Raw genomic sequence first — 72089 nt, 5'->3', positions numbered from 1 at the left:
CAACCGCTGTGGACAGTTGAAGTATATAAGCTTTGTAATTTGGTCTCATCTAGGATTCCAAAACTCATTGCCTCTATCACAGAATCTTCTAGCCAGTTCTCAAACTGGACATGTGGCAATTGCTCGGACGTGAGGAGAGGGTCACAGGTCTGCTTCTCTTACAATTCTTCATTCAGGCTCCACAGAGAGCTCCCAGGAGGACAAGTTTGAGAAATGGTTATGAGAAGCACATGAAATTTCGCTGAGTGGGGTACATTGCAGGTAACATGAAAGCTCAGACACTGCGGATTGGGGGATTGTTCAGTGAGAATCAGGTGTCTTAGGTACTTTGCAGAATTTACTGTTTACATCCTGGACAGTGACTCCTCTGTCTTATATTTATATCCAGCACTCTGGTGTTGTCTTGTGTACATGCATGTTACTATCAGACACAGGTGTCAAAATAATCTGAGCAAATGGTGGAGAGTGATGCGTTTGTTCTCAGTTGTACATATCACACAAAAAAAGTGAAAAACCCCTTGTGCCTTAGGATATCAAAATGTCGGGCTATAACACCTGTGACTGTTGCTGTTACTCACTGAAACCCACACAGGAAAGAGGGAAAAGCACAGGGAATCACAAAGAATGGAGGATTTAGCCTTGATATAGGGTATTTGGAGTCCAGACCCTAGAACAGGCCTCTATGGTCTTTTAGGGAGGATGAAGTATAGATGGTTCCTCATAAGCTGACTGGAATCCATTTACAGATTTATTTCTCATCTGGTCCCTACTTTCTGTCTTCTTCCATTTAACAAAAGAAGTTCCAAATAGCAACTTTTGAGCATGGCAGCTTTAAGCTTTTTTCTTTTTGTGGGGAGTGGGGGGTAGTTTGGGGGTGGGTATTTATGTATATACTGTTCCTCTACACAAAATGTTTTTTCCATCTTGTTGTTTTTTGAAATACCTACTCACCTTTTTTTTTTTTTTTTTTTTTGATAATGGCAATATTTATTGTAAATAGACAGTGGGCTAAAATCTTCCTTTAAACGATTTTTTTGAAATATTTTTTTACTGCAGTGTAGTTGACATTACAATATTATAGTAGTTTTAGGTGTACAACATAGTGATTTGACAATTATATACATTATGAAATGTTCACCACGATAAGGGTAGCTACCAACTATCACCATACAAAGTTATTGTAACATTATTGACATATAAATCATATATTTCCTATGCTGTACTTTTCATCTTCATGACTTAATTTTATAACTGGAAGTTTATACCTCTTTATCCCCTTTACCTATTTTGCCTGCCCCCCCCTACTCCCCAACCCTCTGGCAATCACCAGTTTGTTCTCTGAAATACCTACTCATCTTGAACATACAACATGACCGCTCTGATAGCCTAGAACTACAGCCTGAGAAAAGGATTTGTTGCACATCATTTACTAAAGGGGTGCTTTTTAGGGAAAATCGGCTAGGAAGTGAGAAGAGTGGTGGAGTGAAGGGGAAGGATTTGAGCAAGGGTACGGTCTCTGGTAATCTAGAATATCCTGATGCACAGGGACCCTAGAGCTGTGTCTCCACTTGAGGCAAGAGGTCTGGTGTTTTTTATTCTCTGAGCAGTCAGCCTGCAGCTGTGGGATGCCTCAAGCGTACATTGAGGCCCATAGCCTGAGGGAAATTCTCCAGAGAAAAGGGACAGTTATGAGTCCTTAGCAACAAATACTGATAGCAGCTGTCAGATGGTGCACCAGCCTGGTCAGCAGGCTCTGGGTAGGACACTAACAGTGTCTTGTGTGCTTGCTCTGGTCTATCATACGTGTGATACCGTGATACAAGCAAATACAAGGAAAAAGTTAATGCAGAAAAAGAAAAGGAACAGAAATCAGACTTGGAACCATGTTAGTTTTCTTTTTGTTGTTTTTATAAAGATGTTTAAATGAAGCTACCATGGCCATTACTTGAAAGTACTTATTTAGTCACAGATCAGCATTTTTTATTTGTGTTTTAGAAAAATACATATTTTCTCAATTAATATCCTCTCGCTAAATGGAATTCTGCCTTTTAAAGTGCTTTAGACACATTGCATTTTGTTTTCCAACCAAAAATAAATAATCCATTTTACAGCATTTTTCAAAGAATGAATAGTTGTGTTTTCATAAGATTATCTCACAGCAGTTCCTGGTAAAATTCAACCAAGATCGAATAGGACACAAGTGATTCCAATTTCACTAGATGGTATGCCTTTTTAAAGACAGACCTAAGGCACTAAACTAAGAGGAGATGAATCATCTTCCTCAAATATCTATTGGTTGATGAAAACAAAATTCACATGGATTTCCCTGGAACATGTCCTGGGGTTTGATAATCACATTAACCATTGAGAGGGTGAGAGAAATGGTTCAATATCTTCACATTCAGTATTTCCCCCACATCTTCAGGAAAATCTTTACTATCTTGGTGAATACTCTCTTTGGGTAATAAAAGAACAATATCCTAGAGCAAAGAAAGATCTTAACTCTGTCACTGTCCCCACAGGACAAAGCTTATATGCTCAGTGCAAACACAACTTGGATGGCACTGATAAAAGGGAGCAATTTCAGAATCAGGAAATAAGATTCTTAAAGTGTTATTCATTAAAATTATCGACCTCTGAAGATAATTTCCAAATAGAGCTTTTCCCTTTTGTGCCTTTTTTACCAGTCTAATCATTAATTGATACTAGGTGCAGTGGTTTCTTCATTAGACATACATGCAGTCTTCTGTTGGTAGAAAACTCCAATGGTCACTTGTTGGGGAGAGGGGGGAGAGGGAGGGGTGAAAGAGAGGCAGGCAGTAATACCTGCTTTTAGTGAGTTTTCTGCCTTTCAGGTATGAAGCAACTTTGCAAAATACTTTAAGTACAACTCTGAGCTCCCCCTACAAGCCACTAAACAAATGCAAATTAACGTTTTTTGTCATTACCGGGGAGACCCTCCCAAGATCTGAAAATGCCCTGGGGTCTAATAGACCATCAACACTTTGGAGAATTGCCCCTGTTTTTGTGGTTACTCGTCCTTATTGGAAACTCTTGAGGTATATATTGTGTCAGTGTGTGCCTCTGCTGCCTGCCTTTTTGAACCATGTTTGTGTTACAGGATCCTTTGGAGATGTGAGGACTCCCTGTGCCTTGGATCTACCTCTCCCTGACCATCATACAGTCATTGACTCTGAAATCTTGCTCCCTTACCATAGAGCTGCCACCAAATAGTTTGTGAGCCTTCCCTGTAGTGGGATGCCCTCAGCGGCATTTGCCTCATTTTATTACAGCCAAGAGCCACTTGGTCCCTGTTTTGCTCAAAAGAACTATCTCCTTGATAAGTATCAATCTCTTCATTGAACATAGGCTTTTACAACAGTAGGAATGTGTATTGACTACAAAGTGTCTCCTCTTCCATCTTGAAAAAAAAGAGCAAGATAAGAATAATTTAAATGTTTATTTTTATTTTTGAGAGAGAAGGGAGAGGAAGAGTGCAAGTGGGGGAGAGGGGCAGAGAGAGAATCTTAAGCATGTTCCATACTCAATACAGAGCCTGACACTGGGCTAGATCCTACGACCCTGGGATCATGACCTGAGCCAAAATCAAGAGTCAGATGCTTAACCGACAGAGGCACCCAGGCACCCCAAGAATAATTTGAAAATAGGAACCTGCTTTCCCGGGCACCTGGGTGGCTCAGTTAAGCATCTGACTCTTGATTTCCTCTCAGGTCATAATTGGATGGTCATGAGATCGAGGCCTGCTTTGGCTCTATACTGGGCTTGGAGGCTGCTTAAGATTCTCTCTCTCTTCCTCAGCCCTTCCCTGCACACACATGTCTCTCTCTCTCTCTCTCTCAAGAAAAAAATAAATAAATAAAAATTTATTTATTTTTATAAATAAATGTACATCCATATAGTACTTTGTAGTCATAGAAATGGAAAAAGTTCTTCAAACACTAATGTGGAGTGGTGTCAAGACATTAACATTTTTAAAAGTTTGGACTTTGAAGCTGGATATTGAACAAGGGAAACTTAACCTCTCTGCACATCATTTTTCTAATTGGAAAATAAAGATGAGGATACTGTTCTCATAGGATTGTTGTGAGGATTGTATGAGTAAATAATTGAAAGGGGCTGAGAGTAGGAGCTGACACATAGGTTAGTGCTATATAAATGTTAAGTGGCTGGGGACCCAGGAGGTCAAAGCCATGTGAATGGTATGCTTCTGTTTATGTAAAAATGGGAATACAAGGGTATATTTTTACTTACGTTCCATGTAATACATTTTGGAAGTTATTCAGAGAGCCATTAACCCTGGTATTTATGGGAAAGAGAATTGGACTAAGTGTAAGAGGAAAAGAAACTTCTCGATATATGCCCTTTTATGCATTTAAAATCAAGAATAATGTTAATCTGTTATCTATTCAAAATTAAAGAGAAAAAATAAATAAGTCCTTCTCTGCAGCAAATGTACAAAAAGGAGCTCACTATTTATGCTTCTAATTATTTTGCCACCTGTATGAGGGAGGAGTTATTGCCAGCTGATGGAGATAAAAGTCCTGGATTGCCGTTTGGTCTTCTTTGAGCCTGCGCTGCTGTTATTAGGGTACCTCATCAGATCTTCACAGTGGTGGAAACCAAAGCTCCCCCATGTCCTTAGCTTGTGGGGGCAAGGGTGGAGAAACCAGTTTTGTAGGGTTTGGTTGAGGAAGATCAGTTGTTGTCTAAAAAGGACTAGGTGGTCCCTTTCATGTTCTTTAGGTGGACAAAACAGGCTTCAGCTGAGGTGTTGTTTTTGTGGGTTTGTTTGTTTGTTTTCCCATTGACATTTCTGGCTTGCATCTTTCAGCTCCAAGTCTGGGCTATATGAGGCAAAAAGAAAATACAGGGAATTCACCAGCATGTCACTTTCCATGTCCTGAGGTTTCTAGCTGGTTTGCCTTCCTTCCTTCGACCTTTATGAGTCTTCTTATGTCTGTTTTAAAGAATGTCCAGGGTTTTAATTGTATTTATCATGAGGAATATGGAAAAGTATGCCTATACCATCTTGAAAATGGAAGTTTCATATGTTTTTTGAAATATCTTCATTGATCAGTTTCTAATTACGATAATACTTGATAATTTATATTTATGGTGCCATTCTGATTTGGCTAATTTTCCAGAATATCACACAATGAATTATTCTAAATAGGAAAACTATTGACACAGTTTTGACATGACGTTGACATACACATGACAATGTGTATTCGACCATCTTACTCAACCCTGATAGTTTCAGTAGGATTTCCTTAACTTTCTAAGATATCCTGGGAATATTTTTTTTTTTCTATTGATAAGAGACTATTATATTTTCTCCTGGCTAACCCAGTAGTCAGGCTTTTAAAATGTCTGTTTTATTTCATTGCACTGGAGAAACTACAGAAGAATGTTAAATTATGTTAATAATGTCAAACTGTTCCTCCTAATTTAATCAAACATTATGTCACTTCCTCATCTCTCCTTCATTTCCCAACCCACAGCAATCAGCAGTCAACTGCTATGCTTAAGGAAACCTGTCATCCTAATATTTCTACATTCAATGGGACTTTTCTTTTTTTGGTCATAATCTTACTGGTTCTCCATGCTTTAATACACATTCGTGACCACTTTTTTATTCTTGAACCTCTACATTCTTTTATCTAGGAAGACCCTCTAGCAACACTTTTGTAGCCTACCGAGTTAACTCCTTTTCCATTTGCAACCTTCACACATTGTTTTTATGCAGGTCTCTGCCCATGCACCCCTGCCCTTTCACTGTATCAATGTGCTTTTTCTTACTTTGCAAATGTCTTTGTTGAACATGGTTAATCTGTCATTGATATGCTATATCAATATATAAATATAAATACAAATACTTGTATATAAATATAAATAAATATAAATATAAATAATATATAATAAAATAAATGTAAATATAAATATATATAAACATCCCAGATGTTCTCACATATCCAAATTTGACTTCTCATCATATCCCCATAACCCCTTGCATCCTCTTCTCTTTCTTGTAAGTGGTGGCCACCAGGTGTTTTTAGTCAATTCTATTAACATAACTCACTACTAGCCTCCTGAGGGAATGAAGGTACCACCGTCTGAGGGCCTCACTCTGGTCATGTTCCTCTACCTGTGCTACCCAATGCCATCTGCTGGCCCCACAGAGTAGGTTGTAGAAGTGTACACAGTCTTGTCACATTAGAAGACTACTGGCAACAGCCTCTATATCTCATACTTCACTGCCACCTGAGCTAATATACAAGAATAGATTTTACCAGACAGCGGCAAGTTCTCTGAATTACATTTTCCATTCTTCTAAGAAGAAAGAGGAGATTTTGAGTCTCTCTCCCATCACCTGGTTGGTGACCAGTTAGCAGGTCGGTACCAATTCACTGCACTGGAAGCACCCATAAAAACATGTCCAGCAGATGCGGTTTCAGCATTCATGGTTGTTCTGAGGACTGTAGTCAAGGCTTCAGTGACAGAGCAAGGAGGCATTTATGTTTGGACCATAGCCCAGAGGCTCTCTCCTTCTACCCTCTCCACTCTGCCAGTCTTAGAGGTCGCTGCTCATTCCATGGTAGAAACAAGCATCAAGGAGAGGTGGATGAAAGTGCTAGAGGCTTGCCCAGGGTGTGTGTGGAGAGATGGGGTTAATGCTTATTCAGCAAGGCCTACCAGGACAGAATTCCTCCTAGCAGAAATAGTCAGTAAGAGCACAAACTCTGGAACCCAGACTCTGAAACCACACTGCTTCTACTCAGCTACCATCTCTGCTGTGTGATTTTTGGCAGGTTATCTAAACTATGAGCTTTGGTCGTCTCATTTCTAAGATACGGGTTAATATAGGACCTATGTCATAGGGTTGTTTCAGGGATTAAATGAGTTACTCTATGTAAAGCATTTATAACAGTGCCTGGACATGTTCAGCTGTTAAAAGCTTTGGCTCTTATTTCCGTGGCATCAGACTTCTTTGCTTCATGATTGATGGGCCCAGGAGAATACTGAACTGTCTTAGAAAATCAACCTCCTTGTATTTTTTCTTCTCACTATAATTTGTGATTTCTAGAACCTAGAGACCATTTTGGACTCTTCCCTTTCCCTCTGTCTCTACTTAGGCTCCTCATACTTCCAAGCACGTATCCTGCTGATGTTATTTCCTCAGTCAATCTTCCTTTTCTATGCTTTTTGCCACTATTCTATTTAGGACTTTATTGTTGGTCATTTGAATTACTCTTGTCACTTTCTTTTTCTAATCCATCTCCTTGAAATCCATCATCCACTGAACTGCAATTCTGACCAAATCCCTTCCCTTTAAAACCTTTCACTGGCTTGCCATGAGCAACACAGTAAATTCCAGCCTCCTGACCATGGTACGCAAGGCTGGATCTTGCATCTGTAGTTTTCTCAGGTGTCAGTGGCAATGATGAAATGGATTGAGTGTGAGTATGTGTTTATAGGCAGGGATAGAAATGTAGATTTAAGAGTACTTTCTTAAATTTCTTTTAATTAAGCACAAGATGAAGTGACAATATGAAGCACCATTCTCTCAAGAATACCCCTGAACCCTAGTCTCCCATTTGGATTAGATGTCTCAGTTTGGAGTTCATTTATCTTTACTTATATTATTGCATTATAATTTTGTTAGGCTGAATGATTTGAGAACACAGGCTCTTCCATATCCCATGCAGGGGTATAGAGTACATTTTCAAATAGGGTTAGGGAAATAAATGAGATGCAAATGACTAAAGAATCTTAGCCACAACAATGACCAGAAGAATCTTAGCACATGCTCCCAGAAATGAAATACCTGTTCCTTTTTCTGTATTTTCTCTTTACTATGCAAGCCAAAACAACAAAATGGAAGTTATCTTTAACCTGTAATTTTTTTTGCCATCAAATCTGCCTCATCTATTTATTGCTTACAAATAAGCTATTGATACTTAGCATATGAAAGAATTTTCCCACTTGGTCACTGTGTAGAATGAAAATGGTATGCATCTTTAGAAAGGAGGGGATATTCTGGGTTATTTCAAGTAATAAAGTCTTAGAAGTAATCCCATTATGAATCATAGGAAGAATGCTCAAATTTATTAGTAATTAGAAAAATGGAAATATAAACAGATTAACATATTTCAGTATTAATAGCTTGACAAAAATTTCAATGCTGCATACTACCAAATGTTGGCAAGGATATGGAGATTTAAGAACCCTCGTGCACGTTTGTGGTCATGAAGCCTAGTGTAGCCAATTAGGTTATATACTTTACTCAAAGTAAATAGTGTGTGTTTACTGTGAACCTGCCATTCTGCTTCTGTATGGCACACTGAAAAACTCTTTTATGTGGGTAACTGAGACTCAAATAGGTTAAAAAAATGGACATTTTTTTACCCATCTATATCAATTATCTTTTTTTTTGTCTATAAAATGGAGATAATGATTCTTTCCTTAAGCACTGTTGACAAGATTAAAAATCCAACATGTATACAACATGCCAGAGCAAGCTAACAGTCCACATCACTGTGGCTCAATTTCTTCAACAATAAAATAACATGAGGATCATGCTTCAATGTAATGTCACTTGAGGATTAAACACAATATGCTTAAGGTTCCCAGTACACAGTAGGTAATATTAAGTATCAGTTGCTTTCTTTCTTCTCTTCTCAATCTTCAAAAGACAGAACTTTGATCCTCTTAGGTGATTAGGTAATTAAGCAGTTACTGAGGAAAAAAACAAAACAAAGCAATGGAACTTAAATAAATGCTGGATCCCTAGAGCTGAGTTCTTTTGCTGTTTAATTGTGACAAGATGTCACTCGTGAGTTGTATTAGCTCAGTCAGGCTGTAGTAAAAATTTATACACCCAGTTCCAGAGTCAGAAACATGTATTAGCAGAAGGAAAAAAAATCAGTACTTATTCTATTTTTCATTTGATTTTTACAAGGTCATTACTTCTTTAATGGCATTTATGAATATTTGTAACTTAAAAGTCCACATGCTTACTGGTCAACTCACTGTAAACATGATTGTACACATTACTATGTAATACCCATATTATTTACGCAATGAGTCTTGGTAATAAAACAGCAACCAGTGATTCATTTCTCTGTGTTATTTCATGCAATACAGTTTTGAGGTCTGAAATATGGAAAGCATCTTCTTTCAAAAGGAAATATTACAGAGAAGAAAGCACTATCAGTGAACAGGTTGAAACCAAATGAGACCTGAGACTAATAAAAGCTCTGAAGCTTGACCTTGCAGATATCCCCACACCTTGCTTGCATAGTTTCCAACTCAGACAAGGCCTAATGGCCAACATAAACCATGCTCAAATCCCGATACCACTTAAGGATTTCAAAATTGCCAGCCAATAAAATGGAAGAGAACCTGTGAATCCACATGTAAGAAATAAAGATAAAAATTGGGTGAAAAATGTGTTGATTAGCATTGGGAGGAGGGGATGGAGAGCCCAAGACAAAGCACCAGATACAAGCAGTAAAATGAAAGGGAAAAGCTCTCTGTGGCCATTCTAATTGCCATGGAATCAAGCCAATAGGATTAATGAAACCAACCCAAGCTTTCAGTGTTTTGACTTTTCTGGTTTGTATTATGTTTTATCTGCTTTTTATCTTCTGTGATGATTATGAAGGCAGACATCCAGTAAAATGAGAAATATCAAAGCACAATAGAATACCTGGGTCATATTAGTTGACAAAGTAAATACTAATTATTTGTTCTTCCTTCCTTTTCTGTTTATCCCTCGTATTAGAGAATTTATAGATATCACCAACCATCCTCTCATTTACACTTTTAGATTCACTTTTCTCTTAGGATTCTGCTTTATATTGAGCTAAAACATTCCCTGTTTTTTGTTTTTATCTTATTCATTGGTCCTATTTTTAATCCTGGAGTTCACATAAGTAGTTTGCAGGAAAAAATCCCATATTCCTAGTACTCCGGAGAAAAATCAACTTCTCTCTTGGCTAAACATTTCTATTCCTATGTCAAGTTTCCTTACTGTTCTGACTGTATTCTCTTCAAATTTTTCCAGGTGGCTGTGATTTTCTTAAGAGAGTCATCCTCTGAAGCACAAGAAGTATTTTAAGGACAGCTTGAAACAGTGCTTCTTAACTTTCAATGTTCCAATCACTGGAAGGTCTTGTTAGGATGCAGATTCTGATTCATTAGGTAGGGTGAGGCCCTAGATGCTTCATTTCTAATCAGCTGCCCTGAGATGCCAAAGCTGCTAGTTAGCCAACAACTATTTGTATAGCAGTAGTCTAAGAATGCAGAGTAAAGTATATTATTAATTTCCTCATTCTGAGCACTATTCATCTGTCAATGCAGTGTAAGAAACAAAGTTGTTTATGCATGTGAAGGAGCCCCAACACCTTTCCTGTAATCTGTCAAGAGTAGTTTTTCATTTACCCTTTCATTTTGTTTTAGCCATATTGTATGTTCTCAGGAACATTACTATTCAGGTAAATAGAGCTCACCCTCCTTCATTACTCCGGGAAACCTTTTAACCAACCTGCTTGCTTTGCCATTAGTGTCAATCAGTCTTCAAATTTTAAGGCAAACTTCACTATCTTCCTGCATTGATATGCTATCTCCAAGCAACACAATACAGCCAAGTGCTCAAGACCAAACATTTACAAGGTACTTAATATTTACCTCCACATCATATCCTTAGTCAATGAATTTATTGCCAATGACTGATGATAATACTTCCTAACTAGCTTGTAGTATTATATATGCTGCAGATATTAGGTTAAAGATTGCTTTCTCCAAGGAACCTCCCTCTTCTTCCTTAGCACCCACATCTACAACCACATCAGCATCCAACCAGTTGGCTCCTTTTGCTGAGTTCCCTCAGAGTTACACATGCTTCTCCTCTCTTAATTGTAGCATACTTATGATTATAGAAGCTTTATACATTTTCATTTCCCACTGTCACTGCCAAGACCATCAGAATCTAGAACAGAGAAAAGGTCTAACAAGAATCTATTGAATGTTTAATAAATATTGAGAAAACCTGTGCTTGATTTAGTCCTGTCTGTATCTAGGTGAATTGCATTAACATTCATTTGGAATGAAGCCTAACTTTAGTCGCTTATCACAACAATCATTTTGCAGTTATAAATACTTTTCTATAAGTGGAGATTGTTAAAAATGGCTTTTTCTATTAATATGTGATATCTTTTTAAATGATGTTTTAACCTGAATAGTGTTAATGGATAGCATTCACATATAAAATCTTTCACTTGCTCATAACTACAAAAATAAAATAATAATCACAGCCCAGTATACTCTAGATTTTAAAAGATTATGCTGAAACCCAGTTTTTATTGATGCATGGAGGATAGATGATCTACATAATTTTCTGGAAATGATTTATCTTTGCTCTCGCAAAAAGAAGAAGAAGAAGAGGAGGAGGAGGAGGGGAAGGGGGAGGGGGAGGGGGAGGAGAAGAAAAAGAAAAAGAGAAAAAAAAATAATGTGCTAAATGCTGTCACTAGTTGTCCCTGAAGACTGTGAGCCAGGAGTAAGGTGATCCACTATGCCAGTCTGCCCAAGACTTAGGGGCTTCTTAGAATAAGGGACTTTTGATGCTAAAACCAGGATAGTCTTGGGCAAACTGGAATGGTTGGCCACAATAGCCAGTGTTCGCTGGATCTGGGATCTAGAATCTTCTTATAAGACCCAACTAACTGCAAAGCCTGTAACAACCAGGCCTGTTAAGGAAGTCACAAAAGCTGGGGTAGCTGCTTTCTAGATACAAAAGAGAAATTTGATTTGGCAGGCATTCTTGGCCAGTCTGGACCTTCCAACAGATTGATTCCTTGTTACTTTTTGTTGGACTTATTGCCATCAAAGGCCAGCCATCATGGAAAGACACACTTTTTTTTAAGCTGAAGATTTATTTTCTTCTATTTATGAAGAACCAGATTCTATCCTTTTCTGTAATATCAGCCATGGCAGCCATCTGATGGTAATAATTTAACCATCTGCAACTGCAATCATTTAGTAAACTGTTTGCAAAAAATAAACCATAAAATGAAATGCAAATTGGATGAATTCAGAAGCACATATTTCTCTAATTAATATTGCTTCTTTCGGGAATTATAGGTTCCTTTTGGCAACATTCATTTTACTGAAATCTTCTCAGAAAATGCCATTTAAAGAGTGGAACATTAAATTTTTAGAAGGAAATAATATGGTTCCTTCAAAAATGCCTCCACCTTAAGTCTGTATTTTCAAAATAGGTCTCTTTTAAGAGAAGTTTAGGTACAGAGTCTGTTCTCAAAAGAGAGGGAAAAAATATGGAATGGCTTCCAAATGCGTAATGGATGAAATTCAAAGTGTTTAGTCTAGTTTTCAAAGGTGGTGTGGAAATAATGATCCCAAAGACTTTTCACTATCTCCCTGGAAACTTTCTCCATTTCTTCCTGGTGGATCTACAATTCGTCTTCAGACACTAACAGCACTGTGTCTTACACATAGTAAGAACTCAACAAATATAGATTGGATGGATGAATAAAGGATGGAGAAATAATTGGAGTTAAGTTTTTACTGCTGAATTGTTGCTTATACAAAATATATTTTTTGTTCATATATGCTCATATTTTTGACTAGAACTTCTCTGATGTCTTTCAATTCAAACATGTTATGTTTTAACAAACTATTGCTTCATGTGTTCTTACATATGGTATAGGCTGTGTGCTTTTTAATTACTTTTATTCATACTTCTAGCACCCCCCCCTCCCCATTCAGACCTTAAGCTCCTTGGGGGATATGTCCAGTGAATGCTGCTGAATATATGCATATCTTGTTTTATTGCACTTTAAGGGGCTTTGTAGATATTGTGGGTTTTTTTTTTAACAAATGGAGGTTTTGTGGCAACCCCAAGTCAAGCAAGTCTAAAAGCACCATTTTCCCAACAGTATCTGCTCATTTAATGTCTTTGTGTCACATTTTGGTAATTCTCACAATATTTCAAGCTTTTTCAAGAGCATTATAGAGATGTGTGATCTGTGATCTTTGATGCTACTATTGTCATTGTTTTGGGTCCCATGAACTGTTCCCATATAAGATAACAAACTTAATCAATATATATGTGTGTTCTGACTGTTCTGCCAGCCAGCTATTACCCCTTCTCTATCCCTCTTTTCAGGCCTCCCTATTTCCTGAGACACAACAATATTGATTAGGCCAATTCTTAACCCTACAATGGCCACTAAGGGTTCAAGAGAAAGGGAAAGTCACATGTCTTTCATTTTACATCAAAAGCTAGAAATGATTCTTAGTCAGAAAGGCATGTCAAAAGCTGAGATAGGCCAAAAGCTAGGCCCAACAACTAGCCAAATCATGAAGACAAGGGAAAAGTTTGTGAATGAAATTAAAAGTACTACTTTTCATGTGAACACATGAATGATAAGAAAGCAAAACAGTCTTACGGCAAAAATGGATAAAGCTTTAGTGGTCTGGAGAGATCAAACCAGTCACAATATTCCCTTAAGCCAAAGCCTAATCCAGAGCAAGACCCTAACTCTCTTCAATTCTTTTTTTTTTAATTAAAAAATTTTTTTAATGTTTATTTATTTTTGAGACAGAGAGAGACAGAACATGAGCGGGTAAGGGGCAGAGAAATCTGAAGCAGGCTCCAAGCTCAGAGCTGTCAGCACAGAGCCTGATGCAGGGCTCAAATTCATCAACCACAAGATCATGACCTGAGCCAAAGTCAGACACTCTTCTGATGGAGCCACTCAAGTGCCCCTAACTCTCTTCAATTCTATGAATGCTGAGAGAGGTGAGGAAGCTGTAGAAGGAAAGTTTGAAGCTAGCAGAGGTTGGTTCATAAAGTTTAAGGAAAGAAGCTGTCTTCATAGTATAAAAGTACCAAGTGAAGCAGCAAGTGCTAATGTAGAAGTTATAGTAAATTTTCTGGAAGATCTAAGATAATTAATAAAGGTGGCTATATTAGACAATGGATTTTCAATGTAGGTGAAACAGCCTTATAGTAGAAAAAGATATCATCTATGGCTTTCATAACTAGAGAGAACCCAGTGTCTATCTTCAAATCTTCAAAGGACAGGCTAACTCTCTTGGTAGGGTCATGTAGCTGGTGACTTGAAGTTGAAGCCAATGCTCAATTACCATTCTGAAAATCCTAAGGCCCTTAAGAACTATGTTAATCTCTGCCTGTACTCTATAAATGGAACAACAAAGCCTGGATGACAGCACATTTGTTTACAATATAGTTTACTGAGTATTTTAAGCCCACTATTGAAACCTGTCAAAAATAAAAAGATTTCTTTCAAAATATTACTGCTCACTGACAATGTACCTGGTCACACAAGAGCTCTGATGGAGATATACAATGAGATTAATGTTTTCATGGCTACTAACACAACATCCACTTTGCAACCTATGGACAAAAGGAGTCATTTTGACTTTCAAGTCTTATTATTAAGAAGTATATTTTATAAGGCAAAACTCCATACATTGTGATTCCTCTGATGGATCCGGGCTCAATGAATTGAAAACTTTCTGGAAAGGATTAACTGTTCTAGATACCATTGAGAACATTCATGATTTATAAGAAATGTCAGATATCAACATCAAAAGGAGTTTGAGAATTTTATTTCAACACTCATGAGTGACTTTGAGGGATTCAACACTTCATGGAGGAAGTAACTGCAGATGTGGTGGAAATAGCAAGAGAACTAGAATTAGAAGTGAGCCTGAGAATGTGACTGAATTGCTGCAGCCTCATAATAAAGGAGTTGCATCTTTGGATGAGCAAAAAAAGTGGTTTCTTGAGATGAAATCTAGTTCTGGTAAAGACTCTATGAAGATTATTGAAATGACAACAAAGGATTTAGACTATTCCATAAACTTAGTTGATAAAAAATACCATCAGGGTTTAAAAAGATTGACTTCAATTTTCAAAGAAGTTCTACTGTGGATAAAATGCCATCAAATGACATCTTAAGCTACAGAGAAATCATTCATGAAAGGAAGAGTCAGTCAATGTGGCCAAGTTCACTGTTGTCTTATTTTAAAAAATTGCCACAGCCATCCCAACCTCAGCAACCACCATCCTGGTTAGTCAGCAGCCATCAACATTGAGGCAAGACCCTCCACCACCAAAAAGATTATGACTCCCTGAAATGTTAATGATGGTTAGCATTTTTTGCAAGGAAGTATTTTTATTAAGGTACGTACCTTGTTTTTTTATACATAATGCTATTGCACACTTAATAGACTACACTATAGGGTAACATAGCTTTTATATATACTAGGAAAACAAAAAAAAAATCTTTTGATTTGCTTTATTGTGATATTCACTTTATTGCAATGGTCTGGAACCAAACACCCAATATATCTGAGAAATGCCTATATTTAGAAGCTTTATCCCTGAATTTGTTTCTGTTATCATTGCTAAGATGGCAGATTATGTCTGATTCTCCCCCTCCCATGTTGTACTCTGACTGTCACTCCTTTCATTTTTCCTAGCCTAAAAATATCCCAAATTAGGTCTCCCCTTGCCCAAAGGACTATATGGTGAAAGCTCACCTCTCTACTTTTTCCCCCCAGTCTACTCCCTAACCCAAATTCTTATTTAAATTCTAATCGCTACCAAAAAAAAGTAGACAAATTTAATTAAATTTTCAAAGTTCACAGCAAGGTTAATGACATACCTGGAATGATTTTCATTTCTAAAAGACCACTTGTCTATACAGTAGATTTGTGAAACCAGATACTTGTCTATACAGTAGATTTTCAAGTACTGGGACTTGATAGTTTTCAAACATTTTTTGATGGTGTGGTGAATGTGTGTGTGTGTGTGTGTGTGTGTGTGTGTGTGTGTGTGTGCGCGCGCGCGCGCGTGCGCTCACCGTCTAGGGGACAGATATTTCTCTTCCTCCATTAGCAAAGTCTGAAACATGAATAAGGATTAAAAGGCAATGAGAGGTCATGGACTGATAATGGCTGGTAATAGAGAAAAATCTTAATTGAACCTTCAATTAACTGGATTGTTCGTGGTGAGGAGCAAGTTTTGGTACATCTTGCTTTTATTCCAAAGTGAGAAATTCAAGGGAAGAAAATAATCACAGGAATATCCTTTTTTAATTCTTGGGAGTATTCTACTGAGGTCAGAATAAATTCACTTAATTGTCTACATTTGCTGTTTCCCAAGTTCCAACAATGGGAATAGATGTCCTAAATGATGACCCTGAGCCCCAACATGGGCTGTAATGATGAGGCAATGAGATAATGTGGGTGAAAGCATTTTGTGAAGTATAGTACATTGTGCAAATACAAGAAAGACCTTTTAATGCATACCTATCTCTAAAAATTAGTATTTCTTTGTAAAATTGTGACTCCTACTTTATGGAATTACTTAATGTGTCTAGATGGCCATGTTTTAAGAATGCCATAGAAAAATTTCCTTGAAGGGTCAGAGGTCTGCCTAAATCACATCCATTATTCTTTCCACCCTTGATATTTCACAATATATTATAACATGAGTGGGAGAAATACTATTTCAACAATTAGACTCTTGAACATGAAACAAATGTAATCTCTTTCTATTAGCACCCCACCTGCTTCCTGTCAAGATATTTAGTATTGAAACTGCCAGGTAATGTGATCTAATCCAGTGAATATCAACTTGGGTTGTATAAATCAGTTTCAGTTCTATGCTTCCCCGTACTTGATCCTTCCCTTTTCACTAGTCACCCATCCTCCCAGCCATCAAGTGTCCACCACTGCCAGTCATAACAGTGAGCACTAGAAATGGAACATTAGCTTACAGGATTGGCTCTCTAGAGGGAGTAGCTCCCTAAGAGCTGGTATCATGCCCTGCGCTAGCCCACAGCTCATGCGTCCATAGCACAAGAGATCGTTGGTGCTGGTGGAGATGAATGAGTAATGGTAGGCTCTTCAGGAGCAACGTATTTCCAGCTACCTCTACTTTGGGGATCCTCTGAGTGAGATGAAACTTCAGTGCAGCTCAAGACAAGCAGCCTGTCATAGCATTTCCCTAAAGAATCTCACCTTGTTTGGTACCCAGAACTGTATTCAGATCAGTACTCTAACTGGTATGGTACAGCTACTGACAACCAGAGCAGATTCTGGCCAGAGCAGTGGAATGGAGTCTATGTCCATTTTAATCCTTATTTAATGGTTCATGGGAAATCTTCTCAGAATGATGCTAAGAGAAGGGCTGGGGGATGGGAGGCACTAAGGGCCTAGGGAAACTGCTGTTTTTCTGTCAGTCGGAAAGATTTCATTTTTAACAACCAGTTGAGCCATACTGGGCACACCAGCTAGGTATTAGTCCTGCCAATACCCTGGTCATTTCTGGAAAGACTATAGATCCACATTCTCCGCTGCTATTCACAATTGCAACTCATGGGTACCTTTGGTATCCCCTTCTATAGACCTGTGAAGGACAGGGACAGTTGTTTGGGGACTCACTCTAAAGATGGTTAGCTTCCAATTCCTAACTTTTCCATTTACTAGCTATGAGACCTTAAGGGAGTTACTTAACTGTATCTCCAGTCCATTATTTATAAAGTCAAAATAACAATTTCATACATATGGTGTTGTGAGGACTAAATTAGTTAATATGTATAAGGTAATTGAACAGTGCCTGGCACAGTAAATACTATGTAAGTATAAGCTGTCATTTCTTAGTCACTCTTGCCCAAAGGTATGAATGGTATCTGTAAAACTACTAATCTCATACCTTAACTGGTAACCAGTACTGCAGACCCCTCATATATGTGTGTACCTGCAAACTTTGATGGGTTCCTCCTGTATTTCTTCTATAACCATGATTGGCACTTTAGTCCAGTGAGGACAAACAGCCAAGATTCTACACTGCTTTCCTTTTCATATGCCTTCTTTTAGTCCTTCCTTTTATAAATTTATATTGGTAGTTTTTAGAAGTTTGACTAGTCTTTCTCTCTCTCTCCTGGAACAAGGGATGGAAAAAGTTCTATCTCATTGTGCCTATCTGACTATCTAAATGATCTCCTTCCCAGAGCAAGGCTGTTTTAGCCTTACAGTACGTAGGAACATTGCACTGAATGGTGCTTTGTCTCTATGAGAAGGAAGGCTCCATCATGTAGCCTTAGAGGGATGAGTGTCAGCAATGATACAGTGTGGTGTGTGAAATGAGCCGTTCATTCATACTTATAATGTAAATTCAGGCTCCACAGTTCTCTGCCCCATGCTAAGGCAATTTTTTGAATAGCTCAATTGTTAGGGTTTATGATCCTTTCCCATATTCTTCCACCACAGATGGTACAGAATCTTCATTCTTCCAGATTTTTAAATAGCTGACAAAGTCCTGAAGTGAAGAAAGAGGTAAGAGATGCATATACTGGAATTGTAAACAGTAGGAAAGAACTAATTGACCTAGATCAGTAATAATACTTGAGAGGGAACTAGCCTATGTGAATACCTACCCAAGTCATGTACGAGTTAGAGGAAGAGAAATTACAGAGAAATAATCTGCTTTTGGTTTCTATAATCCTAAATGTTTAAATATGAGTTATTGACTCCTATCAACTTGTGCACTGAGGTAGGGGATCACAACAGAGCATCAAATGAATCTGATTTTCTTGATAGCTCTGGCTAAGAAATCGGGACTGTGTTCACCTTAAGAACATAGCATATGAATACTCTTTGTGACTTTTAGTTATTATGTGTATTTCCTATACTGCATAAAAATGTAGTACATATTCAGTCTACTGTTGGACCAGATGTTTATTTTGCTTATCATAATAGACATGATACGAGCAGATTTCTCCATTCTTCTTTTATCCAACTCTGAATGGACCAATACCAATAAGCCCTTCTCCTTACCACTGTTCTGTGAGATATAACATGGTACAACCTATCAGAAATGGAGTCCTGAATTTCCTGAGCGTCTATGTACTGATTCCTTGTTTCTGGATGTACTATAATAGCCATCCTTTTACTAGAAAAGCAAAATTAAGGTGGCAATTGAGTGATTAAAAGTATAGGAATAAAAACATTAGGTTTTTACCAAAAGGACCAACTCTCATATTAGTTCCTCTTTCTCTACATATATATGAATAAATAACATACACAAATTATATGTGAATAGTATAATTTATACAAATATATACACATATATAATATGGATATATTATATATGAATATAAATTCATTCTAGATCATATGTATTATATACATATCATATATATAATTTTTTTAACCTAGAAGGACTTTAGTCTAGCTCTAGTCCTCAGATTCCTCATATATGGAATGTACTACTTGGACCAATTTATTACTAGTCATCTTCTAGATCTAAGTTCTATGGTTCTGTACATAATGGTAAAGTATTACTTTTTTTCAGCAACCAAGAAATGAAGTTCTATCCAGCTCAGTACATTGTGAGAAAGCTGTAGATGCTTTACTTCCTTTGCTACATTGACATGGTATATGTAAATATTTCATGAAAGCCACCAATTGCTGAAGAGGCAGTTCATTCTGACAATTCATTAGCATTATTTGCTCAATACAATAAACTCAGTGTTTTATATTGTTCAAACAAGGTCTATTTTGTAGCTTTGTTATTTTGATGTGGCTTTATGGGGACATTATAACATTTCTGTTCCACAAATGTATAGGAAGATGCAAGGCTCATTGTTTGGGGCTCAGTACAGTCCTGGCTGGCAGTTCCCTTATATAGCAGTGTATTAACTTAGCATATTAATGTACAGTTCATAGAGAGGCAGTTCATACCTCTCTCTTTCCATTTTATTTATACTCTTGAATGTCTATTCCAGATTATAATTATGTCCCTAAATCTCAAGATCATAATGCACACCAATTGCCGTACTATAAATCAAATCTACAAAAGCTAGTTTTGTTTAAGGAGGGCTTTGCAGCTTGGAAATACCTTCCTGAGAGTATTTAGATGGCACAATATGGAACTATGGGTAATGGTTGGTCTCAAAAGGTTTCTTAATTTTTTCTGTTGTCACTTATTTGGTTGCCATAACACCCTATAATAATCATCTCTATAAGAGAGGGAGGGAGGAAGTAAGGGGAAGTTGGAAGGGAAGGAGAGAGGAGGAGGAGAAGGAGGAAGAAGAGGAGGAAGGAAATGGAAGAGGAGGAGGAGGACAAGAACAAGAAGGCTTATTATTTTCTCAAAAGTTCCTTGTAAATGAGTAAACTAGAAGATAGCTTAACTGAAACTCCTGAGGGATTCTAGAACCCTCCGAAGGGGTTTTGCACACCAAGGACCTACCATTCTAGAGAACAACAAAACTAGGTTAATGAAGAAGCTGAAGTTGAATCCAGTGTGAGGTCAGCATGCATATTAATAGATCTTTCCTTAATGGAGGTTTTATTTTTTCATTCCATAAATGTATATTATGGGGAAAAGTAGCTATTCTCCTTGTTCACTTTTAAGATTGTCACCTGTGGTATATTTGAGAAACATGTGCAGCCTTGAAACCAGCAAGAGATCAGGGCTAGATGATTTTCTAGGAAGTTCATGTTTTATGGTACTTTTTTTTTCTACTCAAAATGGCTGGAGAGCTGATAGTATTAATAAAATTATGTATTTAGTAAATATTTAATGAACATCTCCTACATACTTTGCACTGTTAGGGAATGAAGTTATCTGTAACTTGAAAATCAGTGTTGATAGATGTGATGGCAAATTTTATACATCAGCTTGCTTGGGACATGGGGTGCCCAGATATTTGGTTAAGAATCATCCTGAGTGTGTCTTTGAGGGTGTTTCTGCATGAGATTAATACTTACATGGGTAGACTGAGTAAAGCAGATTGCCTTTCCCAGTGTGGGTAGGTCTCATCCAATCAGTTACTCAGGTAAGAAGGAATTCTCTCTTTCCATCTATTCAAATTGGGACTTTTGTCTTTCCTTGAACTCAGACTGGTAGTTACACCATTGGGCTCATAATTCTCAGGTCATCAGTCTTGGATGAGAACTCCAGCTTGCAGACCACAGGCTGTGGGACTGCTCAACTTCCATAATTAGATGAACCAATTTCTTTTAATAAATTATCTATCTACCTACCTACCTACCTACCTACTGTATTTGCTCTATTCCTCTAGAGAACCCTGACTAATACAATAGAAAAGTACAGATGTACACAATCATAAACCTACATCAATTGTTATTGGTGAGTCATGTGATAAAATATATAAACAGAGTGCCTTGGGAGGCCATCAATGGAAGTGGATGCTCTATTTTGAGGGATCAGCAGGGAAGGATTCATAGAGGTGGTGACACTGAGTTGACTCTTTTTTCTGATTTTTCTAGGCAGAGAAGGTGGGATACTATGTACCACACACCAATATATGAGTCATTCATTTTATCCATTTCTTCAAGGAATGATGAGAGGTGCAGAATGGTTAGATTTTATACTGTATGGGGAAATATCAGAAAGATGCATGGGGCATTGGCAAAGTGAAAGGACAATATCATATTCCATAAGGAATATGGGGTATGGTTGAATCTAGTTAGACCATACCTACTTTTTTGGAAACTGAGCATCATTGCTTGGTTGCCTCATTTACCTGTAATGAACAATTTTATTACAAGTTCGTGAGAATTCTATCTTCTCCTGTAAAATAGTCCTTACCTTTACTTTATAACAATGTCCCTATTCAAATTCCTATCGTTTTTTACCTGGATAACTGTGAGCATCTTCTGCCTCTGTCAGCACCTTGATTTCAGCCTTGAGATACCTTAACGAGAGGACTAACACTGAGTAATTCAGGAATTCTGTCCAACAGAAATTGTAAGAGAATAAATTTGTACAGTTTTAACCTGCAGAATGTGTTAAAACAGCAATAGAGAATATGCTATTGTCTCGTTTTATGTAGGAAAATTTGTGTTTTCAAAAAAATAATGTAATTCTCAATGGGAGCAAATTAGGGAATATAGCAAAAGCCTGAACCAATGGTAACAGTATTTTGGATTAGTGTAGTAGAAGTAGAGAAAGAGAAAATTGTCTGAATTTGAACATTGGGAAGTAAGAGCTTCTAAGCTGGTGGTGGATCAGATATTCTAGGAGAGGAAAAGTGACATGTCCACAATTAGTCTTTGGTATCAGGCTTAAGAAGCTGGTGAATGCTGTTGTCAGCCAAGAAGAGAGGTACCCTCTAGGGTGCACAGGCTGAGAGGGAAAGATTTTCTGCCATTCAAATGACTGACTAATTACACACACACACACACACACACACACACACACACACACACACACACACACAATGCTGTGCTAGTGGGAAAAAAATATACCCATTTAACTTTGCAAATATACTTCTCCTGAGCTGTTCACCCAATATTTTTTTTATTTTGAGCTACAAAAATGTTCCAATGCCTGTGTTATATTTCAACCTCTGAAAATCACAAATTTGCCCTGTTTCTCCACAAAAATTAGCAAACTCTTTAAATTCATTTACTTAATCTGGAAATACATATCTGCAGACTAATTACTAGGAGAGATTAAATGTTCTTTTTAAATATTCAGGATGATATATTTATCTGACGAAATTCTCCCCAAGTACATCTATTTGTAAGAAGTGTAATGGGAATCAAGCCCCTCGTGCTGTGCATTATCCATGGTCCAATTTTCCAATCTTCTGAGTTGAACAGTTTAGTGTCTATCAAAACGTGAGACTATTTCGCTTGGTGTGGCTTGTTTGGCTTATAATATGACAACAATATAGTAGTGACAACATTATTATAATATATTCTGTATTATATAATTAATATATACATTTTATTATATACAACATATTATATATAAAATAAAATGATATGTATATTAATAATATTAGTGTAACATTATCTTTAATATATGATACTAATTATCATGTTATATATTATATGAGATCTCTACATTATATTCAATGTTCGTTGGTCTCAGCAATTCTTTCCTTTTGCCTCTTCCATACAGCAGAGAGCCTTAGAAGTAGAAGAGTGTAAAGTTAAGGGAATCCTCACTGGTGTTAGCTTTCATTTGAGTCATGCATTCATTTGGTGGTTGTATGACTTGGGGAAGTGATCTCTCTATACTTCAGTTTATTCATATATATGGTGGAGATGAAATAACAATTAACTCCATGTATTCTTGCTCAATTCTAAGTGAGTTAATGCATAGTAAACCCTTAGCCCAGGGCTTATTACCTAGAAGGCATTCAGAAACATTCTTTTGGCCATCCTAGAGATTATCTGATTGAACCCATTTAACTGATAGATGAAGAAATGAAAATACAGATGGTGAAATCTTAATGCATACTCACATGCACTAAATCCAGGTTGCCTGCATCCTAAGGACACTGAGATACTAGGCTGCTAGTCCCTCCCTCGCTTGTACTTGAAAGTAGCATGAATCAGAATCACCTGAAGCTGACACCCAGCTTACTAGGCTCAATGCTCAGAGTTTCTGATTTGGTGGCTGGGGGCTAGTGGAGGGGGGGGGGGGCGGGTGGTCTAGCAAAATTCTCAGGTGAAGCTGCTGCTGCTGACTCAGGCATCACATTTTGAGAATTAGTGACTATGAGGCAGAGACCAGGTGAGAGTCTGTTTTAAAGTGTGCCGATATCATGGATTCAATCAATGACTTAAGGGGTAAATAGATGAAAAGATCAGAACTTAATGACCTGTAGGAGGTGGGAGAGAAGGATGAATGTTGAGATGCATATTTTTGACAGCTAGGGAAATGCTATTAATTTAGATTAGGAAAACAGTAGGAGTGATGGTTTGGGAGGTGATCATGGGCATCATTTTAGATGGGCCAAATGTGAGGTGCCTGTAGACTAAAAAAGAGGAAGAAGTGCTATATAGTCAGTTAAAAGTTTTAACCTATAGCTTTGGCAAAAGCACTGAGCTAAAGTTAAAACGTATAGTTGTATATGTGATCACTGAAAAGTGTTGACATGAATAAAACCTGTGTATACATGGAAAAAGAGGGGTGAGGATAAGAACATCACTGTTGAATAGGGGCACAGAGTAGATACAATGAAAGAGACTAAAGCATTTGTCAGACACAGAATTAGGAAAGAGCAGTAGGGTGAATGGCTAGACATGAATTGCCAGGAATATAATTAACATTGGAAAGTTATCCAGTGTCGTTAACCACATTAATAGGTTAAGAAAAAATCATGTGATAATCTAACTAGATGCAGAAAAAGCATCAAGATAAATTTGGGAGAATGTTTCTCGTTGAGGATGATTGGAAAAGACTCTGTGGTGAGGTTTGGCAAAATGACACTCTCAGGCAAGTAGAAACCATATAGGATATGTTTACAACACGTTTTGAATTATTTTCTTTAATATTAACTACCCATTTTTATAATACGTAAAAATATCAAAAGGAAAACAGTTGCTGAGTATTGGAGCCATGGCGTGTGTCTCCTTCTGGCTCCCTGTAGCTCCTCAAATGGGAGATAAGCTCACTAGCACATTCTTTTAATCCTCAGAGTACCTTCTGCATTGTCTTGGATCAAAAGTTGCATCTTGAGCCATAAAGATTTTCATTTCCAAGGCACCTGGGTGGCTCAGTTGGTTGAGCGTCCGACTTCAGCTCAGACATGATCTCACAGCTCGTGAGTTTGAGCCCCGCGTTGGGCTCTGTGCTGACAGCTGGGAGCCTGGACCCTACTTTGGATTCTGTGTCTCCCTCTCTTTCTGCCCCTAAACTACTCCCATTCTGTCTCCGTCTCTCTCAAAAATAAATAAACATTAAAAAAAAAATTAAAGATTCTCATTTCCTTCCATTGGACTGATAGGAAGCAAAATTCTAGAAGTTGAGGAACACCCTTTTGAAGATGCATTCATATTTTAAGTTCCTTTTGGAAGTCATATGTGGCATTTTCTACATATTTCATTGGATCTAAAACAATTACTCCTAGTATCCATGTAAACAGGTGGTATTATCAACATTCACTTATTCTTTGAAATGTCATTCTCCACTGGCATTCTCATCTCCCCACCTGCAAACTAAATATAAAGCATTAGAAAATGAAAACTTTTTTGCATGTGGTAGCATGAATTGGTAATTGAAGGTTTTCCTTGAATAGTGGGAGGAGGTCAGCCTGTAGAGTCAAACAGATCTGGTTTTGAATCCCAGGTTTGTTACTTAATATATGACCTTCAGCAGATTATTTCACTTCATTTCATTTTCTTCATCTCTGAAATAAGGATAATAATGTCTTCCTTGTTTGGATATTGTGTGGAATGGAAATAATATATGGACCGCACATAACACTAATTATTCAGTAATTGGTAGCTATTATTATCATTATGTCATTTTCCACATTGAAGAATTTAGTCTCTTTCCCTTAAAAAGTATTAATCTCTAATCCTCTCTATAAAGTATTCCCATAAACTTGAAGGAGTGGGCAGTCACTGAAATAATTACATGCATACACTTTCCTTCTGCCAGCTATTCCTACTGATTAAACATATTTGCATATGCAAATTAAAACACTGTGTACTCATTACTTTAAATATGTTTTTCATTAGGTAAATGAAATGCTTATTGAAGATGATATAAGGCTAAAAGCAGAATATTGTCAAAACAAGTTACAGGATGATTTTTTAAGTTTATTTTTTAAGTATGGCAATACCACTTTTACTTTTAACCATGTTATATAGATAGATAACATAGTAAAATGTGTTTTATATATTACCTGGTTAAAAGTAAATAAATATATACTTTTTATTCAATATTTTTTGTCAGCACATGTACTAATCTGTAACCAAAGTCCACTAATAATTATGGTTTTTCTAACTAAATTACAGGTGTGATTTAAATTTTCTTTAAATGTCATTCTAATTATACAGGGATAAATCAGGTATTTTCTCTTTTATGCTTGACCACAGGCTAAAGCAGAAATAAAGACAAAGTCAGAAAATGCCCTCTTTGAAAACTGAAGCCAATAAAAATCTATTTAAAAAAATGAAAGGACAACAAAGCATCCATATGCAGAGCATTTCCACCAAGAGACTTCAAAATTTCCCAGATGTTATTAAAATAATTCGGATAGCTGGTTTTCATGGTCTCAGCACCGCAGTCAGCATCTTTTCCTTACTGATTCTATCTCAATATATGCACACCTTCATTTACCTTCCTGATTACTGAAATAAACAAGCAAAATTGCCCTCTGGTTTCCTCTCCTCCCAGGTGACTGCCTGAGCTCTTTTCTGATGATCTTATATATACTCTCACATATAAATTCAGGCACTATCATGTATAAATTTGGGCTTTTATGTTCATTCAACTTTCTTAGAGGAATCTACATTAACAACTTCCCAGTTTCCCATGTTTTAACCAGTGAACCCCTCAACTCACGTGTGTTCCTCTGCCTCTTCCTCTTTCCATAGCTTTTCCCATCTCCAATCTAAACTATCCCACACTTAATAACCTATTCTGGTTGGAGAATACAGTTGTAAAGAAGAGAGAATTGTTCCTTATTAATTTAATTTGTACACTTAAGGCCTCCAAGCTCCATACAAATTGCTTTTTGTTGTTGGCTATGAGGTTGATTGCCTGTTCTTGAGTCTTTATTTAGGGACTTGAATATCTTGTGTTCTTGGGTCTTTATTTGGGGACCTGAATACCCTCATGTGTAGACCACATTATCCTGTTAATAAGGGCCATCTTCTTGGAGTATTAGTAATTTTCTAATGCTGGTTCCTTGGACTTTGCCATTCCAGTAGGAGATTATCTATCAGAGTCATACCTGAGACCATTAAAGATTTCATGTAAGCAACACACACATTAAACAGGAAAAAAAGAAGAAAGGAGATGAGAGTCTCTACATAATCAATAGAGAATGAGAGAACAAGGGACAGTCTAACTGTGTCCCCTCAAGCAAGCTGCCATCTGAATTCCCACCATCAATTCCTGTCCCCAGCTGTGCTGCTTTGTTGCTCCATTGATATTTATCCTCTACTCCGTTAGATCTTTTAAAAGGCTATTGAAACTGCTTAATTATGTAATGTATGAGTCTGGTGAAGTCTTTCTCCTTGGATTTCTCTTACTTGGGAAGAGAAGATCTTTTTCCTGTCTCTCTCTCTCTCTCTCTTTGTTGTTGTTAACAGATTTTTCTACTTCTCTCTCTAATTCCACACCATCCCTTTCCTCTGGATTTTTAAATTCTGATTTGATTTTACTCTGTTCTGGCATTAAAAGGTGTAGTATGAATGCACTACCATCTCAAAAGCTTTTATTGTTCTTTCTGCATGCTCTGAAGCAAAGCCAACACAAAGTTGTACTTGTGTGGTGTTTGAAAACAAATGTGGCATATCACAAGGGGTACTATATATGTGCTGTTATTTCAAGGACTCTGTAAGACCTCTATGATGGTTTTTGGTTTTTAATCCCAAATAGCTCAAGTATTGATCCAAAATGTTTTGGGTCTGTGTAGCACTCTAAAGCACCTGGGAAGTTCCTAAGGAGTTGTTCTGTTCTTACTGAACTCTAATGATGACAATATAAAAAAGGAAAAAATGTGGAAGCACCTCCTAAGATGTTTTGGATGCAGCAAAGTTGTACTCTTACAGCCTCATTCAGGTAATATGGGTTCTGTGCATTCCATCTAGAAGAGAGAGTATGAAATCTTTGAGTGCCTGATGAGTTGTCTAGAGTCAACTTGCTCAATGCCAGAAGCCCACAAAAGATCACTCTCCTTGAAGGGAGAAAGGGGAGATTTCTTGGGGCAAATGTCCTGTTCTTCTATCATGCCAATTTTTCATTGTCATTATGCATAAAAGTCTAGCTCCTAAACAGTTCATCCTAAGTATATCTTAGGCTCCCCAAAGATGTTGGCTGATTTCCATCCTCACATGAGTCTCTTTGCTTGGAAACATATTCTCTATTTTCCAAAGATTTGGCAAAAATGCAAGCAAGGTTATATCTAACATCCTCCAGAAGGACTTCACATGGCACATTATGGTCTGCTAAAGCTTCTACCTGGGGGGGTCTTAAATGTTGAAATTTTTGCAGACTCTAGAATTACAATGATCCAGATTTTCCCCTCAGGTTTGCATCTCACTCCTTTGTGAGGTTACAACTGATGTGTAAGTTCCTGCAATTCAAACAGTGTAGCTAAGGATTATCCAGCAGGACTAGGGATCCAAAGAGAAACACCATAGAGAAAGATATTTATTTGGATGATGCCAATGCCAGCCAGAGCCCTAGATAAGAAGCTTGTAATCTTTTATGTAAATTTTCCCTCTGTCATTGATTTCAAATGTCTTTGGATGATTTTGATCATGTATTCCTTCTTTCATTTATTTAGTCATAATTTATTAAATGCTAACTCCATACTAAGGACATAAGGATAGGATCACTTTCTATAAAAAGCTTACAGTCAAGGCATCAAACAACCACTTTATCAAACACATAGAGTAGACTGTTGAGTCAGCCAATTACTGTAAGAAAAAAATGGCACAGTCAGTTTAGGGTAATTTGAAGAGGGTTAATTTACAAAGGGACTATTTATGGAGGTGCAGTGAGGGGGAAAACAACACTGATAGTTCAGCATCCTGCAGCCAGGATAGTTGTTATCACCCAAAAAGATGAGAAAGGTGAATGGGGAACAGAAACAGAAGGTAATAATAATTCCACAGAGGAGGCAGCCAGTAAAAAAATACCTTTGGTCAAGTAAGACAAAACAAAACAAATGCAACAAACAAAACAGTCCATAAGGACTTTGAAGGGAAGCCAAGGAATAAAAACGATGTCATTCTTCCTCTGATCTCCTGGAATGACTCCCATTGGCTGAAGCAAACCAGAACACAGAAAATAAGAGAGTCCATTCATATGTCTGTGCGTGTCAAGCACTCTGGAAATGAGCTTGAAGAGTGGGAAATAGAAGAGTAGATTTGCAGTGTGAACCAAGACGTCTTTTATAATTGACCTTATACTGCTTACCACCCTGTCTTTCCTTTTGTCTGGGAAAAGTTTATAATGAGAAAATAAGTTTCCACTCCAGTGAGGGAGAATGTGGTCACCCCAAATTTTACCACCTTGGCATGTGGATGTTTTTGAGCTGAAGGCAATTAGGACCCAGCAGACTCAGAAAAGGTTTTTTTGGTTGTTGTTATTTTTTTGTTTTCTGTTTTTTTTTTGTTTTGTTTGTTGTTTGTTTAGGTTTGTTTTGTTTTTTTCCTTTTTTAACCTCTTTAAGGCTGAAAGAATTTAAATAGAGGGCTAAAACTAGAGATAACGTTTCTATCAGAAACTTATCTGCATTGCGTGGCAAACATTTGTTTACCAAACATTTCTTTCTTCTCATCTTTCTGTGAATTGGCTTCCTCCCCTCTGAAACCCCAGTCCTCTTCCCTCTCCTCCTTAGCTAAGGATGGCAGAAAAGCCTCGATTACCTCCTGTCTTTGTGGCTCCTGTACTTAGGAAATTAAATTTCTCTCTTGCTAATCTGTCTTATGTCAAATTAATTATTAGATCAGCTAAAGAACCTAGAAGGGGGGAAAAAAAGAAAGAAAAGAAAAGTTGTCTGCCCCTACATCGGCCTCTATATTACAAGATGGATCAGTTTGGTCCTGCTAATATCTGAAACCTAAATCATCTACTACTGGTGCTCTTGGCAAAAAGTCATGGGGATAGAAGTGGGAGAAAAGTGGAATAGAAACACCAAGTAACATAAAATGCATCTACTGTATTTAGGACACAGTTCTGTAGAACATATATTTTATTGGGATCACATACACCATCATATGTCAGAAACATCGTGTATGTTGCTGCTAAAATATTAAGAGGTCCACCACATATTTATATCTCTTTCTTTATGGTGTACAGAGCAGGGTTTGGCAATTTATCAGTCACTTTGAAAGGAACATTCCATCTTTTTCCAGACTACTGCCTCCTTAGAAATGTTATCAATATGACAGCACCCTTAACTTTTTCTGGGTCTACTGAGTCCATCAGTAAAATATTGCCTAGTAACACTACAGAACAAATGACCACAAACTATCAGGTCATAAAACCATAAACACCTCTTACTAAGTATATGGATCAGCTGGGGTGGCTCTGCTTTAGTCTGTGTCATCTTGAAGGTGTCAGCTTTGTAGTACAGCTTTTGCTACACTGGTATCTCATCCTTTGCCTGATATCTAGTGTGCTGGTGTGAGCATGTTCCGGTGATGGCAGATGGGCTAGATAACTAGGAGAGGCACAAGAGACCTCTTAAGCCACAGGTCAGAACAGATATTCTGTCATTTCTGCCTCCATGCTAGTAGGGTAAGAGTCATGGTTGAGTCTAATGTCAACAGGTAGCAAAAAATATTCCACCTTCATGGAAAGAACACAAAAATCTCAGGGCAAAAGGCTTAGAAAAAGGGAGGGATAAAAATTTGGGCCAATAATGTAATCTACAACAAGGATCCAAATGGTTTGTAATGTCATCCGTAACTTGGGCCAGCATTAAATTCTATGGGATATCAAGAAAATTAAAGTCATTGCAGACTATAGTATGACATAGAGGTTGGAATGTTGAAATAGCTCTGTGTCATGACAAAAATCATATACTACTGTCTCTGTCATTAAAACTAAAATTACTGCTAACTTTCTTTAAGTCAGATATTATCACCTTTATAGTGGATAGGCTATTTCTTCCTATACTGCTTGATCTAGGTTATATTTGGGTTCTAGACTCTTTTTATAAGGAAAAACAAAAAAGATGATACCGGTGAATTTGTGATGCAACTTCTGAGTCATAGATTTTGGAAGGCTCTGTTGCAAGAGAGAGCTGCTTTCCTCAAATGAAGAAAGAGCTGTTTCTGCCAGCAAGGGATTTACAAAGAAATTGTGAGACTCAAGCTTTCAGCCTTATCTATGTCTGCCCAAATATTTCCATCTCTTTCTTCAGGATCTCATATTTTTCCTTGACTTGTGTCAAGGAGTAAGTGTAAGAGACTTGATGAGATTGAATTGGGCAGCTTTCGTCATTATTGTCTTATTGTCTGCAACTCTTATCCCCGGACCCTGGGCTTGATCTAAGTTATTTCTGTCATGTGACTGCAAAAACTAAGGGACTTTGTCAAAGTGATTATGGAGCCCTAAAGTTTTCATACATATTTTTAGTTATTCATAGATTTTATTTTCTCTTTGCTCTTATGGATCCTCCCTAGTGTTCTTGGAAAACGTATGATTCCACAAGTTTACAGTTGCTCTTCTTGCCATAGCAACTAATGATCATATTCAACAATCCTCCAACACCTTGCCTTCCACCTGCTTTGCATCTAGTATCCCTACCACTGATATTGTGATTAATCATGATGTAATTATATGAACTGAATAATTAATATCCCATTTCCGCCTGTAAAAAAGTAGATTAACTTTGTACCCTAGAATATATGATTAATTAAAATTCACAATCTCATTTTAGAGATCTGTTTCCTGAAGCCTCTTATGATACCCATTACTATGTCAGTTAAGGTCTCAACAGAAAACAGATGGCATATTCAAATTAAGATCATTTTTTTTAAAGTCTGTTTACAAGAGGCTGTGGTGGCTCTTTAATGAGAGGGTTATCGATTCTTTGAAACTCCATTGAGAGAATTCCCACTCTCTTTGAATTTGGACTAGCCTGTGACTACTTTGATCAAGAGAATAGGGCAAAAATGATGCTATTTGAGTTCTGGGCCTAGCCTTTAAGAAAAGCAGCAGCTTCCTCTTATTTTATCCAAACCCCAAACCACTGTGTAAGAAGTAAGCCTAACCTGCAGGAAAGACCACATAGATGCTCTGAGGTCATGTTGAAAGAGAGGGGGGCTCAGTCAGCCCAGCTTTCCAAAGATCCCAACAAAAGTGCTGGAAATGTTAGTGGAACCTTCTTAGACATTCCAGATGACCACAGGTACCAGGTTAATGCCACTGGTTAAAGTTGTGTGGGGCAGAACTAGCCAGCTAAGCCCTGCCCAAATTCCTGACCCACAAATTATACAGTATAACATCACAGATGTTTGAATCCACTAATTTTCTGGGTGGTTTGTTATGCAGCAACAGATGAGAGGAACAGATTTAGTACCAGGAAATTAGTTGCTGTCTTGGCAAAAAATATGGCTATGTGGCCTTGGCTTGGAACAAGTTACAAGCCAATGGAAGCTAAGAGTAACTCAATAGATTCTGTGCAAGTTAAAAGGGCTTCATGGAGCCTGTTGATGAAGACTTAGAGGACATAAGAAAATGTTATTAAAGGCTGGAGGAAAAAAGACTATTTTTATGTCGTGACAGTAGGTAACACTCTTGCCTATGGAGACATGGAAAATGTGCAAGGTATTTCACATACTTGTGGAGGTTGGAAATATTTCTAGAAAATTGTAACTTGTGTTTTCTTGCTACCTATGAAAAGAGAGAGATATAAGAAGAGAGAAAAACTGAAAGGAATTTTTAGTTTTTAACTTTTTTTAATGTTTATTTTTTGAGAGAGAGAGAGACAGAGCTAGAGCAGGGGAGGGGCAGGGAGAGAAGGAGACAGGGATTCTGAACCAGGCTCCAGGCTCTGAGCTGTCAGCACAGAGCCCAATGTGGGCTGGAACTCACAGACAGCGAGATCATGACCTGAGAGGAAGTGGGAGGCTTAACTGACTGAGCTGCCCAGGTGCCCCTAGTTTTCATTTTTAAGCTGAATTTAGAAAGCATATAAAAGCCAGGGGTGGTCTTTCTAGCTTGCAAAAGGCTCTTAAAGTAAGAACTGGCCTCAAGGCAAAGTTCAAATTTAGGACATTAAAGTATGACCCCAGAGTAAAGATAAAGTCAGGGTGTGGCTATAAGGCCCTTATTAAAAGCTTAAAAAACTTAGCTTTTAAGAGTATTAAAGTTATGCCTTGTAGGTGGTTTCAGTTATAAATGAGGGTTTCTAAGGGTTTCTAAGAATACTAATCACAGTATTACTGCTCTGGGTTGAATTGTGTTCCCCTCAAATTCATATGTTGAAGCAGTACTTCAACAGTGCGCCTTTATTTGGAGATTCCTTTTTATCAAGTAAAATGATGTGGGTAGGGTGGGCCCTAAACTATTATGGCTGGAGTCCTCATAAAATGGGTAATTTGAAGACAGACTCACAGACATGTGAATGTCAAGGCAGAGATTAGAGTGCTGCACGTATAAGCCATGAACACCAAAGATTGCCTACACACAGGAACACCAAAGATTGGAAGTGAGGGGAGAGGCAGGGAATAGACTTTTCCTGACAGCCTATGGAAGGTACCAACCCTGCCTTGATCTTGGACTTCTGGCCTCCAGAACAGCGGACAATAAATGTTTGTTGTTTAAGCTACCTTGTCTGTGGTACTTTGTAATGACAGCATGAGTAAATTAATACGGTCCCACATCACCCTCGCAGGGAACCCAGGGATAGAAAAGGTTATCTGTAAGAGATTTGGGAGTGTGGTTGTGTCTAATGAAGTGAATTACAATTTGACAAAGAAAAGGAAGACAAAACCTTTTTTAAATGGCTTAGATTGAAAGGGACAGAGACAGAACAAAATGAAAAGAGAGACACTCAGTCTACTGGGGCAGGTAATAAGCTGAGAAACCTACTCAGCTACAAACACCAGCCATGTCTTATGGGAAAATATAATAGGAAAAGATAGGATAAAATAGGCAGAGAGGGAAGGATAGGACCTACGGTCCCTGGGTGGGGAAAAACACATATTTTGGAATAATGCTGGGAGTGTCTGACCACAGCAAACTCCCTCAGACTTAAGGTTCCTCTTAAGACTGTAACAGGCCCACCTACTCCCCCTCAGTTTTCCCTTGGGAATTTGATGAAAGATCTAAGTGTGGCCATAGACTGACTGCCCCTCATACAATGGAAACAAACCAAGCAGGAATGGACAACCCAGTACCCAGAGTTATCCAGCCAATAAGGGTAGAATCTCAGAAGGAACAAAGGGGAAGCAGAAGGCAGGGGTTGGGGGTGGGGTGGGACCAGAACCTTATAAAACAAGGACCCTTGCCTATAGTTTGCAGGCATTCATTTTTGAATATTCCCTCTCTGTAAGGAGAACTTCCCTACTATTCTTCCTTTCTAATCTTATATTCTAATACAATTTTGCCTGCTGCTCATTCTGTGTCCACCTCTTCATTCTTCAAAGCTGTGAGACAACGAATCCTGGGTATTGTGGAAAAAAACAATGCTGCAACAAAATGATGGATGATTCACAGGGTGGAGACAAAAGCCACAGAGAATCATCACCAGGGAGCAGGACTGGGCCCTAATTAAGAATTGACCAGATGTGCCCTGCTGGGTTTTAAAATTATTATGGATCAGTAACTGTTTATGCCGTCCAGTTCCTCCCTTTTGGAATAGAGGTGTTGATTATGGTTATCCTTGTTTTGTCATCCCATTCTAAGTTTTGACATGTGAGAAGAAAATACCTATTTTTCCTCCTAGGAGGAAGCATATTCAAAGAACTACACTCAAAGAGCTTCCTTTACCTGGGCCTGATTGAGGTGATGAGATCTATTTAAGCCAATGCCAGAATGGGATGAACTCTGGGGCTCTTAGAACGGGGTAAGAACATTTGGCAGATTGTAGGAATATGAATAAATTGTGGCTAGAACATGGACTGAGGTAGATTAGAAATGGCCACACATCCTCTGAGACAACTGCCATTTGAGAGGTGAGGTGTTTCCCTCTCCCCTTGAACCTCTGAACCCTGGGATTGGTTTGACTGAAAGAGCACAATAAACATTTTATGTTGTCAGTTGGTAGGTTAAGGAGACATAGAGGCATCTCCTTCTATATGCACCATATGTAATCTCCCTCCTGTAAGTGTGAGTAGGGCTGTAAATACGATGGGCTATCACTCCCACGATTATGTTACATCTTGAGGGGAAGGGATTTTGCATATGCAATTAATACACCAAATAAGTTGATTTTGAGTTAATCAAAAGGACCCCATCCTGAGTGAGCCTGCACTAACCAGATAAATCTGAAAAGGGAGAGGTCTTTCATACAGAAAGAGATGCAAATCATTTGAGAAATTATCTTGCTGGTCTTGAAGTTATACAGAGCTCTGTTGTCAGTGGGCCTATAGCATGAAACACGGGGCATAGTACTGGAAGCCTTTAGGAAGAGAATAGTCCCTGAGTGAAAGTCAACAGGAGAACAAGAACCTTGGTTCTATCTCCACAAAGGAGTGAATTCTGCCAAAAACCTTAATGAACTTTGAACACCACCCTGAGTCTCAAATAAGACCCCAGCCCAGCCAATATCTTGATTTCAGCATTTTGAGACCCTAAGCAGAGAGTGGGCCATGCTGTGCCTGGACTTCTGAACTACAGATCTCTGAAATAGTAAGTTTGGGTTGTTTCAGCATAAATTTGCAGTAATTGATTACACAGCAGTCAAAAATGAATACAGATTTTGATATCAAAATACGTTACTGTTGTAACAAATACCTAAAATATGTTAGTGGCTTTGCAGGTAGGCAATGGGCAGAGACTGGAAGAATATTGAAGCAAATGAGAGAAATTCTCAGTTGCCTTGAACAGACATTGAATAGAAATATGGACAGTAAGCATGTTACCAGTAAGAGTTCAGAAGGAAATGAGAACATTACTGGAAACTGAAGGAAAGGGGCTTTTGTTGTGTAGCATCAGAAAGCTCAGCAGAATTGTTCCTGCAGTTATGTTGACAACAGAACTCAGAAGTGATGGATGTAAACATATAGCTAAGGACATTTCTAAGTGAATTGTGGAAAATTCTGCCTGGTTTCGTCTTTCTGCTTAGAGTTAATGTGAGAAACATAAACATAAAAAGTTATTAAACAAAAAAGAAACAGAACTTAATGATTTTGAAGATTCTCAGCCTCTCTAGATAATAAAAACGCTAAAAATAAAATGTAAAAGGAAAATAATATTGCCAATAGCATATGCCAATGGCATAAAGAAAGGGCTGAATGTTCTGTGCTCTTTTATAAGATGGTCGATCAGGTGTGGTCCCAAGAGGAGTCAAGAGGCTCAGGAAAACAAAGTTTATTATATTCACAGGTCCTAGAAAGGGGGTCACCACATTGCCACACAGAGTCACAGGGGAAGCACCAGGTTTGGGTCAGGACGCAGAACAGAAGAGCAAGGGGAAAGAATAGGCTAGAGCCTTCACTGGGATTTCTGCAGGAAAGATAGGTAAGGCAAGACAGAATTAACATCTTAGGAGTGGCTACTTGAGTAAGTCCAGTGGACTTTGGACTATCTGGGGTGGTCTCTAGTTGACTGGTACACAGCCCCGGGATGATAAGGCAGAGGAATATTGTCTCCTGGGGTGTAAGAGCCAGATGGAGGAGTCATAGGTCTGGATTGGTTAGTTTGCGTATGAAAGGCAGGCTCCTTTGCTATCCCTAAGAATTGGCAGGCCCTGGGAAGGGAAGTCTCTCCCCACATAGAAAGGTTTTTAAGATGTCAAAACATCATAATATATAGAAACTAAAAAATATAAACAGTACACTGAAAGTGTGACTTTACAACCTTCAGCTAAGTCTCAGAAAGATAAAGATCGGTGGGTTTCGCTTTAGCCTAAAGAAATGAAACCTAGTAAAATCCATTGAAGATTCTGATGTTCTCAAGAATTTTTTTTTTCCTCCAGCAGCATACTGCTAGCTTGGACTGAAAGGGACAGAGAGAACTTGAAATGAAGGGGGTTTCCAGATCACCAAAATTGTATTGGCAGTAAGCAGGTGGATAAAACTACTCCATTTCCAACACTTGCTACTTCTCATGGAAAAGAAAGGATGACTCAGCGTGGAAACAGTAGCCCAGAGGGCAGAGCTTAGGGACCCAGAGAATTATTCTGAATCTTTGAAACTGAGTCCAGAAAAATCTCACTATTTGCCCAGCTGTATTATAGAACTCCCAGGAACCAGTTTCTCCTTGGCACCTTTTTCCCCCCCATTTGAACTGGAATATCTGTAAGTCTTATCAAAAACTTGTCTCTCCATTATATGTTGAGAATGTTGGGGCTACAGAATGTGTCCCTTTAGTTTCACATGTCCTCATGTGGGGAGAAATTTTGCCCCCAAAGCTGAATATAGTGGATTCTTTATTACCTGGAGTTTCATATTTATCTGATTTAGATGTTTTGGATGATGAGTTCTTGGACTTTGAGCTGATCTATAATGAGACTTTTGAGAACCTTTGGAGTGGAGTGAATGTATTTCTCATTTTAGTGGGATATGAATCACTGGGGACCTTGGGAAGACTGTAACAAGCAAACTTGTAATGTAGTCCCTAAGATTCCTGTCCCTTGGTGTACATGCTGCTTATAATCTCATCCCCTTGAATGTGACTAGGACACATGAATATGATGGGGTATTTGCTATGTAGCCATAGAAAACTAATAAAGCCAGGTAATAACATCACTTTTAAGAGGACTAGTAGCTTTTTTCTTGCACTAATCAAGCTGTATAACAGAGGATCTCTTCAAGCCATGTAAAGAAATCTGATTACCTCACTGGAAAGACAAAGTGGAAATGCACTGAGACCACATGGAAAGGAAAAGTGCCTAGCCTTGCCTAGCCTTCCAGCTGACGTTACCAATGTTCCAGGGATATTAGTGAAGCCCTCTTGGATACTCCAATAAAGCCAGTCAATGTTACATGATGCAGAAGAATTGGCTGGCCAAGCCCTGCCAGAATTCCTACCTGAAAACACTATGAGAAAAAGTACAATGTTTATTGATAAAGTCACTAAATTTGGGAGAAGTTTGTTATGTAGAATGGATATCTTGAAGGGAGGAGGCTGCTATTTACAGAAATAAGAAGGTATAAGAAATAAGAAATAAGATTTAAAGCCATAACCCAAAGCTGGTAACCTGCAGACTTATAGAAATACTATGCTAAAGAGATACAAGAAGGAAGATTTAGTATAGCCCTGTCGTATGTGGTTGTTTATAGGAGACCATCTATATGAATGAAGTACTGATTTGGGATTGAAAAATATGGTCAGTCCAAGAAGGAATTATGGGGTTGAAACCCCTGACCTTATTCTCTTTTCTCCCTCTGATCTCTTGCCATGGCTTCTGATTGGTCAAAGCTCCAGAAAGTACAGATTATGACAGTTCCTTGTAATTTATACAAGTCAGCCTTCTGGGGCAGAAAGTCTGGTGGAAATGCATGAGTAGTAGACCTGGTGGAGGAAGCGTAGAGAAGATATCTAGCCCAGCTGTAATCCCTACTGTGATAGAGACAGACACAAGATGTGTAGACACTAAAGATCAATGAATGCATCTCTAGGATTGGAAATTCAGTGTGCTTTCTTGAGGAACTGTTGCTTGAAAGATTGGTAAGAGTTCTATAAGTGAAGAATAAAGGAAGAGACAATTTATAAAAAGAGAAGAGCAGGAAAACCCGTGGAAAAAAAGTAAAGATGCCATATTTTATTATAGTTCTGGGTAATTAGAGCAGAGCAATTAGCAATAGCATTTACCACAACACACCATTATTATTTTTGTTTGTTGCTAAACCACTTATTGATGAAATAGTTAAGTGTCAGTTTTTCAACAGTCTACCACATCCCATATGTCATGTAATCGATATTTTCAAAGCTTGAGTTTCAACAAATGGAATCACTTGGGGACACTCTTGCTCTTGCTCAGATATTCACACATTTATTTTATCTTCTTCGTGTTTATAAATGGTTTGTTTGTAAATCAACATTTATAAAAAGGAAAGAAAAAGCAGCAGGATTCAATGGAAGAGAAAGTTAGTACTATGATCAGAGATCCAGGTAGGAATTGGGGAACAATTTATTATTCTGGATCTTTCCCACAGAGCAGCACTTGTGATGGGTTTTTTGTTGGGTCTCTTTCATAGTATTCATGAGATCCACTTACTGAGCAGGATGGCAGGTCCACTGTCACAACTGCTGAGCCCATGAAGCAAAACAGATATTACATCTGTAAAATGAATGCAGCAATCACAATTTAATTAGATTCCCTTTCAAAAGATAAAAGTTAGAAGAAAAATGTTTTTCTGCACCAGGGTAGTGATGTGGCAGAACACAACAGGAGATGCCTACTTTGTTGAGCCAAAGGTAGGAAGAAGTAGATCTGTGTTTGCAAATACCTCAGTTTACATGCAGCTTCCATTAAAAGCCATAAAGGTTCTACATTCTGCCTGATTTAATGAACACTTCTGTCTAGTGTCTGTGGTCAGATGCAAAAAAGCAGTGAATTGCTTATCTGCTTAGGGGCTATTTTCCATCATCTTCTCTCAGCTATTGTGGGTCTCCATTGGCAAGAATCCAAATATTCAGCATGCATTTATTTGTAGGACAAAACAGTTACAAAAGGCCTGGCCTGTTAACACAATGACTGTGATTGCTCCCTTAAAGAAGCAAAGTGAGGTTGTTCTGGGTTTTTGTATTTTTTGTTTTGTTTTGTTTTGTTTTGTTTTGTTTTGTTTTTTGTTTGCTGAGTGACTTCAGCTGAGAGCAACTGAAAGAATTCTTGTATAGTGCCCTGAGGAAAGTTTTTAAATTTATTCTTTATGCATTTCCTCATATTTAAACATTCCTTATCTACCCAGACATTAGAATACCTTTAAACTCATACCATTTATCATTAGAAAGAATAGCATGCTTTTAGCCCTTCTACTACTTCAAGGCAAAAGCAATGTCTTATTTTATATTAATTTTCTGGTAAACAAATTCCAACCACAGAGAATACATAATGTACAAAGCCAAGTTATCTTCACATACCTCCCCACGTATTATCCCTCATCTTTCTCCAGTGGTGGCCACCATTATCATTTTGATGTGAGTAGAGAGGATCTGGATAGCTCTGAAAACTTGCTTCCTTCCTCCTTAAGGTTTATTTTTTAGCTCAGCAGGTTTTAGCCAGCCCCAAGAGAAGTAATTAACAGCAGCTGATGAACCCCCAAAGTTTCCCGTCTAACAAGACTGTTGCTTCACTGGGAATCTTTCACTGTGATCTATTATTTGACTAGATATTCCATGCAACCCCTTCCAACTTTCCTACAAATTTATGGTGTTATGGGGAATAGTTCTCTCTCCTGGATTCCTTCCCCTGAGGCATCAATGCCAGGGTTAAATGTACCTTTCTTTGAGATGCTCTGTTTGTTTTCTCTAATAAATTTCACATTTATGTTTCATGGTACTAGATATGTAAGTGTCTGCAGAAAGTGTATATTTTTTCAAACATTATCCATACCATTTGTATGACTGTATCCAGCCATAATAATGTAAAAGAATAAATAATGTTATTATGGTTTTATTTCTTATATACATGGACAATATAATTTATATTCCCACCAGCTAAATGTTGGAGTATCCTACTATAATCACATTCATCAGCATTGTGATAATTTATTTTTCCAAACTGATGAGAAAAAAAAAAGATACACCTTCATTTTTGCTTTTTCCTGGTTACTAATGAAGTTGACCTTATAGCTTACTGGACATATTAATCATTTTCTGTGAAACTTTCTTTCATTCCTATTGATTATTCTTAATAAGATTTATTAACAGTGGAAATAACATGGCTAACAAGTTTGCCCAAAGTCATTCATTTACTAGAGCATTTTCCCCCAAAGAAGTGAACTATGAGTCTTGTCATATAATGTATTCTTTGGTGTCAGCACCTATGTTTCTCTACTTTTTGTTCAGTACTACTCATATATTTTTCCATTCTTGTGCCAGTACTAGAAGGTTAAAATTACTCCAGCTCTTAACATGTTTTTACGTCATGGTACTTGTCTGACCTCACTGTTCTTGATTATTATAGCATCTATAGAATTTTATATATAGCATATGTATTACCATGTAAATTTCTTTTTTTAAAAATTGAATCTATTGAGGGTTTTTTTTTAATTAATTGATTAAATCAAGTTGGTTAACATACAGTGTAGTCTTGGTTTCAGGAGTAGAACCCAGTGATTCATCATTTACATATAACACCCAGGGCTCATCCCAACAGGTGCCCTCCTTAATTTCTTAACTATTTAGTTGAGATTCTTATTGAGATTGAAATAATATTGTTTACCAGACTAGCATAGTTTTCTCTGTTAAGGTTTTACATAGTTTTTGTTTTGTTTTGGTTTTTGGTTTTTGGTTTTTTCTTTTTGAGAGAGAGAGAGAGAGAGAGAGTGAGAGAGAGAGAGTGGGGGAGAGGGGCAGAGAGGATGAGAGAGAATCTTAAGCAGGCTCCACATGAAGGACGGGATCAAGCCTTAAATACCATGACCCTAGGATCATGACCTGAGCTGAAACCAATAGTCAGACATTCAACCAGCTGAAGCATTCAGATGCCCCGTTTTTACACAGTTCTTTTTAATTTACTCTTATTTAAATTTTTATTGTCGCTATAATCTTTTTTTTTCTTTCACATTTTTAAGTAGGTCATTGCTAATGTATATTATAGATACATATATTCTATATAGTATCCAGGCATCCCATTTTAATAATTATAATTTTCTATAAATGTAATCATTTTATCTTCAAATAATGTAATTTTTCTTATCTTTTTGATATTTATCATTTTTCTTTTTCTTTTTCCTTTCTAAAATAGTGGTGGTAATAGCACCTGCTTTTTTCCCCATTTTAATATAATGACTTTATAAAAATTGAATAAAATATTTTTTTAAGAAATAATTTTTTAAAACTGTGGTGAAAAATATAGAGTAGAAGTGTTCCTATATTCCATATCCAGGCAATACTTTGTACTTTCCAGCTCTCCAATTGTTTGCAACTGATGAATTTAAAATTCTATTACTGGGATGCCTGCGTGGCTCAGTCAGTTAAGTGTCCAACCCTGATTTCAGGTCCTGATCTCATGGTTTGTGAGATCAAGTCCCACATTAGGGCTCTACTCTGACAGCATGGAGCCTTCTTGGGATTCTTTCTCCCTCTCTCTCTCTGCCTCTCCCCTGCTCATGCACTCTCTCAAAATAAACAAACATTTGAAATAAAGAAAATAAAATAAAATTCTATTACTTATTTCAACTGGTCATAGACTTAAATATAAAACTCCTAAAAGGAAACATGGGGAAAAAATCCAAACGACCTCATACTTGGCAATGGAAGTTTAGGTAAAACATCAATAACATAATACATACAAGAAAAAAGTAGTAATTTGGACTGTATAAAAATTAAGAACTTCATCTTTACGAAAAACAGTTGGGAAGTTGAAGAGATAAGCCACACAATGGAAGAAATTATATGCAAAACATATATCTGTTTAAGGCCTTGTATACAAAATATATAAATAATCCTTGAGACTCAAAAATAGGAAAACAGCAATTTCATTTAAGAATACACAAAAGATTTGAACATATACTTCACCATGGAAGAGATATATACCTGCACAAGCCTAGTAAAATGACTAAACTCCAGGGTGTCTGGGTGGCTTAGTTGGTTGAGTGACTGACTCTTGATGTCAGCTCAGGTCATTATCCCAGGGTTGTGGGTTAGAGCCCCAGGGTCATGGGATAGAGCTCTGTGCTGAATGTGGAGCCTGCTTAAGATTCTCTCTTTCTATCTCTCTGCCAGTCTTCCCCTCTTACATGCATACGCTCTCTCTCTCTCTTTCTCTCTCAAATAAAAAAAAAGAATAAATGACTAAACTCCAAAAACCTGACAACTTCAGTTGCTCGCAAAGATGAGCAGTGGTAGGAACTCTCATTTAATGCTGGTGGGAATGAAAAATGGTACAGACATTTTGGAAGACAGTAAACAGTTTCTTATGAAGCTAAACGTTGTCTTACTACATGATCTGGCAGTTTTGTTCCTAAGTATTTACTCAACTGATTGAAAATATGCAGATACTTGAATCTAAATACTTATAGCAGCTTTATTCATGATTATCAAAAATTGAATATATCCAATATGACCTTCTATAGGTGAATGAACAAGCAAACTGTGGTATATCCACATGAGGTGAATAGTTTTCTTCTTACCTGCATGCTAATAAGCTAGAATGCCACATTTTCATGGATGCTGGCAGAAGATCTAAGAGTCCTGGTTCAAAGACAAAGGATTTCATTAGCCATGACACAGCAGTCATCATGAAGCTTCATTCTCTTTGGTTCCTCTTGATCCCAGGTGTCATCCAGGCACATAGAGCTGCTCAGATGAATGCAATGCATGTAGTGAGTTTATATAACAGTTAAAGAATCTTAAGCTCAGAAAATTCAATCTTTTATAATGAGATGTGAAACAAATGGCTCAACCTTTACCCTAGATAGAGACTATGTTTTTAATATAGTGAATAGCAAGCAATTCTACTGGTAGATATTGTGTTTCTATGTGATATCTATGTTGGCATGGTTGAAAAGGTGTTGGGATGAAAGCTGTCAGTGTCTCTGCTCATAAGAGTGCAGAAACATGAGAGACCAGTGGAGAACTGACTCCAGGAAAATAGTAATTTAAGCTTTAAAAATATGTAATCTCTTCAATTACATTGGCTTACTATTACACCTATCTAATATTAATCCATTACTTCATTCCTGGGTTAACTTTGATTCTTACTTTTCATTTTTAAGAAAACTTGAACAATACAGTTTTTTATTTCCTTCATGTGATATCCTCATCTACAATAATAATTTTATTCTTTTATAAATACATGTAACCTGCCATTTTAACTGCATTTTCTCAAATATCAGTTTTGATTGCTAAGGTTGTCACCTTTCTTTCATTTTATAATTTTTCTGTAATATTTTATGATTTTTTTGTTGTGTATTTATCTTTTATTTGGTATTCCTGTTTCCCCTGTGTTCAAATTGTATATTTTTTTTCCAACCCTACCCACAGTAATCTTGAGGAATCAATATGTGGCTTATACTGATTAACTTCTGTTGCCTTATTTATTTGCTGTGAAAAATCCCCATTCTATTTGTGTGTTATTTTCTGCCATTATAGTCTGGTGTTCACAAAGTATTATTTTTCCTAAAGCAATCTCAGCTGCTTCCTGCTTACTAAAAATGGGGAAGAAAAGAAATTCCCACTTCTTTACCTTAATATTTTAAACCAAAGTTTTAAACATTTCTACTCCTAAATACTCTTATCATATATATTTTCATATATATGCACACACACACACACACACACACACACACACACACACACACACATGTATTCCAATAATTACTAGGGAATTATGGCAAGCAGGTAAGTTTTGTTAATTAAGTTCAACATCATCAAGGCTTTGATAACATTTTACTTATATTTGTATTTTCTACAAATATATATGTATTTTTCAGTCTATGGTATGTATTTAATAATGAAATTATTTTTATCATAGCGACATGAAAAGCAAAGGTGGTAAGATTGGTAGCTTCCTCCTCTATAAAACAATTTATTCTTAAATCTTATTTCCGTTTCTGGAAATGTTGATGACAATATATCCAGAGAAATATTCATGCTAGAGAACACATAAAAATTCTGTACAAAATATAAAAGAATATCTATATCAATATCATTTCCATATCCAGTCTATGCACAGAAATTTGTATCTGTAGATAGAAATTCCTCAGTGGCTAGAAACAGAGAGATTGTATCTGGAGAGATAATATTTCTGCTGTGAATAACCCTGCAGATGTAAGCTAATCAATGATGGCTACAGTCAAGTTTTAACATGTACAGAAAGAGGGCTGACAAATGTGTTAGGTCTATCTACAGAGTGGCATTTTAAATTGGAGGTCTTTTATCAGAGTGAAATGCTTGAAAACACCTGCTTCATTTTTAGTTTTTGGTAAATGAGGAAAGAAAAGCCAAGTCCAAATATGTGGTGACCCAGTGTACTTGGCAATGTCTCTGACAGAAGCACAAACAAATACTATATGGAAGGACAGACTTTATACTCAGGGCCTTCTTTGAATTTCATTAAGTAAAATACCAATTGGAATGAGCTAAAAATTTAAGGAAATTCCAAGGCCCCTGAGAAAACATGGTCCCATAAGCAAGAGTCAGCAAAAAAACAAAACAAAACAAAAAACCAAAAAACAAAACAAAAACACACCTGCTGAATTGTGCCTGCAAAATTTTGAATCATTGACTTTATCAGATTTAAAATATAAAACAATGGAATTTAATATATATAAAGAAATTGAGTTTATGCAGGCTGCTATAACAAAATACCACAGACTGGACAGGCTTAAAAGCAACAAAAACAGATTTCTCAGAGATCTGGAGGCTGGAATTTCAAGACCAGAGTGCCAGCATAGTCAGGTTCTGGTGAAGGCCCCTACCCAGTCAGAGTTGCAGACTATTTTCACAAGGTAGAAGATCTGGAGAGCTCTGTGGGGTGTCTTTTATAAGAGCAGTTATCCTATTCATAGGGCCTCACCCTCATGACTTAAGCACTTCACAAAGGCCCCACCCCCTGATACTATCATATTGGGCATTAGGATTTCAAAATATGAATTTTGAGGAGACATAAATATTCAAACCATAGTGGAAAGAAAAAGGATTGGAAATATGATTAATGAATGAGACACTGTTGACTTTGAAAAAAGTACGTCTTTAAAAAAAATACACATTTCCTTGGAATGAAAAAAATTATTAAAGTTGTAATTATATTTTCAATGACTATTTTGCAGCAGATTAAACATAAGGAGAGAGAAATTAGAAATCCAGAGAGCTGGATTTATTATCCAGATTACAACAAGAAAAACCTATAAATCTCAAATAGAAATTAGGATATATAAATGAGAGGATGATAAATTCTCTCAGCACTAATTAGCATGCATAGCACTAATATGATTTTCAGAGAGACAAAATAGAAAGAACAGAGTATATATAACTCTTTGAAAATAAAATGAATGAAAATTATCTTTATTGAAAGTCACCAGTGAGTACTGGTCAGAATAAATGAAAATAAGTACATAAAAGTAAATAAATAAATGGATATATTATAATAAAACTGTAGAATTCCAAAGACAAAGTTGTTAAAGCAATCACAGCGAAATGAATTTAGTACAGACACACCTAACTTCTCAATAGCCACATTAGAAACCAATAAATGGAAATAATAGCCTGAAAATACCAAGAAAGGCAATTATTTTTTTTAGAGATTTGGGAATCTTTTTTGTGTCTATGCATAAAAGCAGACAGTTTGATTACAAGTAACAAAAGCACACATGCTCTATCCTAAGCAAACAATGAGCATTTATTCCAACGATGCTAGGGTGTTTCATGAAACTCAAGAGCTAGCATGTTCAATAGGCCTCCAAAGGAAACAGATCCAAGAACTGAAAATGGGGAGGAAAACTTAGCTTATTTTCATTCTCTCATTCTCTCATTTTCTTTCTTTTGCTCACTCCTTTTCTCTGCTCTGCATGCCCATGGATGATCTCAAATGTTCTGTGAATATTGATTTTGGGTTGACAAATAAATTCAGCAAGTAGATGAATTCACAAATATGGAATTCATACTTAATGAGGATTGATTGTATAATATGATCTCAGTATTTCATGTCCCATGTTTCCTTGTATATTCTCTTGAAAAATGTCAAAGAAAACCATAAGTACTCATTCATAATCTATGACAATTTTTCTCCCTTGGTGATACTTTTCAACATGTAAATTGCTATGTTGACCTTGTTAGTGTTGGATGAAACAATATTTTGTATTGTGAACTTCTTTCTGGCAAAAAGAAGAGAACCAACTGAATATATAATTCTTATATTATCATTATCAAGTTCAGTTTAAATTTGTTTGGATTAATATTAATTACCTTACTGATATATGTCAAAGAACACATGACTTAATATGAAATATAGCCAATTATCTAAAACTGTATAATAGCCTCTTTCCATGTTACATTTATTCAGCATATTTTCATTTGTGGTGATTTTTCTATAGCTGTTGTAATTGACTACAGTCTCCAAACTTTGATGCAGTGCTTTAAAGTTTAATTTCATCTTAATTATGATGAGCAAATTGCCCCTTAATGATTTTCAAGCCCCCAAATTCGCATTTAAAAGTCTCATTGACCATTGGAAAGTAATGTGTAGTGTGCTCTCATTAATTCTTAATGATGGTTTTGCAAAAATAGTAATGGAATACGGAAGATTTCTGCCTTTACAAAAATGTATGCACCACCATTAAAATATAAATACAAAAATTCTCTATTCATTATGCTCAAGATTTCCCCAATTTAATTTGCTTGTCCTTGTATTTTTAAAAGTAATATTATAGAATGATTACAAAAGAAAGAAAAGTTATCCATGAACACATAATTGGGGCTGTCTGGCTGACTCAGTAGTGTGCAACTTTGATCTTGGGGTCATTAGTTCAAGCCCCAGGTTGGGTGTAGAGATTACTTAAGTGAAAATAATAAATAAATACAACTTAAAAGGAAATAATTGCATTGAAATTAAGAATAATATTACAAAAATATAAAATTTCAAAAGGAAATATAAATAAATATAAAATATAACATACCATCAACAAAGAAAGTTTTTTTTTCCCCTCCAAAATCATCAGTTGCATATTTTATGTTAAAGTTAGGAAAAGTTTGGGGCACCTGGGTGGCTCAGTTGGTTGAGGGTTGGACTGTTGATTTTGTCTCAGGTCTTGATTTTCAGGGTCATTGAATCAAGCTCCACACTGGGCTCCACAGTAGGCATGGAACCTGCTTGGGATTCTCCGCCTCCCCCCCTTTCTTGCCTCTCACCTATTCTCTCTCTCTCTGTCTCTGTCTCTCTCTCTTTAAAAAAAAAATAGGAAAATTCAACCCAGGGAATACCCATTAAAATTGCTAATAAAATAACTTATCAAAATCTGTATAACTTAATATTAATCAAAACTTGCTTAATCAATTCGATCAAAAGGAAACAGTTATATCTAAACAGATAATAAATTCCTTATTGGTTATATGGGAAATGGGCAATAATTTCATTATTCACTTATTATATGGTTATATGTCTAAAAAAGCAAAGGCATTATTTAAGAACATGGTTGTATCAAAGGGATTTAGTGTCTGGATAGAAGAAAAATGTGGGAATCATGATTGTTTATACTATGTGTCCCAGCAATAAACAGCTAGCATATAAATGAAAGTAAGTGAAAGAAATTATAATAGCTATAATACCAATTAAATGTCCATACTGAGATATAAGTGATTAACTGAATAGAAAAATACACACATACTTACTAAGATAGTAAATCAGGGTCATGAAAGCGGGAAAACATAAGTATAATGGGAGAGCAGACATAGGGTCATATTTCCTGGGTTCAAATACCAGCTCTGCCAGTTATCAGCTCTATGATGTTAGACAAATTACTTAGCCATTGTGACCCTCAGTTTTCTCAGTTTTAAGTTCTGGATGTTAATAATAACTATTTCTCAATTTTAAGTTCTGGATGTTAGTAATAACTATTTCATAGAGTTTTATAAGGTTTGAATGAGTTACTACAGTGGACATAAAATGCTGCATAAAATATAGTAATGCAATGAATGTGTCAGTCACTCATATTGTACATAAAATGTGAAAATTTTAATCTTTTGCAAATAAAACCCAAGCCTAAGGCCAACATTCACAATCAAACCTAAAAGGGTTTTCCTTGAAATTCAAAATTATAATTTTAAAAATCAAATAAATTAAAAATGAGCATGAATAATAAGAATAATGTGGAATAAACAGCCAGGTATGTCTATCATTATAAGTTGTTAAATGCAAAGTTAGATGTAATGGTAAGATACTGGAAGTTTTTTTTTTAACGTTTATTTATTATTGAGAGAGCGTGAACAGGGGAGGGGCATAGAGAGAGGGGGAGACACAGAATCGGAAGCAGGCTCCAGGCTCTGAGCTGGACATGGGGCTCTGAACCCCGACGTGGGGCTCAAACTCACAAACTGCAAGATCATGACCTCAGCCGAAGTCGGACACTTAACTGACTGAGCCACCCAGGCGCCCCAAGATACTCGAAGTATTAATAGAAATATAATAATAGTGAAGATTAATTAAAATAATAGTAATATCAATTGCCATAGATTTAAGGCTTGATACATATCAGTTATTCCAGTAGTCTTTTAACCAGCATGCACCAACACAATATGGTAAGTAATTTGTTACTATCACATTTTACAGAAGAGAACACAGAACAAAACAAGGTGATTCCATAGCTCATTTTCAGCTGTGTCTTTACAATGGGCAAAAAAAAAAAAAAAAAAAATTACTTATGAAATAGTAAATTTCAATAATATATTACACATTTATTATATATTTATTTTATTAGATATTTTGCAAGTAATACAAAAAAAAAAAAAAACCTGGACACCTCATGAATCAGGCTTAGCCCAGAGTTTTAGTCCAGTAAACAACAATACAACCCATCAAGCCTTGGTGGATAATGTCAGCTGTCCTATAGTTTTTCTTAAGAAGTCTATGAGCAGACACATCAGAGACCAAAATTGTATAGAGAACATCTTAAGCCTCTTCTTCCCATGTTCCCTTCTCCACTCATCTTCCTTCTGTCAAACCTCTCATGACCACACCTTCTCCTCATTGCCTACGTTTTTTCTCCCTGGCATCACTGTGCTCAACACATTTCCAATACCCCAGAGACATATTCTGATACTTGATCTGATAGTATCTATAGATATAATTGGCAAACCCTCCCTACTGTTTTCCCACTTTCAATCCCTAAGTCTGGTAAGTACTACCTAGTTCTTACCATTACATACTTATCTCTCTCTCTTCTTTTTTGAATAAAAACTAGAAGCGTATTTCAACGTCAAAATCATCTGTCAAATGCCATTTTAATGGCGTAGGGACCCTCCATTGCATGAATATTTACTATTACATCTAGCCAATTCTCAGTTGTTGAAAATTTTGGTTGTTTTAAGTTTTTCACTACTACAACCAACTGTAAAGCAAGCAGCCTTGCAGTTAATTATGCTAAAAGTTTGACCATACGCTTAATTACTTCCTTAGGATAAATTTCTAGTAATTGAATATTTGCTTCATTGTTTATACATATTGTTGAGGCTTTTGATACACATTATCAAATTACCCTGCAGATAGCTTGTACACATTTAAATTCACTCCAACAGAGACACAGTGGTTGTAAAAAAAAGTATCTCATTGTTATTTTAATTTTCATTTCACAATAAGGTGTGAAATTGTTTAATAACTTTATTTTTGCCAAAAAATGTAGCCAGTGTCTTCATGGCATTGTTGATTAAACCAGTTGAAAATGAAACTATAACAACATAGTATGGTATGCACAAATACACATGTACTCAGAACACATAATATTTCCTGTGCATTGAATAAACACACACACAAGCACACGTTTCAATTCAGTGATCACTTAAAAACTCAGGTAGATGTCTAACTCCTAAATAATAGTATCACCCGCATAAAGCAGTGTTTTTCAGTCTGTTTTCAAGTCCATAAGTGGTTTGTGTAATGAATTTAGGAGATCAAGATAAACATTTTCCCAAACACCATATACTAGAACAGAACAAAATAGATCTATGAGTGTATGTTTCTTTAGTAGTATATAAAATGTGTTTCTTACTGTGAACTGTGATAAAAAAAAGTTTGAAAGCCACTGATATAAACAATAGGTAGCAGTAAATGTGCTAATGCATGTAGTGAGCTTTGTGTAACACCTGGCATACAGTACTTATTCGGTACCTAATTTTTTTAAACAATTATGATCATTACACACATGCATTTGTGTATATGTCATATTCAGGGAAATGTAAGATTTTTCAATGAAAATACGCTTTCTGACATCCAGATGGCCAACAGGCACATGAAAAGATGCTCAACGTCGCTCCTCATCAGGGAAATACAAATCAAAACCACACTCAGATATCACCTCACGCCAGTCCGAGTGGCCAAAATGAACAAAACAGGAGACTATAGATGCTGGCGAGGATGTGGAGAAACGGAAACCCTCTTGCACTGTTGGTGGGAATGCAAACTGGTGCAGCCACTCTGAAAAACAGTGTGGAGGTTCCTCAAAATATAAAAATAGACCTACCCTATGACCCAGCAGTAGCACTGCTAGGAATTTACCCAAGGGATACAGGAGTACTGATGCATAGGGGCACTTGTACCCCAATGTTTATAGCAGCACTCTCAACAATAGCCAAATTATGGAAAGAGCCTAAATGTCTATCAACTGATGACTGGATAAAGAAATTGTGGTTTATATATACAACGGAATGCAATGTGGCAATGAGAAAGAATGAAATATGGCCTTTTGTAGCAATGTGGATGGGACTGGAGAATGTTATGCTAAGTGAAATAAGTCATACAGAGAAAGACAGATACCATATGTTTTCACTCCTATGTGGATCCTGAGAAACTTAACAGAAGACCATGGGGGAGTGGAAGGGAAAAAAAAAAAAAAAGGTTAGAGAGGGAGGGAGCCAAAACATAAGAGACTCTTAAAAACTGAGAAGAAACTGAGGGTTGCAGGGTGGGGGGGAATGGGAGGGAGGGGAGGGTGTGTGATGAGTATTGAGGAGGGCACCTGTTGGGATGAGCACTGGGTGTTGTATGGAAACCAATTTGACAATAAATTTCATATTAAAAAAAAAAGAAAATATGCCTTCTGATATATGTATAACAAACCTCTCCTGAGGGCTTCAGCACTGATGACTTCTACAAATAGGGGGTCCCTCCTGAACTTAGGGCTTCACTACATGCTCTTTGAAAAAAATCAAATTTCTATTCAGTCCGGCTTTACCTTAAGGTTGTGAGGATAGGATTATGCATTCCATAACAGCCATCTGCTCACAGACATAAATTGAAGCTGGCAAGTCTCTTGTGTACCATTGACCCTCCAGATGGGATGCACCTATTCACTATTCACAAGAACCAAACTAGCAGAATTCTCCTTAAGTCCAAGGCTTTTATCTTGTTTGTAGGAGGATATTCTTAAACAAAGATCAAAGAACAGGTGTCTCAGTAATTTCGAGATGCTTGAGTATATATGTCATAAATATTCCATATTCTTAAGATGATTATATACACATCTCCACTCGTTTTTCTAGTTAATACTGTTCTTTAAAATTTACATTCTTAATCAATTTAGGAGTTAGAATTGTGAGCATCTTGCCCTTGGAAAGGATGTATCTTCCTATTGATAGTCCTAATTTATATTTAAATGAGACCATTAATTTTTCAATGATTTGATGCTAATAATCCTTCTTTGCTTGGGAACAGGCTTAAAATACAATAATTCTGCATTGTTAACTTGAGCATCTGACACATAATAAATGGATTGCAAAAGTTATGCTCATTAATCAAAGGCCCAAGTCATGACGAAAACAGGAAGAGTGGTGATGGGCACATTGAAAAGCAATGGAAAAATGTCTTCCTCTTTAGTCCAAACCATGTTCTCAACCAGAGAGGTATGAATCTATGCACCATTGGTCCTCAAGAGGTATTGGAATATAACTTAGAAAGCCCTATATGATCAGATCACTTTTTACATCTCTATGGACAGTCCTGGCATTTTGTTCTCCCACAGTCATGCTCAAGTTATAAACTGTGATTACAAGCTTCTCAGATGTTTCTTTTTCTGCTCTGCTTCTGGGCTCTATTCTCTGCTTGTCCTTTATGTCGAGCCTGTGTCTCTGTAGATGTGAGGCATGTATCATAAGTGGTATGAGAAGCCATTTTAGACTGATCCTCAGAGCTTTGAATATCATTCTATCACAGGTTAAGAAGAGTTATTTATCTTCTGATTAGGTTACATCAATGAGAAAGTCTCACTTTTATACTAAGTGAATGTATTTGTTTGCTTAACCTTAAGATTGCTAATATCCTCTTTTAAGTGGGATGGAAAGTCTTAGGCTCAGAACTTTCTGCAGGAGGCAGTAATTAGCTAAAATTGAATTACATGTTTTATATCAGTGTATTTGTTTTCAGAGATATCTCCTGCCTATAATACATGATTTTAATGTTATTCTTATGAAAATGAAATAATATTGTCTTTGAAGACAATTTTAACTTAAATTCTAAAAATGATTAAAAATAAGTAGTCAGTAGATAATATTAATGGATATGACTAATATGGCAAAAGTCATGAACTCGGTAGGTATATAAGTAAAGTTTTAGAAATCTTGACATAGAATATACTTCCCCCTTTCTATGTCTTCAGTTCTCATCTAAAATATCATTTTTGACAGAAAGACAACATTGACTCTCTCTAAAATCTGGTTCCATTGCCTCTTTTTTGGCAGGGAGGTCTCCCTATCTTTCTCAACTTATCTTTATCCCCTATATCAAGTTCGGTGAAGGTAGATGTCATTCAAAATGTCATATGGTAAATATTTGTTGAGTCATTAAATATAGAACTTAGATGAATAAGCACTTAGGCAGTTAAAAGGGTGGAATTGTCATGATTTGTTTTCTAAAACATGGAATCTCCCCCTGCCCCCACAAGACTTAGTTCTTCCTTTAAGGAAAAAAAAAATGCTTACAATCAATCACTCTTGAGATAAAGAGGTTGTAACTCTAGACTTATTAAACAGTGGGCATAAAAGAAGGAGGCTAATTCCAGGCTTGACTTACTAGCTGGAAGGGGATTCACAGTAGTCCATCAGCCTGAGAGTCTGGAAACTCAAGGTTTGGTGGAACAGAGTCACTAAGAAGCCTGTCATACTAAACATGTGGTGGAGACTGAGACAGAAAAACAACCACTCTGTTGATAATTAGTCTCAGAGTCTTTGCAATTGTTGATGCTATCTTGCTGACACTCTAGGCATGTTAGACATCCATGAAAAGCAGCTTGATCTGGGGTGGGTGTGACTGTGAACAGAAACTTATAAACCAGGGCTATGAATAGAAATGAATGGCAGAGATTTAAGAAATCCCTAGTTTGTAAGGGAGTGTGATAGATGCTGAGGGAGTCAGTTAGCCTGGGTAATTGCATTCAGAGAATATCTGTTATTGGAGAGATGACAACTTATCAGTTAGTCAGTAATTGAGAATTTGATTAGCCAATCAATAATTTACTACCTTAACTGTCCATAAAATATTTCATTGCAAGATCTTAAATGAATTTTGAAATTACTTGTGCTAATTAAATTTCTTTCTTAGGCAGTGCCTGTGAAATCATAATATTCCTTTATTAGAGCAAACTAAGAGCTATTTAAAGAGAAAGGCCACTGCACAGAAGAAAAAATATATATGGTACTTTTGGTGTGCTCAATGTATGTAATATTGCAAAATATAAATCAAATTATTATTTCATTTTGCAACATAACATATCTCTTAATGAAGAAGCAGATTATCCCCACAAATATGTTTTTTTTTTAATTCTCTGGGTATATGAAGTGAAAAAAAGGTAGGGTGTTGTTTTATGAAGCCTGATTTGTCACCCATGGGAACAGCTACGTTGATGAATACACTGAATTTGCAATTGACAAGACATTTGAGGACACATTGTCTAATCACAAATACTAAAATATTGTTTATTTCAAACCAAAACTAAAAATGGAGCACATGTGGAAATGACACATGATCCCATATCATTTTAGAGATAGGTAGAAAATTGTATTCCCTCATTAATTCAACAAATATTTATCGATCAACACATGTATCATGTACTATACTATGTAGTCTCTGCCTCCTTGAAAGCTTTTTTTTTTCTTTTTTTACTGGTAGAGTTCAATTTTTTTGTACTTATTTTGGAAAATATGGGATCTCAGGATGTCACTGTGATAGAGACTGCCAGCTGTGTCTCCTCTTCTCAGCATGCACCTGGACTACATTTTCCATTCTCCCTGTAGTTAGATGTGACCAAGACCCTGAGATCTGGACAGTGGAGTGTGAATGGCTGTGATTATGCCTGGCCCATGAAAGCTTCATGTTCTTTCTTCTCTAACAATTGGATACAGATAATAAGTCCTGGGAAATGAAGGGTACTGGATCTTTAATCATTGAGAAGTGGACATCTCACCAACAAGAAGAATCCCACTTTTGTTATATGGAAAAACAAAAACAAAAACCTGCCCTCCACTTATGCTTTCTGTTACTTTGGACAGTTGTGTGATTTCTCTGATTTACCTCATCAGAACATGAGGCTAATAAAGATAGGCACCACATATGGTTGTTGAAAAGAACAAAGGCATTTACACATGTACAGGGATTAAGCCAGGCTCTAGTAAATATGTAAAGAGGGTTGGCTATTTTTATTACTATTTCTCAGAGGATCCTTAAGAATCTAAGAAGAAAGCTAAAGGGGACTCATGATGTACTTTACAATGTGAAGTAAAATCTCTGACAGTCTCAGGCAGGTTGGCTAGAGGAGGTGGGACATATAAAAGAGGTGTGGGATCATGAACATGCCCTCTGGTAAGAAAGTTGTCAATATACCAACCTCCTCATTAGACACTGTAAAATTCTCAATTCACTGTGGATCTCTGTATTTCAAAGATAGTCTGATGTGGTTATACCTTTCCATGGGGAATAAACTCCCCACAATACCTGGAGAGTCACAAGTTGTTGTGAAGGAGGTAATACAAATAGCAGCTGAGAGAAAAAGAAATCAAAGGGAAGGAGTTCAAGGAGAAGAGGAAAAATTGCCTCAGCAGTAGCAGCAGCAAAGCCATGAAGAGAAAACATGAAATCCAGAATCCTTCAGGAAAGGGAGAGAATTGAGGTGTCACAGGAATCCGCAAGGTACAGCAGCAACCCATGCTATTTCTTCCCTTACCTTATCAGGGTAAATGAACTGGAGATATTGTTGGGGGGACCAACATGTATGGACATTATTATACCCATTTCCACTAGTCAGATAATTGAGCATTCATGATATGTCTATGGTATTATCCACTATTGCCATGGCAGGTGTGATTATCAGGAAGAACATTTAACATCCATCTTGAAATAAATGTTGGACTGCCTCATAATAATTACATAGATTTATTTTACACTTATTTCCTCAAAAGTAACCTTAGGTGCATAAAACATAAGTGTTCTATTGTGCTCTCACTTATTAATTTTTATATAAGGAAGCAAAGCACTTTAAGAAATTTTCTGTTAACCACTTTGACAGCATTTATCTGAGTCATCTTGGTTCTGGGAAGTCAATGAAATTTTTATATTTCTCATTTTAATTTGAAATCATTCTAAGTGTTTCTAAGGAATATCCTCCTGGCTATTTAGATCTTGTTATGACAAGTTTTCCTTATAAGAACCAGAAACTCTTACAGATTCAAGAGTTAGAGAAGAATCAGGGCGCCTGGGTGGCTCAGTGGATTGAGTGTCCGACTTCAGGTCATGATCCCACAGCTCGTGAGTTTGAGCCCTGCATCAGGCTCTGTGCAGACAGCCCAGAGCCTGGAGCCTGTTTGGGATTCTGTGTCTCCCTCTCTCTCTCTGCCCCTCCCCCCCCCCTCTCTCTCTCTCTCAAAAATAAATAAACATTAAAAAAATTAAAAAAAAAACCAGAAGAATCAGAAGAAAATGAGGTAAATGGGGAGTGGTGAGACTTTCTGGGCTTGGAGAGAAGCACTGTGGATTCAGTGTTTAGCTCCGGTCTTACACAGGTGGTTACGGTTATTGTCCCACATGCTGTCTCTAAAGTTCTCATTTTCAAAGTGGGTAGAGGAGGCTAGGTATGTTACTTCTTATCCAACAGCATTTCAGTACTGCTTCTCTTTCATCTGATGAGGATCTCAATCAACTGAGGTAAACAAATATCTGACCTAAACAGAAACAAGGCAGAATCAGCCCTGGGATTTTGCTTAAACCATATGAAAGGAGGTCCTCCTTCTCTGAGATATACAGCCTGTGGCAACTACATAAGCTAAAAGATGCTTCTGGTGATCTTTGCCTGAAAATGAGTTCACCACAGATGAAAGCAGAGCCAAAGATGGATAAAGTGAAATGATATGTCATTAAACATTTGACCTCCTGGAGCCAGCTGTTGTACCTAACTCATCTACAGACCATTTGGCTGTGTCAATGATTTTCACAGTGTGTCCCCAGAGCAACAGCAACATCACCTGGAAGCTTGTTAGAAATGCAAATGCTCAGACCCTAACCAAAAAGCTGTTGACTCAGATTCTCTGGGGCCGGGGCACAAAAATCGTGTCTGAACTAGCCCTCCGGGGGATTTTGCTACCTGCTGAAGTTTGAGCACCCTGGGTTACATGAATTGCTGCACTTCATTTGCTTTTTTTAATCTCATGTATACCCTATATCTATACCCTATCTCTACATCCATATCTGTATCTATATGTCTATCTATCTAAACAAAAAGAGTCTGTTCCCAATTTAAGTGTGCCATTCATACCTTTACTGGCTCATTTGACAAGATGGACTAAGCTCTTGGCACCTACAGTCTCTAGATGCTGAGAATGAGAAATAAACCAGAAGCTTTCTAATTTCAAAGAACTTGCAGAATACAAGATAACTAGAGGTAATAAATACTTGAGCTGTCACTCTTCTACACTCATGACAGTCACTCCTAAATAAATGACCCTCATAGTCCTTCCCAATGAAGTACTTCCATCAGGCAATACCAACCTAACAGAATTGGTTCAAGATGATACATGAGCCATTCTCTATTTCTGAGAGAAAAACAATTTTATTATTAATTCTTAATATAACATATAAATTGTATTTTGATATAAAGTGGTTTGGGTCACAGATATAAGGGACCTTTTCAGTTTGAGGCAATAAATTTTTGGTTAATCTCCCTGGAACAAGATGCGTTATATTACCATTGTACGTATATATATCTTCATAGCATTGAGATGCTCCTTATTTGGAGTTGTATTTCATTTGCTCAAGGAAATTTTAGATATGTGTTATGTAGAATAAAATACCAATTTTGCAGATGTGGATAATGCCCAAGAGAACACTTCTTGCATCTATATTCTCTGCAACCTCACTGCATTCCAGGTTACCAATGGTACATGATATGATAAAAATTCTAACATAAATGCACTTTGAAGTACCAGAATAAGAGCACAGAAAGTCAGGCCTTGTAGAGCAGGTTAAGAAGATAGTTACTGGGTGTTATACATCAAGGATATAGAGAATGTGGGTGGGATAGAATAGATATAACATGACCCGATTTGTATTTGGAAAAGACCATTCCGACTAAACAGATAGAAAGACACCACAGTCCAGGACAATAGACCAGTTTAAGTGCCTCCAGCCGCTAACCAAAGAAATAAACAAATTACTGAATTACTAAATGAAAAGAGTGCTCTCTTCTTTTGGTTAGATCTTTTTTGGAGAGGAGGAATGGGTTGCTGGAGCTTTGATTTTTTAAACCTATAAGCTCTGCATTCTCTCCATTGGACAGGATCAGAGTGGTGTTTTGGAAGGTACTTTTGATTCAGTGGTTCTTGAAAGACCAAGATAAAGCTCAGGGGTGAAAGTGCAAGGAACCAACAGCAGAGTTGTCAAAGACGTCTCAGTTTTCTTCATAATTTTCCAACCCAGTTTCTTAGAACTAAAACTTAGGAAAAGGCAAAAATACAATACAATACAATACATAAAATAAAATAAAAAATCCTGACTTGTCCAGGAGAAGTCTGTGTTTTGAGAATGGAAGGCAACATAACATAGTGGTAAAACAGTTAAAGAAGATGGCCACAGGAGTTAAACAGAGGTCAATTACAAAGTGAATTTGGTCTGTGTTTCCTTTGGAAACGATATGCCATAGCCCTGGTGGAGTAATCTAATCTCAGATTGCAGGCCAATCCTTAGGCATTCTGTTTGACTCTGGGAGCTTTTTGCCCCAGTATCATTTATCTCTGGTGTAGGGATTCTGCTTCAGAAAATTGGAGGAAACCGATGAAAGTGGAGAGAAAACATGGAGATTAAAAAAACTCCCTAAGGGCTCTTTCTCTGTTCCTCCCCCACTCACACTCTCTCTCTCTCTCTCTCTCTCTTAAAAATAAAGATTAAAAAAATTAAAAACAAAACTCCTTAAGGGCCATCTGGTTCTTTTTAACTACCTTGTATTTACCAATAGTTTCTTAAATATGATGCCAAAAGCACAACCAACATGGCACACCTGGGTGGCTCAGTCATTTAAGTATCTCGGCTCATGTCATGATCTCACAGTTCGTGAATTGGAGCCCTACGTCGGGCCCCTCACTGACACTGTGGATCCTGCTTGCAGTTCTGTCTCTCCTTCTCTTTGTCCCTCCCCTACTCTCTCTCGCTCTTTCTCTCAAAATAAATAAACTTTAAAAACACAAGCAACATAAAAATAGAGAAATTGGATTTTATAAAAATGAAAAACAATTTATTCATTAAAGGACACTATAAAGAAAGCAAAAAGATAACCCACAGAATTGGAGAAAGCGTATACAAATCACATATCTGATAAGGCTCTAGTATTCAGAATGTAAAGAACTCTAATAATTCAACAACAAAAGAAACCAATAGAAAAAATGGGCAAATGACTTCAATAGCCATTTCTCCAAAGGATATATACAAATGACCAATAATCACATGAAAAGATGGTAACATCATTAGTCATGGGAGAAGTGCAAATCAAACTACAATGAGATGCCACTTCAAACCATCTGGGATGGCATTAATAATAATTTTCACAATATTTAACAAGTGTTGGCTAGCATGTAGAGTAATTGGGAGCTCCATAAATTGCTGGTGGGAATGTAAAATGGTAGCTCTACTGTAGAAAACAGTCTGGCAGCTCCTCAAAAAGTTAAATATAGAATTACCATACAACACAACAAGTTCACCTTTGGGTATTTATCTTCAAAAATGGGAAACAGGTGTTCAAACCAAAACTTGACGCTAACGTTCACAGCAGGACTATTAACTAAAGGAAGGTGGAAACAACCCAGCTGTCTGTCAATTGATGAATGAATAAACAAAATACCATATATCCATACGTTGAAACTGTGACCATAAAAAGGAATGAAATACTCCTACATGCGACAATATGGATGAACCTTGATATCATTATGCTAAGCAAAAGAAGCCAGACACAAAAGGCCACACCTTATATGATTTTTCTTATATGAAATATCCAGAATAGACAAGTCCATGGAACAGAAATCAGATTGGGGGTTGCCAAGGGTTGCAGACTGACTGCTTAATGGGTACAGGGTTTGCTTTGAGGGTGATTAAAAAGTTCGGAAACTTGATGGTGGTGATGTTTGCATTCATATTGTGATTATACTAAACAGGTGCAGCCACTCTGGAGAACAGTATGGAAGTTCATCAGAAAAGTTAAAAATAGAACTACCCTATGACCCAGCAATTGCACTACTAGGTATTTATCCAAGGGATACAGGGATGCTGTTTCGAAGGGGCACATACACCCCCATGTTTATAGCAGCACTATCAACAATAGCCAAAGTATGGAAAAAACCCAAATGTTCATCGATGGATGAATGGATAAAGAAGATGTGGTATATATATATATATATATATATATATATATATATATATATATATATATATAACTTGGCAATCAAAAAGAATGAAATCTTGCCATTCGCAGCTACATGGATGGAACAAGAGGGTATTATGCTAAGCGAAATTAGTCAGAGAAAGACAAATATCATATGACTTTACTCATAGGAGGACTTTAAGATACAAAACAGATGGACATAAGGGAAGGGAAGAAAAAAATAATATAAAAACAGGGACAGGGACAAAAACATAAGAGACTCTTAAATATGGAGAACAAACAGAGGGTTACTGGAGGGGTTGTGGAAGGGGGGATGGGCTAAATGGGTAAGAGGCATTAAAGAATCTACTCCTGAAATCATTGTTGCACTACATGCTAACTAACTTGGATGTAACTTAAAAAAAATTAAAATTAAAAATAATAAATGGTAAATTTTGTCATGTGTATTTTACCACACACATGGAGATTGAATTATGCTTCTTCAGTAAGTGAGGCACAACCATTCTTGAGAGATGGGGTGGGGGTTGAACCTGTTTATGATTTCAGGTAAGAGGGGCAAAAACCATGCATATAAATCCCACCTTCCTCCTATGTGATCATGTGCCAAAATTCCTGAGGAAGGTATGCAAACAAGGACTTGCAACCTTGATCAGCTATCCAATTGACATTGACCAATTATTTAAACTTTGATTATTCACCTGCAAAATGGGATAATTACACATGACTTGCAGAGTCATTATGCAGATGAAATAAGAAAAGTGCCTGAGGTAATAAATCAGTACTTTCCCCATTGTCTTGACGTGGATTGCTTTTCCTATGGCTACCCCTTTTCATCCCATATATCTTGGCTTTAAAAAAATCCCTTGAAATAAATTTTCCTAACCTTTTCAGTTAGAGGTCTCTACCGTATTAAGCTCTACCATTACACCATATGTTTTCCTTATAGACCTGATCAAAATACATGAGTATATAATTTTGTGATTACTTATGTTTTCATCTCTCCTCTACTATACTGTAAAGCCCATGATGGGCTAAGACTGTATCTGCTGGCCTAACTATTGCATTTCTTGCATCTGTCACATTTATTTTACATTTAGGTGCCCTGTAAATATTTATTGCATGAATGAAAAAGTTTATTAATTATAAGTAAATAGCCTTTTAGAGGGGAACACATGAAGACTTTCAACTGAGCTGCTGGCAAAATGAATATTTTTAATAATAATGGGAGGAAAGGGACAAAGTATATGGGATAAGTCAAGTCTTTAGGGACTTGGGGACTTAGGGACACTCATGTGTCAAGATTTTTATTCAACCTAAAAGGCAGTGAAAAAAATCATATTAAATCCGAATTGGTTATTATACAAATAGCTGCTTTACTGGAAAAAATACTATGGAGAGCTTCCATATCAGTCAATATAATTAACTTATTGTCTCTGTGTGAGACTCTGTCTGAGACGAAGTTAAAGCTTATAATCTGTTTACTCCCTTTAATTTAATTAGTAAATTAAAAATTTACTAATATTTGTAACAGCCCAAAAACTGGACTGTGAGCAAATGGACTAATAATATTTGTTAGGAAAGGGAATCTTATCTATTGACTAAGAAGGTCTCTTGTTAAGGATTGCTTGTAATAGAAGAACAGGGAGGAAGAGGTGGGGGAGAAAAAGAAGAGGAAGAAGAAGCCAGGGTATGAAATGGAGATGATTCATAGACTAAATGCTATTTCTGTAACTAATTTAGAGACTTTATGTATTCTGGACCAGTGAGTGTGTGTCCAGTGAAGACATTAAAAAGGAAAGGAAAGGAAAGGAAAGGAAAGGAAAGGAAAGGAAAGGAAAGGAAAAAAAGAAAAAAGAAAAGAAAAGAAAATAGCTGAAGAGTTGCTTGGACTTCTTATTCCTTTTATGCTTCTTCTGAGCTGCTTGACTGAATTGTTGATATTAACAAGGTTATGTATGGGGTACAATTTCTTATTCATATGAGTCTCATTTGATATCTGATGCTTTATGTTACCTCACTATCTATGACCCACTTCTACCAAAGCACATTCTAACCAGAGAAGTCCATGTGCAATATTGTCTCTGGCCCAGGAGACTTTAAAAAAAAACCTCTCTGGGCAAGAATTCCAAAAACATTTTGCTTTCTTGACAAATGAGGCATATTACTTGGAAAGCGTATTTTGCTTTTCCCTTTTCTTCTTCCTAGAATGTAGATATGATCCCTATAGAAGCAGATGCTGTTTTGTGACCATGAGGAAAAAAATATAATAAAATCCAAGAGTTTAAAATAAGCACTAATCTTGATAAACAGAAGCTGCTGGAGTATTATCATGAGCCACAAAACTGTAGAATTATTATTTAAGATAAGCAACTCTCTGTTTATTTAAGTTACTGGAGCTATTTTTGGTTATTTGCAACCAACAGAAGAGAATTTCTGAATTACAGAGTCCCTATTAAAATTATGGAATCATCCTGGTTAATTTTTGGAAGATCAAATAAATGTAAAGTGTTATAGACACAAAATCACAATAAATCCATGTGATTATTCAGAAACCCTTAAAATAATCCAGAAGTCTATATTAAAAAAAAAAAAGACATACCCACTAAGGTAACAGTGATTTTCTTGACTACACATTTCAGTTTTATCCACTGAATAGCTACTTAATCTATACAATCCCTCTACATGGAACCTATCCTGTATATCCCCAATTCATTATATACATTTATTGAGTTTCTGTGAACTTTCTCAATGAGCTCAGGAAATGAAAAAGCTCTCAGAGAGAACTTTTGTTAACTCTTGATTTTCATAGTAATCACATTTTGCAGGATGAGGTCATGTTTTAATTTAAAATTTACTTTTTGTTCCACAACAACTTGAAAATCCCAGATTTTGTCAGATAACTGTTTCTTTCTCCCCCCCCCCCCCCCATCACCCTTCTTCATTTCATTATGTGTGTTTGGACTCAGAAAAATTAAATCTGATTCAATGGTGATTTGACACATATTCTTTTATCCTTGTGCCATAGTTTACTTCTGTCTAAAATGGCACGAAAGAGGGGCACCTGGGTGACTCAGTCAGTTAAGTGTCCAACTTCAACTCTCATCATAATCTCACAGTTTGTGCTGTGCTGACAGTTCAGAACCTGGAGCCTACTTTAGATTCTGTCTCCCTCTGTCTCTTCCCCTCCCCCACACGTGTTTTCTCTTCTCTCTCTCTCAAAATTAAATATACATTAAAAACGTTTTTTAAATGGTGGGAAACAGTCCTATCTCACTGCTATTTTAAAGATTAAAAGAAAACATTTATAGAGTATTTTTTCCCTTTTGTACCGGTAGAAATAAATGTGAAGTTGGTGACTGAACTCATGAATTTTGAGCTATGACTAGTACTTAAGTTTTCCATTGTTCATTCAAATGGGAAAAGGGGAAGGGTCAAAGAATCAGAGAAGCTTTGGCTGAACTCCATTAATTTGTAAGTAACTGAATCAAAAGAGAAACATAAATGACATCCCCAAATGACTTCATCATTATCTTCTTAGAGGTACAAAAGTCATATTGTCTTTTGTAGTAGGCAGCATTTATATGGAAATGAGGGTGGCTCAGGAAGCAAGAACCATATGGCTTTCTGCCTGGATGTGTTGACCTTAAGATCTCTGTGTGGGGGTGCTCTGTGCACATGGTCATTGAAACTTCAGATGTGACCACAGTTATATAATCACAGAAGAAGTGGCCTCTGGGGCTCCTACCTGGAGATCATGATCCAACACAGGATTTATTCATGGACTGTCACCACATAAGTACAATATAAACAGTGCAATGTAAAGGGATCTCATTTTTAAAAAAGAACTGAAAATAAATTTTCTGGCTTTTGAATACCTAGATTTATGGAAGTTTCGAATGAGAAGAGATATTAGAACTCATAAATTCAAAGTCTTCGTTTTACAAATAAAAAGTAAAGAGTCTAATGAGAAGAAGTAATAACATAAATCATATTAGAAAGTAGTTAATAGTTAGCAGGAAAACCAAGTATCCTAACATCTGGCTCTCTCCTGGTTTTACTTTTTTTCCTACCATTATGTTAGGATAGTTTCCCTTTCTAGGTGAGTGCTAAACCATGGATAAAGGCTGTAGGCAAAAAAAAAAAAAAAAGACCATCTATGCTTCTGAAGCAAATAAACAGTATTATAAATAATATTACCTCTATGAGGTGGCTTTGCAGGAAACATAGAGAGTAGAGGACTTGAATTTTATTAGCATTATATATGGAATATGTGGTCTTTGAGTGGTAAGCCACTAGAAATATGTAACACCACTGAGCTGATACCCTACTCCCACTCTCATTTTGTATGTTCTCATGGCTTAGATTTAACTTTGACTTTCAGAGCCTATTCCAGATTTTTGCAGGGACATCAGTCTGCCTGACTGATCTGGGTGCTAACCCTAGTTCAATTTTGTCAATCTTTACTCAACATTTTTGAACCTCGGTGACTTCAATGATAAATCTCCAGAATCACCTAGAAGTCAGTAGCCCCACTTGAATTAGTATGAGCCTACTATATAAGCGAAACATATTCACAAAAATACAAAGATCACAACTCACCTGCATCAACTTTAATTTTATCAACATATATTAGACATTTTAATTTGATTCGTGTTGGTCTCCCAACTTGGATCTCCACTTGAACATTAGTTACTGGTTCCTAATCTGATTCTCTTCTCTCCCTAAGAATGTCAATGAAGTTTTACTATGGTCCATACACACTAGGGTGACATTTAGTTATGATATTGTATGGAATTCTGTACTATCATAATAGCTTTATAATTCTTCCAAATAAAGCCAGTTTGTTCTGGGGGGTGGGGAAATTCCAACTACACTGATTGTCTCAATCAACTTCCTGTTGTAGTCACAGCATTACATCACATCCCATTTATACTTATCAAGGACTTTTGATGACATAATGAGCTTTATGGCAATGATTATTTCCGAGTATCTAACCTTTTCTTAATAAGTTCTTTCCTTAATAATGGGTTTTGAGTTGAAGGTAGTGATATGCCCAACTAAAAGATTACATTTCCTAGCCCCCATTGCAAGCAGGCATATCCATGTGCTTGAATTCTAGCCCCTGAGAGATAAGAGGATATGAGGTGGTTTTGACTTCAGAGAGGGTTCATAAGTGGGAAGAGAAACTGGGTTAGACAGCTTAGAGGATAATGGACATGCCTGACATATACATGCACGCATGCGTACATATAGACTTCCAGAAAGCAAACACAGAGGATTCAGGGAATGATTAACAAGAGAGTATCTCAAGAGAGTAGAGCATGAGGCCACACTTTGGGCTAGCTCAGGCAGTGTCTACACAGTCTACCAGCAGGCTATGATTACTGGATGACCAGTGACTAGGAATGTTTTCCAATTTCTCTTTCTCCGAGGGCATTTTTTAATATGGTAATTCTAGCTTCCTCCCATCATTGTACATAAAGCGTGTTGCACAGAGATAATTTATATCTTAACTTACAGGTCACTGGGTCACTGAAATTAATGAAGACAACACAGATATTGAGGAGATATAATTTTGAGGTTGTCTATGTATGAAGAAAGAATTTCACCAAAGGCACAGACTATGGCAAACTTTGCCTTTAGTTTACCATACACATTATTTCTTGTTACCTTTTTAATAGAACTCTGATCCCTGAAGACAACAAATCCATCTTGCCATCACTGGGGCTGCCCAACAGTAGACAATTTTTCATGTATACAAAAAGAGAAGCCACTTTTAACTTTCTCTTCAGTTACTAACAACTGAAATCATTTGCTTACTGATACTAAATCTGCATCCAGTATTCTTTAAATCTAGAGCAAGTTTTCATATTCAACCATCCTTATAAGTATATGAAAATAACAACTGAATGGTCATAATTCCCTGTGCAGTTTTCTTGTTTAACATTAATTTTTAACATCCAGATACACATCTGTTCCTACCTTGAAAAATATTGCCACAAATATACTAATTAACCCATTAAGTTATTAATCTATTAGTAAAAAATGGATTTGTATGTTCCTGAAATAGAGAATGAAACAAAATAAATCAGTCAGAGAAAGACAAATACCATATGATTTCACTCATACGTGGAATTTAAGAAATAAAACAAATGAGCATGAGAGACAGAGACAAACCAAGGAATAATAGGTAAATTTGATTGGGTAAAATGTTTTTCACATAGTGTTGGGGGTTCAAATTTTCATTTCATCCTGTGAAGAGCAAAGAACATATTATCAAGTCACTGATGTAAAAACAACTCTCGGTATTCATGTGATTTTTTTTCTACTTTTGCTTTAGGCACAGGTAAAACCTTCTTAATACACAGAAGATGGCATATTAATAAAAGGGAAGATCATCATCAGTGATTGACTGCATGCCATATGTAAATGCTTTTATTGCATCAACACATCCTTATGAGTTAGGTTATTTTCCTCTCTATATAGATTATTTTACCAAGATTGAGAGATCAAATCACTTCTAAATTTTTACACGTATCATAATTTTGAAACTGGAATGAGAAAGCAATTTTCTCTAATTTAAAAGTACAATTAGTTATTTCCACTCCTTCAGATTTATTATGTAGGAGAAAGATTGTGACATATTGCTAGGATTAACGGTAAACTGGCACTTTTTGGTGGGGCTGAGGACAAGAACTAGATATGCACCCTGAGGTGGGGCAGGAAGCAAGAGAGGGGTCATACATACTGTTGTGAGGAAGGATTTTATTAGGTGAGCCAAATATGTGGAAGATGCTATCAGAGGAAATCTTGTGTGACAGGCCAAGTTCTCAGATGGCCACCATGATCTCCAACCTCTGGTGTTACAGCCTGGATAATCCTCTCCCCTTGAACTTCTGGGAAGAACCTGTTATTTTCTTCTAACTATAGAATATAGCAAAGGTGATGGGATGCCACTGCCTTGGCTAGGTTACATTATATAGCTAAGGTGAAGGGATGTCAATTCCATGATTATGCTAAGTTATATAAGACTCTGAAGAGACTGCGGCAAGAAAAGGAGAGCTTCCTGCCTTGAAGAAGTCAGCTGCTGTGCTGTGAAATGCCTATGGAGAAGGCCATGTAGCAGGGAACTGTAGGTGGTTTCTAAGATCTGAGGGCCTTAGTACTGTAGCACACAAAAAATGAATTCTTCCTACAACCTATATGAGCTTGGAAGCAGATATTTTATGCAATTGAGCATCTAGATGAGAACACAGTCCAGACTACATCTTGACTGCAGCCTTATAAAATCTTGAATCGGACATCTCCTGTATGAGCTTGGAAGCTGATATTTTATGCAATTGAGCATCTAGATGAGAACACAGTCCAGACTACATCTTGACTGCAGCCTTATAAAATCTTGAATCGGACATCTAAGGCATGCCCGGACTCCAGACCCAAGGAAACTGTGAGATAATAAATATGGATCGTTTGAATACATAAAGTTTGTGGTGACTTATTACACAGCAGTAGAAAACTGATACAATTTGTGAAGCAGGGGGCACCGAGGAGGCCCAGTTACAGAGTAACATGACGGGAAGATGGCACTGGATGGGACTCCTTTCCTGGAAGGACTAGAATGCTAGACACTCTATATAAATGACTCGAGAACAATGTAGAACTTGAGTTATCTGCACAAGGGCACAAGGAATGGGTACAGATTAATAGTAAAACAGGCCCAAAGGAGCTGGACATTTGTTCATTCAGAAATATTTACTAATGACATAAGTAATTGATGGAGAATAAATGAGCTTGAAGAGAGATCTGAAGACATTATGCAGAATGAGGCAGAAAAAGAAGAGAAGATGGAAAATATTGAAGATAGGTGAAAACATACTTCTCACTCTAGACCTGTGAATCAGAAACTGTGGGGTAGGGGTGTAGCAATCTGCTGTCCCTGCAACTGAATCTAATGTACAGTACAGTTTGCAAAATACTGATAAAGACGAAAAGAAGTAAAAGGAACACATTTTGACTTGAAAAAATAATAGGTGATGAAAACAATTTTATTATTCTCTTCTCTTTTGGCAACAATATAAAAAAGAAAAAAGATGGGGCGCCTGGGTGGCTCAGTCGGTTGAGCGTCCGGCTTTGGCTCAGGTCATGATCTCACGGTCCGTGAGATCGAGCCCCGCGTCAGGGTCTGTGCTGACAGCTCGGAGCCTGGAGCCTGCTCCAGATTCTGTGTCTCCCTCTCTCTCTGCCCCTCCCCCGTTCATGCTCTGTCTCTCTCTGTCTCAAAAATAAATAAACATTAAAAAAAAATTAAAGGGGCGCCTGGGTGGCGCAGTCGGTTAAGCGTCCGACTTCAGCCAGGTCACGATCTCGCGGTCCGTGAGTTCAAGCCCCGCGTCAGGCTCTGGGCTGATGGCTCGGAGCCTGGAGCCTGTTTCCGATTCTGTGTCTCCCTCTCTCTCTGTCCCTCCCCCGTTCATGCTCTGTCTCTCTCTGTCCCAAAAATAAAATAAAAAATAATAATAATAAAATAAAAAATAAAAATAAAAATAAATTAAAAAAAAAAAAAAGAAAATGATGTATGTTCATTTAGTATAGCATAGAAAATATGAGCACAACTAAAACTTTATTAGAAGTTGTGGACTAAATGCTCGTATCCCTCCCAAGTTCACAGGCTGAAGCCTTAATGTGATGTTATTTGGAGATGAGCCTTTGGGAGTTAAGTAGGTCATTGGAATAGAGCCCCTATGATCGGATTATGTGCTTATAAGAAATGAAAGGAAGTTATCCCTTTCCCCAACATGTGAGCATACAACAAAAAGATGTCTGTAAACTGGACAAGGCTGTCAACCCTCACCAAGAACCTGACCGTGCTGGCACCCTGATCTTGGACGTCCAGCCTCTAAACTGGGAGAAGTAAAGATTTGTTCTTTAAACAATATATATTTTTTAATATTTGCTTATTTTTGAGAGAGAGTGAGCAGGGAGGAGCAGAGAAAGAGGGAGACACAAAATCCGAAGCAGGCTCCAGGCTCTGAGCTGTCAGCACAGAGCCCGACATGGGGCTCGAAGCCACAAACCATGAGATCATGACCTGAGCTGAAGTCGAAGTCAGACACTTAACAGACTGAGCCACACAGTCACCCCGTAAAGATTTATTCTTTAAGTCAAGCAGGCCCTAGTGTTCTCTTGTAGTAGTCCAAATTGACTAAGAAGTAAAGGGAACTGGTTCATAAATGAATCAAAATTTACAAAAAAAGAATATGGAGAAATATTAAACTTTTATTTTGTTTTAATGTCACATGGCCATAAAGTCATTGGATAATATAGAAAGCAACCATTTTTATTTTTATTCACCTAGAGCCAGGAGCATTTCATGTTGTAACAAATCTTTCTGCTTTAAAATATCACTGTTCTCTTGGGACCTGAAATTTTTATTCTGAAAATTTCTATTTGACACTGTAGTTAAATAACCATATATTTGTTGATGTGTGCCAGAATAACAGTGGACTAGAAACTTCCCAAACTGCAGGCGTAATTAATGAATCCAACTGATACAATATGTAAAGTCAAAAGAGTGGATACTTCTTTCACACATGCCTGTCCAAGAAAATGTCAGATTCACTTTGTTTCAGTACTTGCTTAATATCAAAGATTACAAGTATCTGACCTCTCAAATAACTTTTAAGTGCTGATTTTTGCTTTTCAATATGTTGAATGCTTCTCACATTTTAAAGACAATCAGTTTAGAAGATACATTCTGAAATCTTGAAATTAGGGGTCAAATGCTGGGAATAAAGTTAAGCAAGTATTGGAAAGTAAAAACTGGAAAAACCTTGTATCATTGAGTTCATAAAACTACCTTTTAGAATTTATATAAGTACTTTTTTAATATTAAAAATCAGAAGCCCTGCATTTGACATTCCTTCTGTAGCATTGAATATTTTTTTAAAAAAATATGTATTATTTTTGAGAGAGAGAGCAATAGTGTGAGCAGAGTAGAGACAGAGAGAGGGAGACAGAGACTCTGAAGCAGGCTCAGCGCTGTCAGCACAGATCCTGACGTGGGGCTTGAACTCACAAACTGTGAGATCATGACATGAGCTAAAGTCAGACACATAACTAACTGAGCCACCCAGACAACCAGATTTTTAAAAATTAGAAACTAGTGCTCTTCCTAAACTTGCTTTATTCTGGAAAACAAATATTTTAAAACTTCTTTAATATAGACCACTTTTGAGAAAATATAACTCTATGATAACTTTGCGTGTGTGGTGTTACAGACTGAATTGTATTCCTGTCCCAAAATTATATGTTGGAGACTTAGCTCCCAATGTGAATGTATTTGGAGATAGGGCCTGTAAGGAGGTAAAAAAAAAAGAAAAAAAAGAAAAAAAAAAAAAGTGAGGCATGAGGGTGGGGCCCTAATCTGATAGGATTGGCATCCTTATAAGGAGAGGAAGAAACACCAGAATTCACTCTTTCTGAAAACACAGAGAGAAGACCTTGGAAGGATCTGGGAGAAAGGTCTCACCAGAAACAAACCTTGCTCACACCTAGATCTTGAATTTACAACCTCAGAACTGTGAGAGAAAAAGAATTCTGTTGTTTAAGCCACTCAGTCAGGGTTATGGCAGCCCAAGCTCACTAATACATGTGGATATACATTAATGGGTACAGAACAATCCCTGATACAAAGAAAGTGCTAAAAACATTATTCATTGAATAAAGGAATAAACACAGAGAGTTTTCAATAGTCAATACAACTACAGTTGTCTCAACTTCACATCTCAAGGACATGTCCATAAACATCTAACAAATGCCACCTTATGCTGTTTTGTAAACTGTGCACATTTGAGTTTTGTTAAATGTGTAGCTATGCTTATGTAATTATGAAGAGTAAATTTTGCATTTGTGTTGCATTTGTGTTGCATTCAACATCTAAGTAAGGTAAAATAAGAGTAAAGAATCATCCTTGACACACACTGGGCTCTAACATCAGGGCCTCACTGTAGTGTTGTTTCAAGTACTGGAACAGGAAGACAACTGACCCCTGAGGAAAACACCCTGTGTTGCCTATAGGAACACCGGAACTGGAGAACAAAATGATTTAATGTGCATTTAATATCCTGGCTTTCGGACCAAAAGAACTGTATCAGTAACTTTCTGTCAGAACCTATTAGGGCCCTTAATTAAAAGGAAGCTAGGAAATATGTAGGACCACATGGATAGTAGTTGAACAGTAGTTGAACAGTAAATGTGTCTGCCACATAATTGATCTTTGGTTCTAAGTTTTTGGTGACTGTTTACTGAACCTATTCTGGTACCAAATACTCATGAATCGTGGTTTGCTCAGGAAAATATTTCAAGGATTTAGGTACTTAAAATATATTTGCAAGGGATGATGTGAAGGTGGACGAAACACAACGATCTCAGGGAAGCGAGGAGTTTAGAGGAGATTTTTCTTTGTGAGCTCATGTTTTTATTTAATATTTCTTGTAAAACCTCCTGCTGACTTTATGAATTTGCCTAGATACATTAATTTTCTCTCTCACTGCCTTGCAGTCTAATTCCTATGATGTTGCTTCTACCTTCCCTGTTGGTGCTACCTAGCAGTTTTCTGCAAAAGCATCGGTATGTCCTTTTCCTCTTCAATAAATTCC

The sequence above is a fragment of the Panthera leo genome, chromosome D2 (genome assembly GCF_018350215.1).
Source record: "Panthera leo isolate Ple1 chromosome D2, P.leo_Ple1_pat1.1, whole genome shotgun sequence".
Classification (NCBI taxonomy): Eukaryota; Metazoa; Chordata; class Mammalia; order Carnivora; family Felidae; genus Panthera; species Panthera leo.
Note: the sequence above shows the minus strand (reverse complement) of the source record.